Source organism: Pelobates fuscus, chromosome 3, assembly GCF_036172605.1.
Source record: "Pelobates fuscus isolate aPelFus1 chromosome 3, aPelFus1.pri, whole genome shotgun sequence".
Classification (NCBI taxonomy): Eukaryota; Metazoa; Chordata; class Amphibia; order Anura; family Pelobatidae; genus Pelobates; species Pelobates fuscus.
Window position 1 is genome coordinate 401282194 of NC_086319.1, and position 60773 is coordinate 401342966.

Here is a 60773-nt window from a genome sequence, read left to right on the forward strand (position 1 = left end):
TATCAAAAGTCTAGTGGGTTCCAAATTTACACGCCTTCCCACTTAGCCCAGATAGGATGAGAACTAGCGAACCGAATTTACACAGGCGCCGCTTAGTCTCCCGGTCCCTCCGACCTAGCGAACGTAATATACACCCTAGAACGCTAGTCTAGACAAGACACCGGTGTCCGGCTAGGGCTATTTACACCAGGACCCCGCCTGACTAACCAAATCAAACGGTCTGACTAAAGAGCGTTCGATCGAGCGGTGCGCCTTCGCTCCTTCCCTCCGACAGAGGGGGCAGATACACAGATTCAAAACCCCTTTGGGCCTACCGCACAATCGGTATACCCCTAGTGGGTCCTGCCGTCTAAAACAGCAGTTGTCTTACCTCCTCGTTCCTGAACCTGAGTTCACACTCATCGACGGGGACACCCCAGCACTTCTCACGTAGAGGCCGATGATCTCCTGGACAACAGACCAGTGGCGCCGAGACGAAGGGAGGTCCACGCAGAAGTTCAGGGGTGCAGCCGTAGAGAACGTGGGCAAAGATAGACCGTCTCACGCCTCTGCCTCTCAGCTACCGTTGAACGATGAGCTTCCCGGCCAATGCACCAAATGATACCGGAGAAACTGACGGAAGCCAAGCACAGAGAGATGGACACAGGTTTCTTCAGGAAGGAAGAGATTCTTTATTGGATCACCGATCGGGACTCAGAGGGACTAGCGTCACCAAAATACAGCAAAGTCTGAGTACTGAATACATAGAGTACATTCCTTATATAGCACTGTAGCTCCTCCCACAATTAACTACACCCACACATACCCTTAACCTATTTAATAAATAGAGTCTAAACTCATCCATCCGGTCTAACCACGTGGCTCATCTGATACAAAGGAGAGGGACGCGTAATTCCAGTTCTTACATTCCTGCACCTGGTCAGTACAGTGATAACAGTATCTTAGCTACGTGTAATTAACTAACTGATACTACAAACACATATACATACATATGCCTTGTGGCAATCTTAGCCTGCTAAACTTGTATTTTACTGGAATTACATCACACCTTCTCTTTCCCGGAACTTATCTGTTATATGTACATGACGTTCATCCTTATGTCTTAGCTGTACTCGCTTCACCCTTTCACTTCCTTCCTACTACTGTTCTATGAGTATTTGCACATAAGCTGTAGAATATTGCATATTCTATGTTTCTATTGATTATATATATGGATGTGTGGATTGACATAAGTAACAGATGGTATCAATAAGTCACAAGGTTTTCTTTGTCCGAGAGCTCTGGAATGTGGTTTTGGGGGTCTTGTCCTTATATGGCAAGAGTTATGCTCTGACGTCAGTATGGGCACTTTTATATAGTAACAGAGGGACACGAGGTCTCTCTCTCTTCTCTCTTCTCTCTTGGCTCTTGGCTCTCTCTGTCTCTCTCTCTCTCGGCTCTCTCTGGTTCTCTCTCGATGTATAAGAGCTTTGGGGTGGTCTTTATATGGGGAATTTCCTTATATGGCTATTCTAAACTAAACGTTATGACGTAATTTGGGCTATAGAGGACAAAGGACCACGTTCTCTTGCTCTTCCTGCTACGATCCTGTTTGTTCTCCTCTCTGATGTCCTGAGTTGCTGATACAAAGACGACTCTATGTAACTTTGTTAAGACATACCATCTGTTAAGTATATTATGATTTGCTATTGAAGTAGAATAAATACTTATTTTTTATAAAGAACGTCAGATTGCGTATTAGTACTTTTCAATAATATAGGCATATATTATTGTGGCGAGCATTTGGCCCAAGACTATATATATATAAAGGACTTACTCAATTAGATAAACACACAGCCAGATATTACATAAGCACTTACTTTTTAATGTATAAAAAAACACAACTGACAAAATAAAGGTCGGAGGCTTATTTTGATAACCAACACGAGTCTGGTGGCTAATTTAAGCTTCTCTAAGTGCACTTGATAAAACTTGGGTTCCTCTGAATATAACAAAGATCAATATTTGGATCTATATCAGAATAGTGGCTAATAGTGTTGTCGCGAACCCGAAATTTTCGGTTCGCGAACGGCGAACGCGAACTTCCGCAAATGTTCGCGAACCGGCGAACCGCCATTGACTTCAATGGGCAGGCGAATTTTAAAACCAACAGGGACTCTTTCTGGCCACAAAAGTGATGGAAAAGTTGTTTCAAGGGGACTAACACCTGGACTGTGGCATGCCGGAGGGGGATCCATGGCAAAACTCCCATGGAAAATTACACAGTTGATGCAGAGTCTGCTTTTAATCCATAAAGGGCAGAAATCACCTAACATTGACACCTGTCCTCAAAGCCCCTGATACACACTGACACAGAGCAGAATAGAGACTGTTCCCCCTACATAGGGTCACTTAGCAGATATGGATTGACACCTGTCCTCAAAACCCCTGATACACACTGACACAGAGCAGAATAGGGACTGTTCCTCCTACATAGGGTCACTTGGCAGATATGGATTGACACCTGTCCTCAAAACCCCTGATACACACTGACACAGAGCAGAATAGGGACTGTTCCCCCTACATAGGGTCACTTGGCAGATATGGATTGACACCTGTCCTCAAAACCCCTGATACACACTGACACAGAGCAGAATAGAGACTGTTCCCTGTCCACAGAGACCATGATACACACTGACACAGAGCAGAATAGAGACTGTTCCCCCTACATAGGGTCACTTGGCAGGTATGGATTGACACCTGTCCTCAAAGCCCCTGATACACACTGACACAGAGCAGAATAGAGACTGTTCCCTGTCCACAGAGACCATGATACACACTGACACAGAGCAGAATAGAGACTGTTCCCCGTCCACAGAGACCATGATACACACTGACACAGAGCAGAATAGAGACTGTCCCCCCTACATAGGGTCACTTGGCAGGTATGGATTGACACCTGTCCTCAAAGCCCCTGATACACACTGACACAGAGCAGAATAGAGACTGTTCCCTGTCCACAGAGACCATGATACACACTGACACAGAGCAGAATAGAGACTGTTCACCGTCCACAGAGACCATGATACACACTGACACAAAGCAGAATAGAGACTGTTCCCCGTCCACAGAGACCATGATACACACTGACACAGAGCAGAATAGGGACTGTTCCCCCTACATAGGGTCACTTGGCAGGTATGGATTGACACCTGTCCTCAAAGCCCCTGATACACACTGACACAGAGCAGAATAGAGACTGTTCCCTGTCCACAGAGTCCATGATACACACTGACACAGAGCAGAATAGAGACTGTTCCCTGTCCACAGAGACCATGATACACACTGACACAGAGCAGAATAGAGACTGTTCACCGTCCACAGAGACCATGATACACACTGACACAGAGCAGAATAGAGACTGTTCCCCGTCCACAGAGACCATGATACACACTGACACAGAGCAGAATAGGGACTGTTCCCCCTACATAGGGTCACTTGGCAGGTATGGATTGACACCTGTCCTCAATACACACTGGGGGGAGCTACTGTCCTCCTCAACCCCTGCGCGGTGGGTGGGGGCCATAAATCACAATGGGGGGGGCCTACTTTCCTCCCCCCCGGCCCCCATCCCTGCGCGGTGGGTGGGGGGCATAAATCACAATGGGACGGACCTACTGATAGGAGTGGAGTATTGTTCATATCAGTTTAATACCTTCCGCGTCTCCTATCAGTGGACGTGTATATGGCAGCCATTTTAGGAACCGCACACCTGGGACCCGAGCAAGGTCACCTCGTTCAAGCTGCTCTGGTTCCTTGATGAGCCAGCTGCCCGTGAGTTAACATGTCCCGTGGAGAAGCACTCTGTCCTGTAAAGCCTCACCACAAAAAAATTAAATAAATAACAGCACTCGGAGTGGTGAGTTTAGTAAATGTTCATATCAGTTTAATACCTTCCGCGTCTCCTATCAGTGGACATGTATATGGCAGCCATTTTAGGAACCGCACACCTGGGACCCGAGCAAGGTCACCTCTTTCAACAGGCGACATGATTTGGCCCTGTAAAACTATCCTGGATATTCTCTACAATTTCTATGGATATGGCATTGATTTATGTAACAGGGAGATGGAAGAAGATGCTTGGTCGGTCCTCTTACTTGAAATTTGGGGCACTGCATGGGCAAGCTAATGTGCCACCAGATAGGAGTGGTGAGTTTAGTATTGTTCATATCAGTTTAATACCTTCCGCGTCTTCTATCAGAGGACGTGTAAATGGCAGAGATTTTTAATTGTTGAATCACCTCCCCTTTTTAGGCCAAGGTGGGAAGATGCTTAGACCACTGGTATATTGGTGCCATCTTGGAGGATTTTTTTTTGGTTTGGTTTTTGAAGCCACAGTGCTGCACCAGTGGGCCTAAAAATTAGGCATGTACACATGCCTGAAAAATTTGGTATTGTTGCAGCCGCTGCTGCAGGGCCGCCACCAAAAATTTTGGGGCCCCTAACTCAGCTCAGGGTCTGGGCCCCCTGGGGCCCGCCTCCAAATACCGCTCACTGGGTCCACACACAGACACAAAACGCACACACTGATACATACTAACAGACACACATACTGAAACAGACATACACGCATACAGGCATACATACTGACACATACTGAGACATACACACGGGCATACATAGTGACAGACAGACACACATACATACAGACACCGACATACATACACACACACACACACACACACACACACACATTCATACATACAGACACTGACATCCATACACACATACATTCATAATGGCATACAGACTGACATACATGCATATATACAGACATACTGACAGACATACATGCATACAGACATCCATACACACATACACACAGACCTACGTTCATAATAATATGCAGACATACATTCATACTGACATACAGACATACATATATACATATATAATGACATGCAGACATACATATACACATACATAGGCATACATGCATACATACAGGCATACATGCATACAGACATACATACGTAGACATACATGCATGCAGTCAGACAGACATAGACATACACACAGACATGCATCCAGACATACACATACATACATAGACATACACACAGACATACATACATACACACATAGACATACGGACAGACATACATGCATGCAGACATACATACACAGACAGACATACATACACATACATGCATCCAGACACACAGACATGCATGCATACAGACAGACATACACGCATACAGACAGACATGCATGCATCCAGACAGACATACATAGACATACATGCATACAGACATACACATACAGGCATACAGACAGACATACATTCAGACAGACATACATACACAGACATGCATACAGACACACATGCATACATACAGACATACATACACAGACATGCATACTGACACACATGCATACATACACACAGACATGCATACAGACAGACATACACAAACATGCATACAGACACACAGACAGACATACACATACATGCATACAGACATACATACAGACAGACACACATACACATACATGCATACAGACAGACATACAGACACACATACACATACATGCATACAGACAGACATACATACACAGACAGACATACATACACATACATGCATCCAGACACACAGACATGCATGCATACAGACAGACATACACGCATACAGACAGACATGCATGCAGCCAGACAGACATACATAGACATACATGCATACAGACATACACATACAGACAGACATACATACATGCATACAGACAGACATACATTCAGACAGACATACATTCAGACAGACATACATTCAGACAGACATACATTCAGACATACATACATACATACAGACATACACACAGACATGCATACAGACATACACAAACATGCATACAGACAGACATACACAAACATGCATACAGACACACAGACAGACATACACATACATGCATACAGACATACATACAGACACACATACACATACATGCATACAGACACACATACACATACATGCATACAGACACACACACATACATACACATACATGCAGACAGACAGACATACACACAGACAAACATACATACATACATGCACACACACAGCTCATTTTCCAGCCACCCTCCTGTCTCTTACCTTTTCTTTGCAGGAGGGTGGCTGGGGATGATGGGAGTCGGCGCTGCTCCCTCTTCATTGCTGGGCTCTCCCTCTTTACGGCTGGGCGGGCGGGCGCGCTCCTCCAGCGCGGAGTGAGCTGGGAGGAAGTGAGCACTTCCTCCCAGCAGCACTTGCGGCTGCTTTTTTATTTTTATTTTTTAAAGGGGCCCGGTCGCGCTATACAACGGCCATAGCGCTGGCCGGGCCCCTGAAGAAAGGGGCTCATCGGGTGGCCCTAAGTGTGTGGGCCACCCGATGGGCCCCACACGTGGGGCCCGGGCGGCCGGGCCCCCCAGGGCCGCCGGGCCCATGACAACTGTTATGGTTGTCATGCCCTGATGGCGGCCCTGCGCTGCTGTAGCAGCGGCCAGAAAAATTGATGTTTGTTTCACAGGCAGAAAGTGCCCTAAAACATGGCGCCTTGAACCCTAGTTGGTGGCGGATAAGTCACGCAAGTCAAACATCATTCAGAGCTAAAATACAGCAGCGTGTGGACCATTTTTAGCCCAAGGCAGCTCATCTCATCAGGCCTTTTTTAATCGAATGTATCGCCCAGTGTCAGTCCCTTTGGGATCCATCCCTCATTCATCTTAATAAAGGTGAGGTAATCTAGACTTTTTTGACCTAGGCGACTTCTATTCTCAGTGACAATACCTCCTGCTGCACTGAAGGTCCTTTCTGACAGGACACTTGAAGCGGGGCAGGCCAGAAGTTCTATCGCAAATTGGGATAGCTCAGGCCACAGGTCAAGCCTGCACACCCAGTAGTCAAGGGGTTCATCGCTCCTCAGAGTGTCGATATCTGCAGTTAAGGCGAGGTAGTCTGCTACCTGTCGGTCGAGTCGCTCTCTGAGGGTGGATCCCGAAGGGCTGTGGCGATGCATAGGACTTAAAAAGGTCCGCATGTCCTCCATCAACAACACGTCTTTAAAGCGTCCTGTCCTTGCCGGTGTGGTCGTGGGAGGAGGAGGAGGATGACTTCCACCTCTCCCCCTGTTATATTCCCGTTGTGCTGTGACATCACCCTTATACGCTGTGTAAAGCATACTTTTTAATTTATTTTGCAAATGCTGCATCCTTTCCGACTTGTTGTAATTCGGTAACATTTCCGCCACTTTCTGATTATACCAGGGGTCTAGTAGCGTGGACACCCAGTACAGGTCGTTCTCCTTCAGCCTTTTTATACGAGGGTCCCTCAACAGGCAGGACAGCATGAAAGACCCCATTTGCACAAGGTTGGATCTACTCATTTCCCGTTCCTCCTCCTCACTGATGTCATTGAAGGTATGTTCTTCCCCACAGCCAAGTACAACACCACGGGTACCAGATAGGTGACAACGAGCACCCTGGGATGCCTGTTGTGTTTGGTCTTGCTCCTCCTCCTCAAAGCTACAATCCTCCTCTGACTCCTCTTCCTCACAATCCTCTTCCAGCGTTGCCGCAGGTCCAGCAAGCGATGCTGATAAGGCTGTTTCTGGTGGTGATGGTGACCACAACTCTTCCTCTTCCTCTTCACGCTCATCTACAGCCTGATCCAGCACTCTTCGCAGGGCACGCTCCAGGAAGAAAACAAATGGTATGATGTCGCTGATGGTGCCTTCGTTGCGACTGACTAGGTTTGTCACCTCCTCAAAAGGACGCATGAGCCTACAGGCATTGCGCATGAGCGTCCAGTAACGTGGCAAAAAAATTCCCAGCTCCCCAGAGGCTGTCCTAGCACCCCGGTCATACAAATATTCATTAACAGCTTTTTTCTTGTTGGAGCAGGCGGTCGAACATTAGGAGTGTTGAATTCCAACGTGTAGGGCTGTCGCAAATCAAGCGCCTCACTGGCATGTTGTTTCGCCACTGGATATCGGCAAAGTGAGCCATGGCCGTGTAGGAACGCCTGAAATGGCCACACACCTTCCTGGCCTGCTTCAGGACGTCCTGTAAGCCTGTGTACTTATGCACAAAGCGTTGTACGATCAGATTACACACATGTGCCATGCACGGCACATGTGTCAACTTGCCCAACTTCAATGCCGCTATCAAATTTTTTCCGTTGTCACACACCACTTTGCCGATATCCAGTTGCTGCGGAGTCAGCCACTTTTCCACCTGTGCGTTCAGGGCGGACAGGAGTGCTTGTCCGGTGTGACTCTCTGCTTTTAAGCAAGTCAAACCCAAGATGGCGTGACACTGCCGTATCCGGGATGTGGAATAGTACCTGGGGAGCTGGGGGGGTGCCGTTGATGTGGAGCAAGACGCAGCAGCACAAGAAGACTCAGCCGAGGAGGTTATGGAAGAGGATGGAGTAGGAGGAGTAGAGGAGGTGGCAGCAGGACTGCCTGCAATTCGTGGCGGTGTCACCAACTCCTCTGCAATGCCACGCATTCCTTGCTTGTCAGCCGTCAGCAGGTTTACCCAATGCGCAGTGTAGGCGATATACCTGCCTGACCATGCTTTGCAGACCAGGTATCAGTGGTCAGATGGACCCTTGCCCCAACACTGTGTGCCAGACATGCCATGACTTCCTTTTGCACAATCGAGTACAAGTTGGGGATTGCCTTTTGTGAAAAGAAATTCCGTCTGGGTACCTTCCACTGCGGTGTCCCAATAGCTACAAATTTTTTGAACGCCTCAGACTCAACCAGATTGTATGGTAAAAGCTGGCGGGCTAATAGTTCGGACAAGCCAGCTGTCAGACGCTGGGCAAGGGGGTGACTTGGTGACATTGGCTTCTTACGCTCAAACATGTCCTTGACAGACACAAGACTGTGGGCAGATGAGCGGGAACTGCTCAAGGCGGGAGACGGAGTGGCGGATGGTTGAGAGGGGGCAAGAAGGACAGCAGTGGTTGACGTGGCTGAAGATGCTAGACCAGGAGGAGGATGGCGGCTTAGAGTAGGCGTGCTGCTTGTACTCATGTGTTGATCCCATAGGCGTTTGTGATGTGAGATCATGTGCCTATGCAAAGCAGTTGTACCTAGGTGGGTGTTGGACCTCCCACGACTCAGTTTCCTTTGGCACAGGTTGCAAATGGCATCGCTGTTGTCAGAGGCAGACACACAAAAAAAAATGGCACACTGCTGAGCTCTGCAATTACGGCATTCTGGTGGTGGACACAGCATGCGTTGATTGGCGTGCTGTCGGGCTGACCCCGGGTGCCAATGCATGCTGTCTGACTGTGCCACTAGCTCCTTGCGACGACCCCCCCCCCTGCTTCCAACTCGTCTCCTCCTCCTCTCTGTCTCCCCATCTGAACTTTCGCCCTGTTCTTCTTCTTGCCGAGCGGGCACCCACGTGACATCCATGGACGCATCGTCATCATCAACCGCTTCGCTTGTATCTGACAACTCAGAAAAGGAAGCAGCAGTGGGTACAACATCATCATCATCACACCGTACCTCCATGTGTTTAATGCTGCCTGCCTGAGACATATCCCTGTTATCTACATCCTCTAGCAATAATGGTTGCACATCACTCATTTCTTCAAACGGGTGTGTGAATAACTCCTCTGACATACCAAGTAAAGCGGCTGTGGTGCTAGTTTTGGTGGTGGCGGCAGGCAGGTGAGTGGTATCTTGAGAGGTGCCTGAAGCTAAGCTGGAGGAGGATGGTGCGTCAAGGTTCTGAGCGGAGGCTGTACAAGATTGGGTGGCCTGTGTTAGCCAGTCAACTATGTCCTCTAAACTTTTCAAGTTCAGGGTACGTGGCTTCTGAAAACTGGGCATTATTCTAGGCCAAAAGGGAATCACAGCACCACGACCACGACGGCACCTGCGGGGTGGCCTGCCTCTGCCTGTCATTTTTTTGGGGATTAGTGGTACTATGCGTGCAAGCTACTGTGAGACCAGATATGATTGGCAATGTGAACTGTAACAGTTCTGCAGAGCACACACTGTAGGCCTGACACACCCGCTTGAGGACAAGTAACTGCTATTCAATCTATAACAGTGAAAAACAAATTTTGGTTTTAAAAGCACGCTATAGAGACACCAGATATGATTGGCAATGTGCACTTGAACAGTTCTGCAGAGCACACACTGTAGGCCTGGCACACCCGCTTGAAGACAAGTAACTGCTATTCAATCTATAACAGTGAAAAAAAATTTTGGTTTTAAAAGCACACTATAGAGACACCAGATATGATTGGCAATGTGCACTGGAACAGTTCTGGAGGGCACACGCTGAAGGAAGGACTGACAGAGCCGCTTGAAGGACACTGACTGGCTGCTATTAGCTTACACTAGAAACCTTTTTTCTTTGTAAAAGCACGCTATAGAGACACCAGATATGATTGGCAATGTGCACTTGAACAGTTCTGCAGAGCACACACTGTAGGCCTGACAGAGCCGCTTGAAGGACACTGACTGGCTGCTATTAGCTTAAACTGGAAACCTTTTTCTTTGTAAAAGCACGCTATAGAGACACCAGATATGATTGGCAATGTGCACTTGAACAGTTCTGCAGAGCACACACTGTAGGCCTGACACACCCGCTTGAAGACAAGTAACTGCTATTCAATCTATAACAGTGAAAAAAAATGTCGGCTTTAAAAGCACGCTATAGAGACACCAGATATGATTTGCAATGTGCACTGGAACAGTTCTGGAGAGCACACGCTGAAGGAAGGACTGACAGAGCCGCTTGAAGGACACTGACTGGCTGCTATTAGCTTACACTGGAAGCCTTTTTTCTTTTTAAAAGCACGCTATAGAGACACCAGATATGATTGGCAATGTGAACTGTAACAGTTCTGCAGAGCACACACTGTAGGCCTGACACACCCGCTTGAAGACAAGTAACTGCTATTCAATCTATAACAGTGAAAAACTAATTTTGGTTTTAAAAGCACGCTATAGAGACACCAGATATGATTGGCAATGTGCACTGGAACAGTTCTGGAGAGCACACGCTGAAGGAAGGACTGACAGAGCCGCTTGAAGGACACTGACTGGCTGCTATTAGCTTACACTAGAAACCTTTTTTCTTTGTAAAAGCACGCTATAGAGACACCAGATATGATTGGCAATGTGCACTTGAACAGTTCTGCAGAGCACACACTGTAGGCCTGACAGAGCCGCTTGAAGGACACTGACTGGCTGCTATTAGCTTAAACTGGAAACCTTTTTTCTTTGTAAAAGCACGCTATAGAGACACCAGATATGATTGGCAATGTGAACTGTAACAGTTCTGCAGAGCACACACTGTAGGCCTGACACACCCGCTTGAAGACAAGTAACTGCTATTCAATCTATAACAGTGAAAAACAAATTTTGGTTTTAAAAGCACGCTATAGAGACACCAGATATGATTGGCAATGTGCACTGGAACAGTTCTGGAGAGCACACGCTGAAGGAAGGACTGACAGAGCCGCTTGAAGGACACTGACTGGCTGCTATTAGCTTACACTAGAAACCTTTTTTCTTTGTAAAAGCACGCTATAGAGACACCAGATATGATTGGCAATGTGCACTTGAACAGTTCTGCAGAGCACACACTGTAGGCCTGACAGAGCCGCTTGAAGGACACTGACTGGCTGCTATTAGCTTAAACTGGAAACCTTTTTTCTTTGTAAAAGCACGCTATAGAGACACCAGATATGATTGGCAATGTGCACTTGAACAGTTCTGCAGAGCACACACTGTAGGCCTGACACACCCGCATGAAGACAAGTAACTGCTATTCAATCTATAACAGTGAAAAAAAAATTTGGTTTTAAAAGCACGCTATAGAGACACCAGATATGATTGGCAATGTGCACTGGAACAGTTCTGGAGAGCACACGCTGAAGGAAGGACTGACAGAGTTGCTTGAAGGACACTGACTGGCTGCTATTAGCTTACACTGGAAACCTTTTTTCTTTGTAAAAGCACGCTATAGAGACACCAGATATGATTGGCAATTTGCACTTGAACAGTTCTGCAGAGCACACACTGTAGGCCTGACACACCCGCTTGAAGACAAGTAACTGCTATTCAATCTATAACAGTGAAAAAAAATGTTGGTTTTAAAAGCACGCTATAGAGACACCAGATATGATTGGCAATGTGCACTGGAACAGTTCTGGAGAGCACACGCTGAAGGAAGGACTGACAGAGCCGCTTGAAGGACACTGACTGGCTGCTATTAGCTTACACTGGAAACCTTTTTTCTTTGTAAAAGCACGCTATAGAGACACCAGATATGATTGGCAATGTGAACTGTAACAGTTCTGCAGAGCACACACTGTAGGCCTGACACACCCGCTTGAAGACAAGTAACTGCTATTCAATCTATAACAGTGAAAAAAAAATTTGGTTTTAAAAGCACGCTATAGAGACACCAGATATGATTGGCAATGTGCACTGGAACAGTTCTGGAGAGCACACGCTGAAGGAAGGACTGACAGAGCCGCTTGAAGGACACTGACTGGCTGCTATTAGCTTACACTAGAAACCTTTTTTGTTTGTAAAAGCACGCTATAGAGACACCAGATATGATTGGCAATGTGCACTTGAACAGTTCTGCAGAGCACACACTGTAGGCCTGACACACCCGCTTGAAGACAAGTAACTGCTATTCAATCTATAACAGTGAAAAAAAAATTTGGTTTTAAAAGCACGCTATAGAGACACCAGATATGATTGGCAATGTGCACTGGAACAGTTCTGGAGAGCACACGCTGAAGGAAGGACTGACAGAGCCGCTTGAAGGACACTGACTGGCTGCTATTAGCTTACACTGGAAACCTTTTTTCTTTGTAAAAGCACGCTATAGAGACACCAGATATGATTGGCAATGTGAACTGTAACAGTTCTGCAGAGCACACACTGTAGGCCTGACACACCCGATTGAAGACAAGTAACTGCTATTCAATCTATAACAGTGAAAAACAAATTTTGGTTTTAAAAGCAAGCTATAGAGACACCAGATATGATTGGCAATGTGCACTGGAACAGTTCTGGAGAGCACACGCTGAAGGAAGGACTGACAGAGCCGCTTGAAGGACACTGACTGGCTGCTATTAGCTTACACTAGAAACCTTTTTTCTTTGTAAAAGCACGCTATAGAGACACCAGATATGATTGGCAATGTGCACTTGAACAGTTCTGCAGAGCACACACTGTAGGCCTGACAGAGCCGCTTGAAGGACACTGACTGGCTGCTATTAGCTTAAACTGGAAACCTTTTTTCTTTGTAAAAGCACGCTAAAGAGACACCAGATATGATTGGCAACTGTCAAAGCACGCTGGCAGTGTTGTGCAGGGCACACGCTGAAGGAAGGCCTGACAGAGCCGCTTGAAGGACACTGACTGGCTGCTATTAGCTTACACTGGAAACCTTTTTTCTTTGTAAAAGCACGCTAAAGAGACACCAGATATGATTGGCAACTGTCAAAGCACGCTGGCACAGGTCTGCAGAGCACACGCTGAAGTAGGCCTGACACCCAGACGCTTGCAGACCACTAACTGCTCTTCTATTACAGTGAAAAAAAATTATTTATTTTAAATCTAAAGCTTAAGCTATTGTAAAAACAGATATGAGTGGTGGCACTGGGCAAGAGGGCACAGTATCCACTGTGAACCTCACACAGAAGCTGGCAGGCAGGCAACTGCTCTTCTATTACAGTGGAAACAAAATTTTGGTTTTAAAAGCACGCTATAGAGACACAAGATATGATTGGCAACTGTCAAAGTACGCTGGCAGGGTTGTGCAGGGCACACGCTGAAGGAAGGCCTGACAGAGCCGCTTGAAGGACACTGACTGGCTGCTATTAGCTTACACTGGAAACCTTTTTTCTTTGTAAAAGCACGCTAAAGAGACACCAGATATGATTGGCAACTGTCAAAGAACGCTGGCACAGGTCTGCAGAGCACACGCTGAAGTAGGCCTGACACCCAGACGCTTGCAGACAACTAACTGCTCTTCTATTACAATGAAAAAAAAATATTTCTTTTAAATCTAAAGCTTAACCTATTGTAAAAACAGATATGAGTGGTGGCACTGACTGTGCAAATGGGCAAGGCATCCAACCTGACACAGAAGCTGGCAGGCAGGCAACTGCTCTTCTATTACAGTGAAAAAATATTATTTCTTTTAAATCTAAAGCTTAACCTATTGTAAAAACAGATATGAGTGGTGGCACTGACTGTGCAAATGGGCAAGGCATCCAACCTGACACAGAAGCTGGCAGGCAGGCAACTGCTCTTCTATTACAGTGAAAAAAAATTATTTATTTTAAATCTAAAGCTTAACCTATTGTAAAAACAGATATGAGTGGTGGCACTGACTGTGCAAATGGGCAAGGCATCCAACCTGACACAGAAGCTGGCAGGCAGGCAACTGCTCTTCTATTACAGTGAAAAAAAATAATTTCTTTTAAATCTAAAGCTTAACCTATTGTAAAAACAGATATGAGTGGTGGCACTGACTGTGCAAATGGGCAAGGCATCCAACCTGACACAGAAGCTGGCAGGCAGGCAACTGCTCTTCTATTACAGTGAAAAAAAATTATTTCTTTTAAATCTAAAGCTTAACCTATTGTGACCCCAGATATGAGTGGTGGCACTGGGCAAGTGGGCACAGTATCCAATGTGAACCTCACACAGAAGCTGGCAGGCAGGCACCTGCAATTACATTACACAGGAAAAAAAAAAAAAAGCAGCCTGATGTTCTAGCCCTAAAAAGGGCTTTTTGGGGTGCTGTCCTTACAGCAGAGATCAGATAAGTCCTTCAGGATTGTAGTGGACACTGAATACCCTAGCCTAGCTATCAATTTCCCTATCTAATCAGCAGCAGCTAAACTTTCCCTCCTCTCACTAAGCATGCAGCTTCAGAATGAATCGAAAATGGATGCTGGGAGGGAGGTTGGAGGGTGTGGAAGGGAGGGAGTGCTGCTGATTGGCTGGAATGTGTCTGCTGACCGAGAGGCACAGGGTCAAAGTTTGCCCAATGATGACGAATAGGGGGCGGATCGAACTGCGCATGTGTCCGCCCGCCGCGGCGAACGCGAACACGCTAAGTTCGCCGGGAACTGTTCGCCGGCGGACAGTTCGGTACATCACTAGTGGCTAATATTAAAATGGTATTTAAAAAAAAAAAGGGATTTATACTGTCCAACATGTATTGTCCAACAAGTTTGTTCATATTGGCATAAAAAAATAAAACTAAGGTATTGCAAGCAAAAGTTATAAAGAGTGCGTTCTTTTGATAAAATGTAATGTGAATTTATAACTCGCTTCCCTCCTTCGTTAGATGCTCACCCAGTCTCCACTCCTTAAAAAAATTGTTAAAAACCCACTTCTTCATAAAAGCGTATCAATTAAACTGTTAATAGCTCCTGACTGATTCCTCTTCTGCAACTGTCACTAGTCTAATACTATCCTTACCTTTTTGTGTCATTTTAGCCCACTCCCTCTAGCATGTAAGCTCATTGAGCAGGGCCCTCAACCCCTCTGTTCCTGTGTGTCCAACTTGTTTGGTAACAACTACATGTCTGTTCGTCCACCCATTGTAAAGTGCTGCGGAATTTGACGGCGCTATATAAATAACATAATAATAATGTTATAGGAGCACTCACAGACCCCTTCCCAATCAGGAACGGCACTAGACATGGCTGCCCGCAATCTTCCTTGCTCTTCGTCCTTGCCCTCGAACCCTTCCTCCAAGCGATCAGACAGAACCCAAATATACAGGGCATGAGAATAGGCAAAACGGTCCACACCGTGGCAGCCTATGCGGACGACCTCTTATTTTTCGTGACAAACCCAGACCGCTCACTTAGACATCTAATGACAGAATTTGGCACATATGGATCACTTTCAAATTTCAAAATAAACTATTCAAAATCTACAATACTTAACTTGTCCTTCCCGATGGAACAGGTCATACATGCTCAAAACCTCTTTGCCTTCAAATGGACAGACTCAGCCTTGAAATACCTAGGGATCTGGGTTGCAAGGGAATGCTACAAGGCCCAGCTATACCGGGCCAACTTCCAACCTCTCTTAACGTGGCTAGGGGAGGATCTGCACAAATGGTCACTGCCACATCTCTCTTGGTTCGGCAGAGTGGGCATAGTCAAAATTAACCTCCTACCGCGGGTGCTATACCTGTTTCAAACCATACCGAAAAATCCCCAAAGATGTCTTTGACACATTGCGCACGCTTATACTGAGGTTCATCTGGCGCAATACCAAAACCCGTATACGACAAAACATCCTCACATTGCCGAAGTCAGAGGGAGGCCTGGCTCTCCCAGACTTTAAGCTGTACTACCAAGCCACACACCTACAAAGGATAGTGGAATGGTCCAAACAGGGAGTCACCAAACTGTGGAAAGAAATAGAAGCCACACAAGTAGGCAAGCCCATGACGGTCATGCCCTGGCTGGAACCAACACACAGTACCAAACTTGTAGCCTGACACCCACTCATTAAGGCCACCATCATGGTATGGCACACTTAGGCCCCGAAACTGGCCCTATCATCATTCCCGGCACCCCTGTACCCGCTGGTCCACAACCCAGCCTTTCCTCCAGGCCTAGAACCAAAGTCATTCCAGAGGATGATAGCCGCAGACATCCCCCAAGCACGACACCTGTTCACAGAGGCACAGATCAAACCCCTGACCAAGATGACCAACACTAACACCCCAAATTTCATGCTCTGCTTCAGATAACAGCTGACAGACTTCCTCACCACTCTCCCACAGAAACCCCTCCTGACAAGAGACCTAACTCCACTAGAGGTGATCTGTACAGACAAAGATCCAATGGAACATGGCATATCAACCCTATACATTATGCTCCTCACAAAACAGAATACACCAACACCTCACTTTATGGGGAAATGGGAAGAAGCCCTAGGGGAAACACTAACTCTCAAACAATGGCACAAAATCTGTGACCTCACACTACATTGCGCGGTGTCCAGTAAGACACAAGAAACTGAGTATAAATTGCTAACATACTGGTATAGGACGCCACAGTCGCTACACGCAATGATACCAACCATAGATAGTTGCTGTTGGAGGTGCGGAGATGAGGTGGGCACCCTACTTCACCTATGGTGGGAGTGCCCCAAAATAAAACCATTTTGGGAAAAGGTCTACAATATCATTCAAAGGTTTTCAGATGACCCACCCCCCTTCAAACTGGCACCAATTATTTTACATCACACTAAAACCCGCACATCCACATACAAAAACTCACTGACAATACGAATTCTGAATGTGGCTAAAGAGCTGGTGCCTCTATTCTGAAAGAAAGACATAGCCCCACCGATGGAACTGTGGTTCCAACGAATGGAAGAACTCCGTGCTATGGAAGACCTAATATTCCGCAGCAGTGAGAGACCCCAAACCTACCTGAATATCTGATAGATTCTATCCACAGACTCAGCCGATTTCAAATCACTTTTAAAGTAAGACACTTCTGACACCACCAGTAGAGACCGAAAAGAACCTTAATATAAGCACAACACCAATCACTGAGAGCAAAACTTGCCTTCTACTTACCTTTATACCCTCCTTCTCCCTCCCCCCCCTCCTCAGAAACTCACAGACTCCCTAGACCCCCGCGCAGGGAGCCCCTTATTAGGACTAGCCGATAGATAGTGACCACTGATGACTGAGAGAACATACCACCCACAGAGTGGGAGAGACACGAACCGACATCACAAAGATAAATGCAATGGGGCACCAACCTCACACAGACACTGTTACTGAATCATTGGCTTTGTTTGAGGTTCAACAGTAACTGCAACCGACCACTGACTAGTAACCATCTGACAACTAATGACCCAACGACAATGGAGACCTGCGCGTCTCACAAGTTACCTAAATGTTTACGGAACCTGCGAATTCCATGGTTTTACGCTTCATTGACACAGACCTGCGAGTCGTGTATTCCACCGTTCTACGTCATGCTTCTTTAAAAAAAAAAAAATAATAATAATAACGGTATGTGGGGAAAACCCCATACCAAAATAAACAGATATTTACGGAAAAATAATAATAATAATAATAATACCTTTTGTGACGGATAAAGGATTGTCTCATGTTTACCTTAATACTATTAAAAGCTCATATTTTATTTTCATTACCCCTGTCTCCTGCTGAGGTCACCAATCATGTTTCAGTGGGTGTTACACTTGCTGCAAGACACACCTCTCTTGGATAGACTTGCTTCACATAACAAGTTAAAAGTCTCAGTTTATGTTGGCAATGTGTAAATAAAAATGTGTTATTCTCTTTCTCCATTCTCAGATTGCCTGTCCAAAGTTGCTGCAATAAATCATTGTGGCTGTTTCTCTCCTTTCTGGCGCTGCTCTCACACAGAACCTTCCCCTTCTCCCTACCTCTCTTTGCAGTCATCGCTTTCACTTACATTGAGTTGAAGAGATGCCCAGAGTAGGGTTTCTCTGAAAACAGCCTTTTAGTATATGTGCAGAATGGCACAGTTCCACCACAGACTGAACTGTATGAGAGTTTTCTGTGAGACAATTTTTGAGCAATTTAATTTAAAAATATGCTTCTCCCCACCCCCCCTTAGAAATATATTCATTGGATGTCAATGATAGGCTAGGAGATCTGGGCTAACCCACCCCAGTATTGCCAGTCTATCAATTTTCTAATAACAATGGGGGAAGGCTAATTTCTGCATTATAAATGCAATGTCAGAGGAGATGGGCTAAATATTCCCAGGGAGGGGCCTTAGAAAAATATATTACAGAAAGCATGGCAACACTGCCCATAGACTTATAGCCCCATAACCAAAACAATGAGATGTAGTGGTTATGGTGCTTTGAGTGTCTCTCTAGGTACATCGTGTGATGAACTCACTGTTTATCATACATTTGGTAGAGTTCCCCCTATTTGGTTTTCCAAGTTTCCCCGAACTCGAAGTGCCTTTTCCTGGTTGGGTATTTGCAAACTACCGAACATTGACCACCCCCTGGCTCGTTAACTACAAAGTAACCACAGACTTAAGTGCTCTTTCTAAGTGGCCACCATTCGTATAACCGAAACCACGTGCTACAGAAAATGGCAGCTGTTTTGTCTGCTAAACGCAGGCAGTATATGGAACTCTGGTTCAGTTACCTAACCTTGCGAACCTTGGGGGAGATCGTACCACTGCCTACTCCGTTTCCAGACAAGTCCGAAAAGCAATTTTCGTGAACAGACTCTACCAAACAAAGAGACCATTTGCTCCCTACAAGCCAAGGGGAAGCTTTGTTTGATTTTGTATGGGAAAGTTGACCGGCAAAAACACCAAATGCCCTGGACTTGTTTGGGGCATGGGACCACGTGTGTGGACGATCAAAACATTACCACAGTGGCGATTCGCCTAGAGCAGGAGTTCCCAAACTGTGGGTCGCGACCCACTGGTGGGTCGCGAGCCGAGTTTGAGTGGGTCGCGCTGAGAGGGCCCGCTCAGATCGCATGGAGCCGGTCACTCTAATAAGTTTGAGTGGGTCGCGAGAGCCGGCCCGCTTAAATCGCACTGTGCGAGCCCGCTCAAATCACTGAGAGCGGGCCCGCTTAATTTGCGCTGTGCGGGCTCTCACAAACTACAGAGAGCCAGAGTAGTCAAATAGCAAAGGAGCCCGCCCACGCAGTTTATGCAGACTAGCCTGCATTTCCCGCGCAAAGAGGAGGATACTTACATCACGTGTGGTGCCTGGTGGACGAAAGAGCGGGACGCAGCACTTCTGCCTGTGAGTGGGACGCAGCACTTCTGCCTGTGAGAATCTACAGTCAGTGAGTAACCATTGCCAATTTTATTCCATTTTAGAGCCATGTTGTGCCAATCTATTCCCCTAAGCTTATTGCCACATTGTGCCAATGTTATCCCCTTTACTTAGGGCCATGTTGTGCCAATTCTTTGCCCCTAAAAGCTTATTGCCCTTGTGTGCCAATTTTATGCCATTTTAGTGCCATGTTGTGCCAATCTATTCCCCTAAGCTTATTGCCACATTGTGCCAATGTGATGCCCTTTATTTAGGGCCATGTTGTGCCAATTCTTTGCCCCTAAAAGCTTATTGCCCTTGTGTGCCAATTTTATGCCATTTTAGTGCCATGTTGTGCCAATCTATTCCCCTAAGCTTATTGCCACATTGTGCCAATGTTATGCCCTTTATTTAGGGCCATGTTGTGCCAATTCTATGCCCTTAAAGCTTATTGCCACATTGTGCCAATTTTGTGCCCTTTTTAGGGCCATGTTGTGCCAATTCTTTGCCCCTAAAAGCTTATTGCCCTTGTGTGCCATTTTAGTGCCATGTTGTGCCAATCTATTCCCCTAAGCTTATTGCCACATTGTGCCTGGTGAATATAAGAGCGGGACACAGCACTTCTACCTGTCAGACTCTACACGAGTCAGTGAGTAACCATTTCTATGCAATGTTTTGCCAATTTGTTGCCCTTTTTTAGTGCCACGCTGTGCCAATGTATGCCCTCAAAGCTTATTGCCATGTTGTGCCAATGTATGCCCTCAAAGCTTATTGCCACGTTGTGCCAATTGTATGCCCCTAAAGTTTATTGCCCTCACTTAAGACATGGTGGCCATACAAAGTAAATACTTTATGTATTGCATACTTATGAATGGCTACCATGCCCTGATTTATTTTATTTGTTGTGTCTGTCCTAGATTTGGATTATTAAACCTTGTCTTTATAAATATATCTTGATTAACAGTCTAGTTATCTATTCATATGCAGGATATTTGTTCTGAATTTAATAATTGTTTTTTTCTGCAATAAATAAGTGTTTCACTCATTATTATTTTTTAATATCTACCTTAGTAATGCATGCATGGTTAATAAGAAAACCAGCAAAAACACCAATGGGTGAAAAGAAAACCCAAAAAGAAGGATCTTCTGTCCAAAATGACAAAGGAGGAAACATTTATGAAAATCCTTCAACAAGTTTTCAAGTGGACAATGGAGGAAAAATTGCCGAAAATCCTTCAAGTTTTCAAGTTGACAATAGAAGAAAAATTGATGAAAATCCTTCAAGTTTTCAATTATCAAAACGACGAAAATTAGTAAGAAAATATGATTCTGACTATTTAAAATTTGGATTTACATGGAATGGTGACAAAGGAGATCCACGTCCGCAATGTGTAATTTGTGGTGAAATTCTCGCAAATGAGAGTATGCGACCAAACCAATTACTTCGCCATATTGAGACAAAGCATGCACATTTTAAAAACAAGCCACTTAATTTTTTTAACAGCAAGCAAAAAAAATGTAATACGTCTAAAAATATGCTTTCTCATTTCACCAGTATTAATGAAAAAGCTATGCATGCCTCATACCTCATTAGTTTGCGAATTGCAAAATCAGGTAAGCCTCACAACATTGGCGAGTCATTGGTACTACCAGCGATAAAAGATGCTGTTGGAGTTATGTTTGGTGAGAAGAGTTTAAAAGAAGTTGAATTAATTCCAGTTTCCAATAACACTGTTAAACGCAGAATCGATGAAATGTCTGAGTGGGTAGAGGATCAACTTATCAACAGAGTGAAAGCAAGCAAATTTTTTTCCCTGCAATTAGATGAGTCAACAGATATACAAGGTTTGTCCCAATTTATTGTTTTTATCCGTTTTATATGGAACAATGAGCCTCATGAAGATATATTATTTTGTGAACCAATAATTCGAGGAACTAGTGAGGCGATTTTCGAAACTCTCGACACTTATATAAAATCAAAGGAAATGCACTGGATGAATTGTGTTGGTATATGTACCGATGGTGCACGGGCAATGTGTGGTAAAAAAAGTGGTGTAGTGACACGCATTCTTAAACTAAGTCCGAATGCATCATGGACGCACTGTAGTCTTCATAGAGAAGCTTTAGTATGTAAAAATATGGGAGAAGATTTAAAAAATGTTTTAAACACTGCTGTAAAAATAGTAAATTTCATCAAGAGTAAACCATTACAGTCACGGCTATTTGAAAAACTGTGTGAAGAGATGGGAAGTTTACACAAATCTCTTCTTTTGCACACTGAAGTACGTTGGCTGTCAAGGGGCAAAGTACTAACAAGACTTGTTGAACTCCGAGAAGAAGTCGCAATGTTTCTGGATGGACAAAACGATTACGCAAAATCTCTGTATGATGAGAAGTTTGTTCTGAAGCTCACTTATTTGGCAGATATATTTTCTAAATTAAATGAACTAAATTTATACTTACAAGGAATGGATGGATCTGATATATTTGCAGTACATGATAAAATTCGAGGTTTTACCAAAAAAATTTCTTTATGGGAAAGAAATATTAAACACCAAAACTATGATTGTTTTGAAACATTCGCAACTTTTATAATTGAAAATCAAGTGACACCAGCAGACGACTTAATCTTGGTGATACTTGCACATCTAGACTCGTTGAAAAAAAGTTTTGATAATTATTTCAGTGAAGAAATAAGGAATTGTGAGAAAAACATCTGGATTGTGAATCCATTTCGGAGTGATGATGTGGCTACTGGTATATCTACGGTGGCAGACGAAGAACTAATTGATTTATCCGAAGACACTTTCCTGAAAATGAACTTTGATCGTAAAAAATTGATACCGTTTTGGCTGTCAGTTCAAAACACATATCCGACTCTTTCTACCACAGCTTTAAGAGTGCTGCTTCCTTTTACTACTTCGTACATGTGTGAAATTGGATTTTCGGCAATGGTAGCAATCAAAAACAAGTTTAGAAATCAACTTCAATTATCAAACACCTTGCGTCTAAAAATAACAAATGTCAATGTAGATGTCAGAGACGTCATCAGTAAAAATAGAAAACAAGCCCATTCTTCACATACACCTAATTATGTATCTGCTTAATATGAATATTTAGGCTTTCAACTGAAGACAAGTGTAGGATTAAAGATTTTTTCCAGGTAGCTTATATGGAACAATGAGCCTCATGAAGATATGCTATTTTGTGAACCAATTATTCAAGGTAGTAGTGAGGCGATTTTCGAAACTCTCGACACTTATATAAAATCAAAGGAACTGCACTGGATGAATTGTGTTGGTATATGGACCGATGTTGCACGGGCAATGTGTGGTAAAAAAAAGTGGTGTAGTGACACGCATTCTTAAACTAAGTCTGAATGCATCATGCACGCACTGTAGTCTTCATAGAGAAGCTTTAGTATGTAAAACTATGGCACAGTATTTTAAAAAAATGTTTTAAACACTGCCGTAAAAAATTGTAAATTTCGTCAAGAGTAAACCATTACAGTCACGGCTATTTGAAAAACTGTGTCTAAAAATAACAAATGTCAATGTAGATGTCAGAGACGTCATCAGTAAAAATAGAAAACAAGCCCATTCTTCACATACACCTAATTTGGTATCACCTAATTATGTATCCACCTAAGAAGTCTGACATACTTACCGCTACCTGGAAAAAATCTTTGATCCTACACTTGTCTTCAGTTGAAAGCCAAAATATTCAGCCATCTCTGCTGTAAAATTGCTATAAAATGTCACCACAGTTTGTATTAAGCAAATATTACATAATTATCAAAGGAAGAATACCGGTAGTTTAATTTTCACTGGATTAACCATTTAAATTCTTCTGATAGGAAAGACGGTTATGATTCTTTTTCGGATTAACCATTTCAGTCCTCCTGCTGAGAAAAACTGTTGTACTTCCTTTTGGATTAACCATTTAAGTCCTCCTGCTGAAAGACTGTTATACTTCCTTTTTGATTAACCACTTAAGTTCTTCTGCTGAGAAAGACTGTTATGTTTCTTTTGGTATTAACTACTTAAGTCCTCCTGCGGAGAAAGACAGATTTATTTTTTGGATTTAACACTTAAATTCTCTTGTTATGAAGGACTTTTCTATTTTTTTTTTTTGATTGACCATAAGTATTCCTGCTGAGTCAAGACGTCTGCCAAGACATAAACAAGTAAGCTCCTGTTTGAATTTTGTTTCTTAAAGTAACACATATTTATATATTAAGTGTATTCAATAATAAATTTAAAAAGTAGTAAATTGATATTTTTAATGTAACATCCCTCTCCCTTTAAAATATGCATTATTATTATTATTATTTGCATTTATATAGCGCCAACAAATTCTGTAGCACTTTACCAAATTACAAGCAAGTGGGTCCCGAAAAATAACTATATTCAAAAGTGGGTCTCAGCCCAAAAAAGTTTGGGAAGCCCTGGCCTAGAGTACTGAGTACTATTTAGACAACTCGAGCGCTTAGATTTAGGCTATCTGGGGATATGACACTTGTGGTGGTTCCTAGCGATATTATGTGTGTTTTAGGATGTTGTTTGTAATAGTGTGTTAATCTAGTGCCTAGGAGATAATTAGTTTAAGCTAAGCACTTTTCTCCCAGACACAGAGACGCCTGGACGGGCTTACCGTTGTAATGAATGGTGTATATAAACAGGCCACTTGGCCCTAATAAAACAGTTCATTTTGTTTCCTTCATCAAGACTCGGCTGATGTTTGGGTATACTAGAGTTATAATCATTGTTTCACTACTGGACCTGGAAAACTCTTCAAGAGATATACTCAGTCGGAGTAAAGGGGATCCGTTACACTGGTGGCAAGCCATTTTTCCCACGAATGAATATCCCGAACCAGGAGATGCAGTGAATTGCCCAGCAGTACCAGCTCCTCAAGTGAACCACACTAAAGGATTTACTGGAAGCTCGAGGGAGAGTGTCGAGCAGCAACCCGAAAGCCGCACTTGTAGTGGAGTAGTAGTATAATCCAGGTTATCTCCGCTGGTAGTCGGATTCAGCATACAAAGTACAGGTAGCGTAAATACAATCCCTTTTTCCCAAGAACTAGACGACAAGTAGTTTTGGAGTCAACTGAGCTTTTATTGCAATGCAACCGTTTATATACAAGTCCCCATGCAAGGGGTTTCCATAATGGCATACCAGGGGTTTTCCCCTGGTGGACTCTGTGAAAAACTTAACTTGCAATGCTATTTCCCATCATGCTTTTCTGTGCTGGAGAGATAATTGCGTAAGAGTATACTGTTAATTACATTATCTCTCCGTACAAAAAAATTTAACATAAAAATACATAACTTGTATAATTTGAAACTGAATTGCCCGAAAGACCCTTCATTGAATGGCTGGGATCTGAGTGCAAAAATACCATCTAGCGAAATACCGCTCAGATCCATTCGTCAGAATAGAAAAGCCATTTGATTGAAGGGTTTCATATGAATACCCATTGACATTACACAGTTAGATGTTGGCTGTTTGAATAGGAGGGTTCTTGGAGTTTAATCCATCGAACGCCACTCTATTTACACGAATGGATGTAATCATACGAACGGCATGGAAGTCCAGCGGTGTTCGCGAGGTCGAGTGGCTGAGTTTAGTTCCAGGCACTCGATGACCAAACACTGCTGGGCGTTCAGAAGCAAAGATGGCCGCCACCATGTGTTCGGTTATACCAACAGTGGCCACCCATAAAATCATTAATGTTCTGCGGTTAGAATGTTGCCAGTTCGTTAATTGGAGCCACACGACTCCCCTTTGTGGGCTTCTGTTCGGTGGGTTATTCGTTTCACGAACAGTATAGTCCACTATTGTTCGTGAAACTAGCGTACAAATTCCCTCAATCTTTATAAAATTAACACATGGACACAGTCTTTGGTATACTGAAGTGGCTAGGTTTGCCAAAGCAATCATCACCAAACTCATGGAGAGCGGCTGAACCAGTACTACATCGCTGAGGAGACTGAATTTCAAAGGGATGTCCAATTGAGGCTCAGCATCGTGGGGCCCAATCCCTCGCAGGACATCATCATCCAGATAATTGTTCAAGCAACAGAGGCACAGAAAGGTTGTGAGTTCAGAGATGGATTGCAACAGAGGGATACCGCTTCCCTACAAGGATCTATGAATGGACACCCATTAAAGTTGAACTATGCAGCTTTTGAAACTTTCACGGATGGATATTGACAATTATTTGCAGGACTTTGGAGGGACTGGAAAAGTAACTGGGCTGCTTAGCAGCAAACTGTCGGGCAGAGCAACAGAAGCATACAGAGCAGTGCTTGATGCGGACATTAACTACTGTGAAAGAGTCAAGGAGACATCGCTAGCCAGGTATGCAAGGTTGCCAGGTGTGCAAGGTTGCCAGGCAACCACATTGACTGATGCATTATAACTATTATTATTAGAGCAATTTTTCAATCATGTGTACTGGAGCTGAGGGACAGCCTGCAAGCACTGACTGAGTTCATTCGGGAGAACTTGCGGGTGGCCCAACAGCACCAGAGGTGATGGTAAGACCGAGGAGCTAGGGAACGTATTCTAGAACTTGGGCAAAATGTACTGGCCCTCAGACCCACTAAAACAGACAAACGTCAGGCAGAGTGGCAAGGACCCTTCCGGGTGGTAGAATGTATAAGCGTTACCACCTACATATTGGTCCAATGTTCGGATGAAAAGATAAGAAAATCTTTTATTGTGAATATGTTGAAGCTGTACCTAGAAAGAACTGAGGAGGTGGCGGCAGTGTGTGCCCCAGTCTTCGAAGATAATGAAAATCTTCCCTTACCTGATATGCTCCCCACCACCCCGGTAGGCATAGAGCAAGTCAGTTTAGGGATGGAACTAAGTCCCCCCGAGAGAGAGCAAGCATCCCAACTTTTATTAGAATACCACGAGATGTTTTCTCCCCTTGGTACACCACTCTGGCAGTCCACCGGATATTTTGCTTGATCACTCATAAACAATTCTGTGAAATCACCCCCCTCGCCCTATGTTTTATCGTGAGATTTCTAGCAGCTGTTGGCTACCTGATTAACATTCTAATTATATTTTCTAAATGTATTCATTTTTCTTTATCACATATTGATGGTTGGGAAACTAGTATATCAGGGTTGTAAAAAACTTAAAAAAAAAACAGTAAAGGGGCACAAAGGGATAAGACATTCAGAAGAGGGCATAAGAAACCCGTTTGAATGTCTTACCCCTTTGTGTCCCTTTAGTGTATTACACCCCCCTTAGTGTTTTGTCACCAGCCCCTTTGTGTGTCTCTTACTCCCCCCTATCCCCTTTCTGTGTCACTTTCTCACCCAATCCCCTTTGTGCGTCTCTTTCCTCCCCATCCACACAGAGATAGATATACAGGCAAAAATACATACATGCTCAAAAACACAAACATAGAGACACACAACCATACTAGCACATAGACATAGTTATTCAGGCACACATTCACAAAGATATAAAGACACACAGCCATAAGAGGCACACAATAAAACCAACAGAATCCACACATACATGTACACGGTCATACAGAAACAAACATTCATACAGAGACATAAAGACACAGACATACAGATATAGACATAGTTATACAGACACATACATACAGCCACACACTGAAATACATACACAGACATATATAGACTGACACGGGCATACAGAGACATACAGTCATACATGCTATCACAATTACATACTTACATCTCGTTTCTCTGCAATCAGGTCCCTGGAGAGCATGATGTCTGGCTCTTTGGAGCTCCCAGCAGAATAAACTATTTACAGGAAGTATTTAGGAAGGATGTGTAAGTCACATGCAAGGAGGTGTGCCTAGGGTTGTATCAACAAAGTGATGTAGATCCTAAATGGCAAATAATTGAGCAGTGAGACTGCAGGGGCATGATCTATTCACCAAAACTGATTCATTAAGCTAAAGTTGTTTTGGTGACTATAGTGTCCCTTTAATGTACACCTTCGCAATTACAGGTAGTAGCTGGCGCCAGTGACGTGGAAAGAAAAAGATTTTTGGGCAAGGGCAATTGACAAGAGTGAGCGATATGGTCAAATGAAAAAACGCCTTGGGATGAATGTGACACATGACAGGGAGAGGGTTGGTAAGTTGCACGGGGTGTAAAGTGAATTGGAAAAGACAAATGCCAGGACAAAACTGGAGCTTGCAAGAGGTAAAGAAAGGCATGTTAGCGAGCAAATAAATGGTCAAATTACATACTGAGACAGTGGATGCAAGAAGCAAGGGGGGGCAAAGGGAATGGGGGAGATGGGACAATAATTCAGAACCATCACTCGAGATTTTTGCAAAGTCACATTTATTCTTAACCCACTCACAGCACAGAAAGCAATTTAAAAATATGTTTTAAATTATGTTTGTACATTAGAATTTAGGATTGTACATTAGAATTTGTTTGTACATTAGAATTTAGAATTAATTCATAATTAACCCCTTAAGGACACATGACATGTGTGACATGTCATAATTCCCTTTTATTCCAGAAGCTTGGTCCTTAAGGGGTTAAAAGAGACACAGACTACACAACTAACATAAATAATAAACGAAAAGCACAATGTAATAAATAAAATAATAATGCACACCCATAAATATTTATAAAATTAACAAAATTATAAAATGTATTTGAACATTTCGTGGAACCTTTCAGTTAACAACAGCACAAAAAGACAATTAATGGATATCCCATTGGATTGAAACGTGGTCTTACATTTCTTTTACTTTTTTTTTTACACACTTTCCAGACTAGAAGTGAGTAATTGCCGTGAAACACAATAGGTAGTAAAGGTCCTACATGTATATTTTCTTAAGGTTCTTGAATTGTTAAACTATTTCAATAAATTGTGTATCTTAAAATTAGGATTGCAAGTGTCTCTTTTGTTAAAAATGGTGCAAAGTATTTTAAGAAGTGGCACAGCCAGTATTATTTTCTATAATACAGTATGTGAATGCAATGGGCAATATGTGAATGCAACAGGCAGTATGTAAATACAATGGGCTGTATGTAAATGCAATGGGCTGTATGTGAATGCAATAGGCTGTATGTGAATGCAATGGGCAGTATGTAAATGCAATGGGCAGTATGTAAATGCAATAGGCTGTATGTGAATGCTATGGGCAGTGTGTGAATGTTATTTTGTTTGTGAGCGTTATTTAGTTTGTGAGCGTTATGTGCAGCTTGTGAATTCTATGGTCAGGGCAGTGTGAGAATCCTATGAGCAGTATGTGAATGATATGGACATGACTGCTGACCCTCCCCCTTTTTACCTTCCGTTACCCTTCCCCCCAATAACTCACAGACAACCAAATTGTGGGTAAGGGCAACGGCCACAGCTTTTATTATTAAGTCAGCATAATTTAAACCAACTGTCAGCTGCTGGATTTTCCCAGCAGACAGCTAACATAACAATTCTTCCAGAGCCTCTTCAGCCTGAAGTCCGTCCTCAACCAGACCAGGCTGTGGCTCCCCAAGCCTGTCCGGGCACTGTTCTCAGTTCCACTTGCTGGCGAAGGACAAACCGCCACTGCAGCCTCTCCCCTATCCCTGGAGAGGACTGCGTCCCCCCGAAGCCAGCGTCTGTTCAATGGCTGACTGTAATCCCACATTAAATATATCCAGTCCAATTTCGTTTAGGTGGACCCCATCAGCCCTCATTATGTTTGCCATGTTCCCTTCTAGCTCTACATGACGAGCCACAAAGCCACCCAGCCTACGCACAAAACGTGAAATCATCATGTTGAATCGTCGTCTGCCGCGCACCACCGCCCTGGCGTGTGGCACCAGTGTGACCTCGCTGAAAAGCGCCATACAGCGAGCCAAGTCGTGCTTGTACGTGTAAATTAAATCCTCTGCGCGGCACCGTCCCAAGTCATTCCCCCCGGCATGAAGTACCAGAACCACTGACCCGGTCACAAAGCGACGGAGCGCGACACACTCCGGATACACTTGGTGCCACTCCAAACCCCGTATCCCCCGCCATCGAACCCTAGCCTGCTCATGCGGGAGCCCTAGATTCCGGCCGTATGGTCTGTGCTCGGCACGCCTAGCCGCCCAATAAATAAAGGAGTGACCGATGATCCAAACATACCGGGGGGAACCTGTAGAGAAAACAACACATCATAACTACCAACAGCCTATAACAGATGAGGACGTACATACAGCTGAAACCTGCGGGAATCCCATCGACCTATGCGCTGAATTGCAGCATCGGACAGCCCTACCTGCCGTGCCTGCGTTGCTGCACCAATCCGGAAGGAGGGGGGAGAGTATCCCTTATCCTCTATGCCCAAAGCCCGCAAACTAGCCTTAAAAACACTGGAGAACTGAGACCGAGTTAAGACTGACCCATCTGCGTGAAGCAAGAAGGACTCTGCTGCCTCCGTCCGTAAACGCGTGTATTGACCTACCAGAGCCACCGGACACCACCTACCCCCAGTAGCACCAATGCTAACCGACCTCCCCCGTCCTAACTGATCTGTTTTGGACTTCCGAATGAAAACCTCCACTCCACTCTGCCCTGTGCGAACGTCCCCCCTCCGAAGAGATGCCAGAGCCCTAGCCGACGCGGCCACCAACTCTCCTATCCGCAGCGCGGCGTAAAAACACAGAGAAAAGGCTACCCTGAAAAGCAGCGCTTCGAAGGAGGAGAAGCACACCGCAGAGAGAACACCACACAGAGCATCCAATAGGTGGACGGACACCGGCCGTCTACAATCAGGGACCCTTTCCTTCCTCCATCCCCAAAGCACCCTCTGGACCACAAACTCTTTTGAAACGTCCTCCCACCCCATACAACGCATCAGAAAGGAAAGAGACACTAAACTACGTTCCACCGATGCCACCGAAGCTGCGCGCTCCCGTAAGGAGGACATGTAAGCCAAAGTAGACAGCAACCTACCCTCAGTGGAATACAAACCGAACTCTCCTGCATAGACCAGCCACCGATCCCACACTGCCCGATAGGCAGTCCACGAAGCGGGAGCCAGCGATCTCCTGAACAGGTCTGCTAGGTTCCGAAATCGAGGGTCCACAAGCACGTGGGACATACCAGACCAGCTTCCTCGGCTCCCGGAGCGACCTCCCAAAAAAGATCCCACTGAAAGCAAGAAAGAGAGTCGGCAATAACATTAGACACTCCGGGAACATGGATTGCTCGGAACCAAATGTTAAATTCCAAACAACGCAGAACCAACCGGCGCAACAAAGCCAATACTGGAACCGAGCCAGATGATAAACGATTCACCACATGGACCACACTCATGTTGTCCGTGCGGAAAACCACCTGCCAGTTCGCGAGCACCTCCCCCTACAATTCCACTGCTTACACAATAGGGAAAAGCTCGGGAAAAGTTACGTATCAGATCCGCCTCGTGCCATGCAGCAGGCCAACGCTCCGCACACCAACGCCCCCGAAAAAATGCCCCAAAGCCCAAGGAGCCGGAGGCATCCGTAAACAACTCCAGGGCCACATTAGATATCGCTTCCCGTTGCCAAAATGTCCGACCATTGTACCCTGCGAGGAACTCACTCCAGACATTCAAATCATCCTTAAAGGGACACTCCAGGCACCCAGACCACTTCTGCTCATTGGAGTGGTCTGGGTGCCAACTCCCACTACCCTTAACCCTGCAAGTGTAATTATTGCAGTTTTTCATAAACTGCAATAATTACATTGCAGGGTTAACTCCACCTCTAGTGGCTGTCTACTAGACAGCCACTAGAGGTCACTTCCTAGTTTCTAGCACAGGAAACCTGTGCTAGAGCGTCGCTGGACGTCCTCACGCTGTGTGAGGACCTCCAGCGTCGCTCAAAACCCCATAGGAAAGCATTGAAATGATTTTTCAATGCTTTCCTATGGGGAGACGTAATGCGCATGCGCAGCATTTCCGCGCATGCGCATTAGGTCTCCTCGGCCGGTGGGCGAGATCAGTCTCGCCCACCGGCCGACGCAATCACAAGGAGGAGCGTCGCGGAGGAGGAGACAGCGACGAGGGACATCACCCCTTCAGTAACCGGGGATTGGTGGGTGGGAGGGAGAGGGACCCTCCAGTGCCAGAAAAACGGATCGTTTTTCTGGCACTGGAGTTTCCCTTTAAGCCGCTTGGTAACCCGGATAAAATGATGGGGAAGACTAATGCCGACGGTAGCCAGAGACAGCCGTCTACAAAACACCCGACCCATAGGCATGATCCGACATGCAAAGTTCAAGTGGTCCAACAGGGATTGCATCTGACGAAGCTGCACCTTCCGCGCACCCGATCAACCATGGTAGTAAGGATCCCCAATTTATCACTGGGCAAACGAAAAACCAAACTGATGGAGTCAATCTCTATACCCAGGAAGGAAATCACCGCCCTCGGGCCCTCTGTCTTGTCCTCTGTCACTGGAACCCCCAAATCTCGCATAACTGCCTTAAACTGTCCCAACAAATCCTCACATCGCGAAGAATGTGCCGGACCGACGAACAGAAAATCGTGCAAGAGGGAAGAAAAACCTGACACCTCCGTTACGATCCATTCCAACAATGTGCTAAAAACTTCAAAATAATAATAAGAAATCGAGCAACCCATGGGAAGGCACATATCGTAGAAAAAATCCCCTTGAAACTGACACCCCAACAAATGAAAACAGGAAGGGTGAACTGGGAGCAACCAAAAGGCAGATTGAATATCCGACTTAGCCATCAGGGCCCTGGGCCCTGCTTCCCGAACAAGATCCAGAGCCCGATCAAAAGAAGCGTATCGGACCCGACTATCCTCCTTCGCAATCCCGTCGTTAACCGAAGCCCCCGCTGGAAAAGACAGGTGATGAATCAGCCGAAACACCCCCGGTTCCGGAGGAATGGAAAACGGTCCCGCCATCCGTCCCAAGTCCACTTCTTTTTGTAGCTTAGCCGCCAGCATCCCTTCCTTACCCCGAATTGAGGACAAATTGTGCACAAATGACGCCTCCCCCGATGGAGTAAATGGGATCCTAAAACCGTCGGTGAAACCTTCCCAAAGCACCCGCGCGTCCCTATGCCTGGGATACCGCGCGAGCCACGGAAGCAGTCTTACCGCCCGTACCGGGGTCCTCCCCCCGAGGAAAGTCATCCTTTGATGCTGTCCTGGGGAGGGGTTTTCCTCTTCTAAAACACCGAACCGCCGGGTGAGCCCCACCACAGTGGGAACACTCATGTTTAAATCGACAACTGTTGTACCACCTGCAATGACTCTCATTGAAGAGCCAGCAGATGCCCTTCTTGATCCCGGCCGACGCCCAATAAGTAGTGTGTGAATTCTATGGGCAGCATTTGAATCTTATGGGCAGAGCAGTGTGTGAATGCAATAGAGAGTATGTGAATGCTATCTGCAGCTTGAGAATTCTATGGTCAGGACAGTGTGAGAATCCTATGAGCAGTATGTGAATGCAATGGGGAGTTTGTGAATGCAATGGGGAGTTTGTGAATGCAATAGACAGTATGTGAATGCTATGGGGAGTTTGTGAATCCAATAAGTAGTGTGTGAATTATATGGGCAGCATATGAATCTTATGAGCAGAGCAGTGTGTGGATGCAATAGACAGTATGTGAATGCTATTTGCAGCGTGTGAATTCTATGGGCAGACCAGTGTGTGAATGAAGTGGGCGGCGTGTGAATCCTATGGGCAGAGCAATATGTGATGTCTATGGGATGTGTATAAATGCTCACAAAATATAAACGTACCTTTTTACATCAAACACTGTATGAAAAAGACCATACCAGATCAAACTGTGGGACCGAGACTCAAGCAATATGCTGCAACTTTTGTGAGTATATATGTTGTTTTCTGTAGTAATAGAGGTTATATTTTTTTAACGTTACACTATGGGGTGAGCGCCACTTCCCTTTTAATTTAATTGTTTTAAACGCATTATTGGACAGTGTGTGCACAAGCTATCCAAGATGTTTGGAGGTAAAAGTTTGTAAATTACGGGACAGTCATTAGATAGAGATGCTGGTGCAATAGAAGGATTTATAGGGCTGTAAGATGTAAATGATAATAGCTTCTCCGCTAAGGACATATCAAGGCTGGAGGATAGTGGTCAGTGAGATAGGTGAAATGGCAGAAGCCAATAATTCAACATGAATATCCTCTGGTCCCAGTTCAGTGTCAATGACCATAACCATGTCCATGTCCATGACCATAACATCCGAGTGCGGCAGCATGTGTTCCAGCATGTCGGACACCAGTGTAATGCAAAACGGGGATTTTATTGCACATGGTTTACTGCATTATAGTGTGAGTATTGTTTTCTGTGCAAGAAACACATTAAACTAACGTATTGAACTTTTTTTCACAGTTTAAAAAATGACGTAATGATATACAAAGAGAAGAATAAAGTACAAATCAGAGGTGACAAAATCCACACAGCCTCAGAGACTATCAATAACTATCTCAGCCGTGTTTATGCTATTTTTTGTGGCTTGTAGTTTAATACCCAAGCTCTAATGATTCATGAGAACATATTTCTAATGTGTCTTTTTTACAGAGAAAAATGTCCTTGTAGATATCACAGGCATTAAACATGGATTTTCTTGGTATCATAAGCTCTTGCACCATCTTACGGGTTAGCTCAAGTACCATTGTTTCTCCAAATAAATGTTCTCCTTGTTATTAGAATAGTAGAGGCACCAGTGTAAAATAAAAATTATCATATTGGGCTTCGCGATAAAAATTCTCTCTTTTTCTACAAATTTAGCCTTCAGTTCCTGAACCTTCAACCAGAACCTGCACCACTACAGTTCAATAAATAAGAACACCAAATACTTGATCATACTGTTTCTGGGTGTCCTCTTCTTTGGACCGGAGCCTTCAGAGCCTTGGTTGTGGTCTACTGAGGGCAAAAAAGCTCACAATGAATTCTCTTGTTCTACTTTTCATTCACAAAATAAAGTGCAAATCTTCCTCAGTCCAGGAGGACTACAGCCTGCATTTTCTGATATTTGATGAGAAAATAAGGATAAAACTGGTCATTGTCAAAAATAACAAAGATGTCAGGGTTTTGTGTTTTATTGACACAAGAGTCGTAGAGTGAGCTGACCGGGTCTTCAGGACATATTGGTGGTGGACGGCGATATGAGGACTTTCCTAGTGCTGCACGTCCTACCAACACCTTTGCCAGAAACATAAAATGGTGCATGTTCTTGTCTGCAGTAGCGTACTTCTTAGAGAAACTGGCATCTCTGGCAAAGTAACATCCATGGCCATAGAGGGTCCCATTTCTACCAGAAACACGTGGGTCAAAGTTTTGTCTGGAAATTACCTCAACAAAAGAAGGGTCTGTGCCATGGAAAAAATAGCGCTCTACATTTTTCTTCTCTGTTCCAAGGAGTTGCTGGTTCATGAAAGCCCTTTTCCTACAATACATTTACGATAATTTTAGTATAGATACAAATTGATTTAACATTCTCTTCCCAACAGCTTGCCAAGCTCCGCTAATATTATTTATCATTCTATGCCACTCCACTATGGTAGCTCCTATTTGCCATCCCATGGAATCTTACCTGGCATATTTCTCCCACTGAAAGTAGTTCTGCACTCTAGAAATGTCTAGAATAATATACTGAGATTCAGGCATCGTCTTGTGGAAATAGCGGTACACATGCTGGAACTCTCTGTCTTCACATGTGAGAGAGATATTTTCATTATTATTCCTCAATGAGTTATCAGTAATGATCCAAGTCCGAGGATATGAATTGTTCAAAGAAGGTTTTGGAATAATATTGGAATAAATTAAATATTTCCAACTGCCTAGAGCCCTGGAACAAATATAACATTGACGTAAGTAAACTATAGACATGAAAGTTAACCCATCATAAACACATTCCAGGTAAACACAGTGACACAGACAGAATGAGCTGGAAGTCTGTCCCTCCCCCTGCAGGGTGACACAGTGACACAGACAGAAGGAGCTATGAGTCTGTCCCTCCCCCTGCAGGGTGACACAGTGACACAGACAGAAGGAGCTATGAGTCTGTCCCTCCCCCTGCAGGGTGACACAGTGACACAGACAGAAGGAGCTAGGAGTCTGTCCCTCCCCCTGCAGGGTGACACAGTGACACAGACAGAAGGAGCCATGAGTCTGTCCCTTCCCCTGCTGGGTGACACTGTGACACAGACAGAAGGAGCTATGAGTCTGCCCCTCCCCCTGCAGGGTGACACAGTGACACAGACAGAAGGAGCTGTAAGTCTGTCTCTCCCCTGCAGGGTGACACAGTGACACAGACAGAAGGAGCTGTAAGTCTGTCTCTCCCCTGCAGGGTGACACAGTGACACAGACAGAAGGAGCTATGAGTCTATCCCTCCCCCTGCAGGGTGACACAGTGACACAGACAGAAGGAGCTGTAAGTCTGTCCCTCCCCCTGCAGGGTGACACAGTGACACAGACAGAAGGAGCTATGAGTCTGTCCCTCCCCCTGCAGGGTGACACAGTGACACAGACAGAAGGAGCCATGAGTCTGTCCCTTCCCCTGCAGGGTGACACAGTGACACAGACAGAAGGAGCTATGAGTCTGCCCCTCCCCCTGCAGGGTGACACAGACAGAAGGAGCTATGAATCTGTCCCTCCCCCTGCAGGGTGACACGGTGACACAGACAGAAGGAGCTATGAGTCTGTCCCTCTCCCTGCAGGGTCACACACTGACACAGACAGAAGGAGCTATGAGTCTGTCCCTCTCAGGGCTGCATTTAGAAATTTTAGAACCCTTACATAGCTCAAGATCAGGAACCCAAAGTATGTCCCCAAGTCTGCCCACAGGACCCTCTGCCTAGTCTGCCCACAGTGGCTGTAAGTGTTATTGCATGAAGTGTGCCGTCTGTCTGTGTGTGATGTGCATGTTTTGACTGTATGATATGTGGTAGGTGTAAGCAATTTTTACTGTGTGTTGGACCATTCATTCCATTTGAGATGATCTCACCAGAGTTCGGATGTTATCATGACTGGTGATTTGAAGACCGGGCGCTGCCTCATCCTTCTAAGGTTCCCCGTTTGGATATTCTCTTGAAACATATTAGGAAGATTGAGTCTATACGTGAAGAATGAAGAGGAGCAGGTAATACTCTCACATTGATCCCTTAGACCATTCTCTATGCAGGTCACAAAATCCTGTGGGGTACAATTATAACATCAGTCAAGCCAATTAAGCTCCAGTTTAAATGCGTGTGGTTTATTGGAGCTCTGTGATATACTCATGGCTACATCACATTACTGTAAATGTTATTGTTGTCAAGCTCTTTAATTCTCTCATACACACTTCAAGTTTCTGCGGGTTATATTGCTGTGGAGCTCTGTGATTCTCTCATACTGTGGCAAACCTAGCCACTTCTGGAACACTGGACTTTACACGTCAAAAGGTTGTCGGTATTTTATGCTATGTTATGTATGTATTTTGCTGTGTCTTATGTGGCCATTGTAATTCGTATGCTAGCAGCCGTAAGCCACTAGCATTCAAGTACTTCGTTTCACGAACAGCGACTATCTGGGCTGTTCGTGAAACGAATATGGGCCCCACTGATAGACCACACATTAAGGGACGTGTGGCGCTCGTTAACCGATTGCAACAATGTTGCAATCGGTAATTAAAGGCTTTCCTAGGTGGCCGTCGTTCGACTACCGACCACGCGGCGGTCGGCCATCTTGGATCCTTTGTCTCTTCAGCGGTGTTTGGTCGTCGAGCGCCTGGAACTGAGAACGGCTACTTGACGACACGAACACCGCTGGACTTCCAGAGCGGTCGGGAGTTCCGCCCGTATCCCATTATGTTTCCCATCGGGGTTCGGTAGTTTTAAACCGAACTCGATGGTTACGTTTATTTCGTGCGCCGTTTGGTAGTTTTAGCTGGGATCTGAGCGGTATTCTCACGAAGTATAACCCCGGACTCCAGCTATCTACCGACTGTCCATTCGTGCAAAAAGAGTGAATTATATGGAAGTTATGGATTTTAATGTGAAATGTCGGTTTTACTGCACGGAGGGATAATCCACTTAACGGTGTATTCCAGTGGGAGTATCCTTCCCGTGCAGCAGTGCCTGATGGGAGAAATGTCCAGAATGTTAAGTCCCCCATGTAGTCCCCTACTGTATTACCCCTGCTAAGTCTGTCTGGAAACCCCTTGCATTGGGAATGGTATAAATATGGAACTGTGTTTCGTCCGGTTACTGGGGGATTTGGGATATTGCCTTACTTTTCAGCGCTGACTGTGGATTTACCCTTAATACCAGCGGAGATCGTGGATTTTAATATTGCACTCCGTTACACATACACACTTCACGTTTCTGTGGGTTATATTGCTGTGGAGCTCTGTGATTCGGTCATACACACTGCACATTACTATGAGTTTTATTGCTTTAGTGAATCTGTGTGATAGCTGGTCCATAAGAGTCATTTAGTCTGAACCTGTTAGCGTTCTGCATCATTCTGGCTACGTAAAGAGCTGTGGGCATAGCGTTCTGCATCATTCTGGCTACGTAAAGAGCTGTGGGCATAGCGTTCTGCGTCATTCTGGCTACGTAAAGAGCTGCGGGCATAGCGTTCTGCATCATTCTGACTACTAAAAGAGCTGCGGGCATAGCGTTCTGCATCATTCTGGCTACGTAAAGAGCTGTGGGCATAGCGTTCTGCGTCATTCTGACTACTAAAAGAGCTGCAGGCATAGCGTTCTGCATCATTCTGGCTACGTAAAGAGCTGCGGGCATAGCGTTCTGCGTCATTCTGGCTACGTAAAGAGCTGTGGGCATAACGTTCTGCATCATTCTGGCTACGTAAAGAACTGCTGGCATAGCATTCTGCGTCATTCTGGCTACGTAAAGAGCTGTGGGCATAGCGTTCTGCATCATTCTGGCTACGTGAAGAGCTGTGGGTATAGCGTTCTGCGTAATTCTGGCTACGTAAAGAGCTGAGGGCATAGCGTTCGGCGTCATTCTGGCTACGTAAAGAGCTGCGGGCATAGCGTTCTGCGTCATTCTGGCTACGTGAAGAGCTGCGGGCATAGCGTTCTGCATCATTCTGGCTACATAAAGAGCTGCGGGCATAGCGTTCTGCATCATTCTGACTACGTAAAGAGCTGCTGGCATAGCGTTCTGCATCATTCTGACTACGTAAAGAGCTGTGGGCATTGCGTTCTGCGTAATTCTGGCTACGTAAAGAGCTGCGGGCATAGCGTTCTGTGTCATTCTGGCTACGTAAAGAGCTGTGGGCATTGCGTTCTGCGTAATTCTGGCTACGTAAAGAGCTGCGGGCATAGCGTTCTGTGTCATTCTGGCTACGTAAAGAGCTGCGGGCATAGCGTTCTGCAGCATTCTGGCTACGTAAAGGGCTGTGGGCATAGCATTATGTGTCATTCTGACTACGTAAAGAGCTGCGGGCATAACGTTCTGCGTAATTCTGGCTACGTAAAGAGCTGCGGGCATAGCGTTCTGCATCATTCTGGCTACGTAAAGAGCTGCGGGCATAGCGTTCTGTGTCATTCTGGCTACGTAAAGAGATGCGGGTATAGCGTTCTGCGTCATTCTGGCTACGTAAAGAGCTGTGGGCATAGCGTTCTGCATCATTCTGGCTACGTAAAGAGCTGCGGGCATAGCGTTCTGCGTCATTCTGGCTACGTGAAGAGCTGCGGGTATAGCGTTCTGCATCATTCTGGCTACGTAAGGAGCTGTGGGTATAGCGTTCTGCGTCATTCTGGCTACGTGAAGAGTTGCGGGCATAGCGTTCTGCGTCATTCTGGCTACGTAAAGAGCTGCGGGCATAGCGTTCTGCATCATTCTGGCTACGTAAGGAGCTGTGGGCATAGCGTTCTGCGTCATTCTGGCTACGTGAAGAGTTGCGGGCATAGCGTTCTGCGTCATTCTGGCTACGTAAAGAGCTGTGGGCATAGCGTTCTGCGTCATTCTGGCTACGTGAAGAGCTGTGGGCATAGTGTTCTGTGTCATTCTGACTACGTAAAGAGCTGTGGGCATAGCGTTCTGCATCATTCTGGCTACGTAAAGAGCTGCGGGCATAGCGTTCTGCATCATTCTGGCTACGTAAGGAGCTGTGGGCATAGCGTTCTGCGTCATTCTGGCTACGTGAAGAGTTGCGGGCATAGCGTTCTGCGTCATTCTGGCTACGTAAAGAGCTGCGGGCATAGCGTTCTGCATCATTCTGGCTACGTAAAGAACTGCGGGCATAGCGTTCTGCATCATTCTGACTACGTAAAGAGCTGATGGCATAGCATTCTGCGTCATTCTGGCTATGTAAAGAGCTGCGGGCATAGCGTTCTGCATCATTCTGGCTACGTAAAGAGCTGTGGGCATAGCGTTCTGCGTCATTCTGGCTACGTAAAGAGCTGCGGGCATAGCGTTCTGCATCATTCTGACTACGTAAAGAGCTGTGGGCATAGCGTTCTGCATCATTCTGGCTACGTAAAGAGCTGCGGGCATAGCGTTCTGCATCATTCTGGCTACGTAAAGAGCTGCGGGCATAGCGTTCTGCGTCATTCTGGCTACGTGAAGAGCTGTGGGCATAGCGTTCTGTGTCATTCTGGCTACGTAAAGAGCTGCGGGCATAACGTTCTGCATCATTCTGGCTACATAAAGAGCTGTGGGCATATTGTTCTGCGTCATTCTGGCTACGTAAAGAGCTGCGGGCATAGCGTTCTGCAGCATTCTGGCTACATAAAGAGCTGTGGGCATATTGTTCTGCGTCATTCTGGCTACGTAAAGAGCTGCGGGCATAGCGTTCTGCGGCATTCTGGCTACGTAAAGAGCTGCGGGCATAGCGTTCTGCGGCATTCTGGCTACGTGAAGAGCTGCGGGCATAGCGTTCTGCGGCATTCTGGCTACGTAAAGAGCTGCGGGCATAACGTTCTGCGTAATTCTGGCTACGTAAAGAGCTGCGGGCATAGCGTTCTGCGGCATTCTGGCTACGTAAAGAGCTGTGGGCATTGCGTTCTGCGTCATTCCTGAAGCTGAAACAACACACAGCATCATTATTGCGATGCTGAGCTGGTTGAGGCAACTGCTTAAAGCACTGCATCACTTTTTGCTCTTGGACGGTTAGTCCTGCATCGACATTGCCGCTAGAATGTCGCACGGCATTACTTTGAGAGGAGGAACAACCCTAGCTAGAGTTGGGTACCCAGACACTGGCATGCTGCGACCGCCACACCATGCTTCGGAAAGACATAGTTAGATGAAGGTTTGGGAAGTATTTTTTATATGACACAGGGAAGATAAATTTAGAGACACAAAGTGAAGGGGGAATGTGGAGACACCAGAGGAATAAGCGAGGAACATGGGTGGTGGCAGGTTAGAGATGAGACACATGCAGTAATGGCACAGAAGGACAGATGCAGTGGTTAGGATTATGAAGATACATATTACGAGTGTGTCAGGTCTCAGCTGCAGAGTGACCTACACTATGTATTGTGCAGTAGAAGTTATTAAAACTATCAGTGACAGGCAGCAGCATAGTGCTGTTAGAATGGCTGACAGTGAGTCTGTTGGTGACATTGCACATTTGGCAGGGGGTAGTAGCATTGTGCTCTGCTCTCCCTGTGCTACTTCCAAAATGGCTTTTTGCTTCTCTCTCACGTGGACACTGTAACCCCATTCCCTGATGCTATGTGCCAATTATAGAGAGGCCGATAGCATGCCTCTGCTGCCCAGATAGCAACCAATGGAAGGCCCTGAAATTCCTTCTTAAAGGGCATATACAAAACATACTGGAGAGATTTAAGAACTGTCCTGTTTTCTTGACATGCCCAGTAGCTCTCAAGAATGCTTCTCCAGACAGCAATAAACCATGGGGGGGCTGAACTGAAGCCTATTACAAAATTAAAGAGACACATGTATGATTTTGACACACATGTTGCCATAGGCAATGTCTGGAGTATGTTAATCTACTTTATTCCCCAATATTGTTCAGTCATCCTACTTAAACTACTGCAAAGTTTTTCTATATAAAACCTGGTGGGGCGCTGCCCCTAGTGGACGAGCCTCTGTTCGATGTATGAATGATTAAACACTGTATCCAATATTAACAATTTAGGTTAACTTTATATTGCTTTTCTGATTGCTTTTATTGCACATGAAAGTTGATATACATAAAATAAAACATGTATATGTTATGTATATTTTTTCTATACTGGTTTTAATTTTGATGCGTTTTGATGAGTTGGTATCAGCATGTAACACGTCCCCTTGCAACACACACACACACACAGACACAGACACAGACACACACACCTAGCATTCCATCTTCAATTTACAATTTACCTGATTATATTCAGCCCATTTGTCATCAGTTTCTTCATAGTAATATTTATACAGAGTGTTAAAAGGGACAGGGGCGCTCGTGGAGGTGGAGAGACGACGGATGCGATCAAACACAGAACTGTTGTAGACGGTCATAGTGCTGAAATCAATTGTCACCATGAGACCTCTGAAATTAAAACATACATGGTCAGGGCAGGGAAAACAATTATAAGGGCAGAAATAAAACCATGAGTCTGTCCCTCCTCCTGCAGGGTGACACAGTGACACAGACAGAAGGAGCTATGAGTCTGTCCCTCCCCCTGCAGGGTGACACTGTGACACAGACAGAAGGAGCTATGAGTCTGTCCCTCCCCCTGCAGGGTGACACAGTGACACAGACAGAAGGAGCTATGAGTCTGTCCCTCCCCCTGCAGGGTGACACAGTGACACAGACAGAAGGAGCTATGAGTCTGTCCCTCCGCCTGCAGGGTGACACAGACAGAAGGAGCTATGAGTCTGTCCCTCCCCCAGCAGGGTGACACAGTGACACAGACAGAAGGAGCTATGAGTCTGTCCCTCCCCCTGCAGGGTGACACAGTGACACAGACAGAAGGAGCTATGAGTCTGTCCCTTCCCCTGCAGGGTGACACAGACAGAAGGAGCTATGAGTCTTCCTGGTTTGTTTAGCTCAGTGGAGTTAAACTCAAGAAGCAGCAATTACCCAGAGCTCCTGCCTTGCAAAGACTTTTCATTAAGCTGCATTGGGAAGTCTGTGATTGGACAGCCATAGAATGTCTGGGCGGGGTTAGAAGAGGAGGGCTTCCAAAGGCTGCAAACAAGAGATCAGTAGCTTTTGCAAGCTGTTTTTATATATAACCCCAATGAAAAAATGCATAATTCAATTCATGCAAGTTTTGATTTGGGGTATATCTACAAAATGGTGATTTGTATTTTTCTTGTATTTGGGGAGTGGAATGTCTCTTCAAGAAACCCACTCTGCTTGTTGGAAAAACAGATTTTTTTAGATGCGCCTTTTATTTCTACTGAATAAGTATCTATTTTAGAAATTACCTTCAACCATCCACTTCTACTTTCTCATATACGTACGTGTGCAGTCCAGTCACATGCACCACTTCAGGGTCACAGTACAGTCTCTCCAGAGATTCTTGAGCACTTGATATCACATTAGACCACGTTTGCGCGTTAACATCCCACAATTGCCATGAAAATGGAAGGACTGTGTGGTGCTGTGGACATCCACAACCCGAAAAGCATTTTCCGCAAAGAAATTCGGGGCAGATGTGTATGCCCTCCTCTTGGTGGGTGTGATATTGATGGCAATTCATTTCATAGCATATTATTGATTCTTCAAGCTTGGCACTAGGCGCCAATGGCTGACATGTTTCCTGTTCTTGGATGCCTTGAATGGTTTCGTTGGTACTAGATGTATCTCCAACTTCGAGCTTGTGGAGGGCTATCTCCTCTGCTGTGGGATCCAACTCAGTGGCCTCGATTAAGTTCACGGACATTAGCTTGCTTTTTCGCATTCGCATTGTGTACACAGTTGGAGGTTGGCTAGAAATCAAAAATAAAATGATAGACTAATTAATCATAATATTGCACAGCAGCCGAAACATCAGAAATATGGAAACATATTTAGCATTAACAGGAATGCTACCAGAAACAAAGTCATTAAAGTGTTTTAATACTTTTCCATCCGAAATACTCACAAAACAAATTGGTCAATTAAATTACAGCGGTTCAATGCATTTTAAATGCTTTTTTTTTAATGTTTTTTTTGTTTTCTTTTAATTCGGCAACACTTTTGCATGCATCATAATTGTTTGTGCTCAGAAAATGCGTTGGGGTTTGTTGCACGGCTGAGATTGCATCTGTTTTGCTTTATTATATGCAGATGAATAATAAATAACGGTATCGTGCCTACAGCAAATACGTTCAGTTTGTAACCTCTAATCATTCTGAATACAGGCAAATTGTAGACAAGAAATCACCCATGGGATTTTACTGACGCATTTTGTGCCCACCCAGCCACTTCCACACGTGTCTGATGAAGTGCCAAGGTGAGCACAAAACACGTCAGGTTGATTCATTCTTTCCCCCTGTAAGATACCCGTGCTGTTGCTTCAATAAAGGTTTGCCTTTTTCCTTATCTCTTATAGGTTAGGACACTATTTTTTCTCCTAGGAGGAATCCGGTATCTCTATTTAACTCTATACATCTCTAATTAGCCTAAATACATATTGTCCAACCCTACAGACACACAGACCCCTTACGGCCATACCCCAATGGATATTATCCAACCCTACAGCCATACTGCCCCCTTACAGCCATACCCCAATAGATATTATCCAACCCTACAGCCATACTGCCCCCTTACAGCCATACCCCAATACATATTATCAAACCCTACAGCCATACTGCCCCCTTACAGCCATACCCCAATAGATATTATCCAACCCTACAGCCATACTGCCCCCTTACAGCCACAACCCAATACATATTATCCAACCCTACAGCCATACTGCCCCCTTACAGCCACAACCCAATACATATTATCCAACCCTACAGCCATACTGCCCCCCTTACAGCCATACCCCAATACATATTATCAAACCCTACAGCCATACTGCCCCCCTTACAGCCATATCCCAATACATATTATCAAACCCTACAGCCATACTGCCCCCTTACAGCCATAACCCAATACATATTATCCAACCCTACAGCCATACTGCCCCCTTACAGCCATACCCCAATAGATATTATCCAACCCTACAGCCATACTGCCCCCTTACAGCCATACCCCAATACATATTATCCAACCCTACAGCCATACTGCCCCCTTACAGCCATACCCCAATACATATTACCAAACCCTACAGCCATACTGCCCCCTTACAGCCATACCCCAATACATATTATCCAACCCTACAGCCATACTGCCCCCTTACAGCCATACCCCAATACATATTATCCAACCCTACAGCCATACTACCCCCTTACAGTCACACCCAATACATATTATCCAACCCTACAACCATACTGCCCCCTTACGGCCATACCCCAATACATATTATCCAACCCTACAGCCATACTGCCCCCTTACAGCCATATCCCAATACATATTATCCAACCCTACAGCCATACCCCAATACATAATATCCAACCCTACAGCCATACCCCAATTATTATCCAACCATGGAGCCATACATACAGCCATACTGCCCCCTTATAGCCATACCTCAATACATATTAGCCACACAGCCCCCTTACAGCCATACCCCAATACATAATATCCAACCCTACAGCCATACTGCCCCCGTACAGCCATAACCCAATACATATTATCCAACCCTACAGCCATACTGCCCCCTTACAGCCATACCCCAATACATATTATCAAACCCAACAGCCATACTGCCCCCTTACAGCCATATCCCAATACACATTATCCAACCCTACAGCCATACTGCCCCCTTGCAGCCATACCCCAATACATATTATCAAACCCTACAGTCATACTGCCCCCTTTCAGCCATACCCCAATACATATTATCCAACCCTACATCCATACTGCCCCCCTGAACAAAACAACCATATTGCTCTCACATCCATACCCCCAGTACATACTGTCCAATCCTATTGGGCACCTGTGACCCTGACTCCAGTTCACTGGTTGTCCTTCCTTGTACCACTTTTGGTAGGTAATAACCACTGCATACCAAAAACACCCCACAAGACTTGCCATATTGGAGATGAGCTGGCCCTGTCATCTAACTATTACTAATTTGATACATTGTTCTTTTTCTAAATTAAAACGTTTAGTTGCATTAAAGGGACACTATAGGCATTAAAACAACTTTAAAAAAAAAAAAAACTTTGCTTAATGAAGAAGTTTTAATGTATAGATCATGTCTTTGCAGTCTTACTGTCTGTCATTTAGAAGTTAAAATCACTTTTGTTTGTGTTTACGCAGCCTTAGCCAAACCTCTCTTAACTGTGACTTACACAGCCTGCATTAAAAAAAAAACTAAATGGTTTCATTTTTAATCATATGTTAATTTTACATAGTTACATAGTTACATAGCTGAAAAGAGACTTGCGTCCATCAAGTTCCTTCCTCACATTTGTTTTTTGCTGTTGATCCAAAAGAAGGCAAAAAAACCCAGTTTGAAGCACTTCCAATTTTGCAACAAGCTAGGAAAAAAATTCTTCTTGACCCCAGAATGGCAGTCAGATTTATCCTTGGATCAAGCAGTTACCCTACATTGAAAGATTATATCCTTGAATATTCTGTTTTTGCAAGTATGCATCTAGTAGCTGTTTGAACATCTGTATGGACTCTGATAAAACCACTTCTTCAGGCAGAGAATTTCACATCCTGATTGTTCTTACAGTAAAAAAAATTTTCCTTTGCCTTAGACAAAATCTTCTTTCTTCTAGTCTAAACTCATGACCTTGTGTCCTATGTAAAGTCCGGTTTGTGAATAGATTTCCACACAATGGTTTGTATTGGCCCCGAATTTATTTGTATAATGTTATCATATCCCCTCTCAGGCGACGTTTTTCTAAACTAAATAGGTTTAAATTTGTTAACCTTTCTTCATAGCTGATATGTTCCATTCCTTTTATTAATTTTGTAGCCCGCCTCTGCACTTTTTCTAGTGCCATAATATCCTTCTTTAGAACAGGTGCCCAAAATTGCACAGCATATTCAATGTGTGGTCTTACCAGTGATTTATAAAGAGGCAAAATTATATTCTCGTCCCGAGAATGAATGCCCTTTTTCATGCATGACAGTACCCTACTGGCCTTGGCCACTGCTGATTGACATTGCACATTGTTGCATAGTTTGTTGTCTATAACAATTCCCAAGTCCTTTTCGTGTGTTGTTATCCCTAATTCGCTTCCATTAAGGGTATACGTTGCTTGTGTATTCTTTACGCCGAAGTGCATAATTCTGCATTTTTCAACATTAAATGTCATCTGCCATTTGAGTGCCCAGTCCTCCAGTCTATCTAAATCCCTTTGCAGCAAAGTAATATCTTGCTCACATTGTATTATTTTACAAAGTTTTGTGTCATCTGCAAACACTGAAACATGACTTTCAATGCTGTCTTCAAGATCATTTATAAACATGTTAAATAGAAAGGGTCCCAGAACAGACCCCTGAGGGACACAACTTGCCACCTCTGTCTAGCTTGAAAATGTACCATTAACGACAACTCTTTGTGACAATAGAAACTAAATAAAATGACTGTATTATTTTAATGTCTATAGAGGTCACACGTGGTTTTCTGCGCGTCATTTGGAAAAAAAACTATTAAAAAAGAGGGGAAACGTTTTTAGCACTATATTTATTTAATTCTATTTTATCATTTCCAGGCACTGCATCAGGAAAACTCTATCTTTAATGCCCAGGCAATCGAGGGTCCCCTAAAGTAGGGCTGTACCTTCTTTAGTGGGTATCCACCACGCTTGTTCCCCAGCAGATCTTGTGTTGCAGAGGACAATTTCATAGCTCATAATAGTATAGTGAAATTATGTTCCTCTTAGACTTTCTTTACATCACAGGAGCATGTCCTACAAGGGAAAGAGATTTCAGAAACGAGTGACATTTTACTGTGTCAACAAACCACTAGACTTGGGCATTCATTTTCCAAAGAATCGTAATTCGTCCCGAACAGTACAATGGAAGAGTCAGTTAATGAACAAATTGCTCAATGAACAAAAATCTGTATCCACAATTGGTTCGTTAGTTCATTCTTGTAAGTTCTGAAAATTGTTGTTGTGTTTAGGGTATTTAATGTATATTTAAAAGAAAACAGAACATCACATGAGCAGAAAAAATAAATATTTACCACAAATTATTTTATTTTTCCAAAAATCTTTTTATGAAAAACAAGCAAAATACGGGTAAATGCCGATGAGGGAGATTTGTCAAAGTGTCTAATTTCCGTAGAATTTATTAGATCTATTTTTGTAGGGGGGGGAAGGGGGGGGAAGGGGGGGGCATTTGTCATTTTTGAATACATGCCATTTTTCTGAGACACAACAGATTGTGAACATTTACGAAAAGTGTTCTTTTTCTCTTCTCCCCACAACTGTAAATTTGACAGTGTTACAAAACTGTTACAAAACCCTTATTGCACTGTGTACTTTTCAATGCTATTTTCGCCTTTCTGTCTTATGTGCAGTCGTTGGTATGGTTCAGCACGAATCCTTTGTGTAAGCGTATAGGTGGCCGCCATTTCGGGACTTTGCACGTGTTCGCGGCCATCTTACGTACGAACAGCGGTGTTTGCCAGCAATCGTCTGGAACTAAAAACGGAGACGCACCCAGGCGAACACCGCTGAGACCTCCAGGATAGCATAACTTCGTGCTGGACCTACCGAACAGCCCACCGTTGGGTAGGACGATTACTCTCCGCAGGGGGAGTACAGCGACCTCCAGGATAACTATGGATGACCATGGGTTCGTGGAGTTTTCCCGTACGAACGGAGACCGACCGCAAGGCCTAAACGTGTGGAACTATTTTCGGCCAGAAAGTCTGTGCGGTCGGTCAAAACTTTGAAAACCCCTAACTCCTGAACCGTCCATCCGAACGGGTTGGTTTTCGGATATGTTGCTCCCCTGAACAAGACCTGTACAGCGGTGTAGGATTTAAAGGGGTACCCCCTGGTTTCGGGGTACATCCAGAACTTGGTTGAAAATATGTACTGTATAATTGGGTTAACTGTTTATCTGAGGGGAGGAGATGTGTGGGAGGTACCCAATATGTGATTGGTGATTTTATGCCTCCCCCTGGGAGTATCCTGTTTACATGTAACCACAATAAAAAGCAGGCTGGTCAGCCCAGTCCTGAGTTCTTACTTGACCCTCAAATCGCTGCTTTGACTCGTTTTGTGGGTAGAAAAGGTATCCTAGCTATGCTATAGCTAGTGGGATGTTTCCACACTTACAGGACTCGCATGGAATACTATGGAACTCGGCTCTCCCCTCTTCAGCAACTAGGAATCCAGACAACTAAACGGTCCAGCTCTCAGCTAGCCTAAGGGTAACCGTAACATTTGGTGGCAGCGGTGGGATGATTCTGGATATCCTAGGAGAGGCACGGAACGGATGGAGAGCACCTACGCAAAATTGAAACGTACAACCCTGAAAGATTTATTGGAAAGCAGAGGAAGGCACGCCAGCAACCGGCCAAAGAGGGAACTGATCGCAGAATTGACAGAACTGGATCAAAGCTCCACAATGGCGGAAACACCAATCACGGATGATGATGCAAAGGCAAGAATTGTTCGGGGGAGGCTTCCCTTATACGGGCCAAACCCATCTATAGAACTGATACAGCAATTGATGGTGGAGGCAGACGCGGATTTACAAAAGACCCGAGCCTACAACGTTGAAATGGCCAACGCACAACGCACTGCTGAAGCCCCACAAGTAATCGTTCCTGTTGAAACTGCTGGGAAGCCTAAAATACCCTTTGCGGCATTCCGATCCTTCCTGGAGAGCGAGACAGGAATTGATGAGTACTTGGCAGACTTCGAAAGGCAATGCGCCCTGCACCAGATTCCCACCAGAGAGTGGCCCACGATCTTGTCTGGGAAGCTATCCGGGCGAGCCCTGGAAGCTTTTCGTACTTTGGGTACTGAGGAAGTGACACAGTATGAACGAGTTAAAGAGACTCTGCTAAAAAGATACGCGGTGACTCCAGACACGTATCGCCGGCAGTTTCGGGGCACGAAAAAGAAGCCTAACGATACACATATGGAATGGGCGCACCGAATGCGGAGAGCGGTAAATCACTGGATGAGCGGAAGTAAAGCTGTGACTGGTGAGGAAATTTTACAATTATTCCTCTTAGAACATTTTTACGATGGCATGGAACAAAAAGGGAAGGAGTGGCTGCGAGACCGGCGACCTTCCACTCTAGAAGAAGCGGCCAAATTAGCTGATGAACATTACGATTCACGTCTTCACGAGTCCACAAACTACCGGGCTCCAGCACGGGTTGAGCCCAGAGAGGTTTACCGTGCACCTCCTCGTACGGAGTTCCGGGCCCCAGTACCCGCCGGGCCCCCCAGACACTCAGGGTCATCCAATAACAATTTTGATCGTCCTAGGCCCACTTGCCACCGATGCAAGCAACCAGGACATTTCATGGCCAACTGCCCGCTTGGCACACACCAGCCGCCCAGGAATTACAATTACCCCTCTGGGCCCTACCGTCCTGCCCGAGCCCTCTGTGTTAACCAGGAGACCCCTATGGAGGAATATTTGGGGCCGCTTCACGAGGCAGACCCGGTATATGCGGCTTCGGATAACCGACAGCACCATCGGCAGAAGGTATGGCTCGAAGGGCGATCTACCGAGGGGTTGAGAGACACAGGGGCTACCATAACACTGGTACAAAGTCATTTGGTGCCAGAACACAAGAGGTCAGGGCAGACCGTAGCCGTTAGAGTGGCGGGAGGGGATGTGTACAAAGTCCCGACCGCTAAAGTACATCTTGATTGGGGAGCGGGGAAAGGAGCTGTAAACGTGGGTATAATGGACCATTTACCTGCTGAAGTACTACTGGGCAACGATTTGGGCCCCATGACTTCGGCCTATGCACCAGTATATACCAACGAAGCGAACCCAGTGACTACACGGGCACAAGCCCGGACGGACCGAGAACCCTCACCAGTGCGGGAGACCCAGGTAAGACCAACCCCGACTTCTCTTGACCTGTTAGACCCCATACCCTGGGACACCCCAGTTACCTTTGAGACCGAGTCTAGGACTGACCCGACCTTACAAAAATACCGGGAACGAGCAGAGACAGGGGGGAGCGGGGCAGATAACGAAACTTTTCTATGGGAAAAAGGGAAACTATACCGCTTGACAGAGAAAAAGGGACAACGTAGGCGACAGCTGGTAGTACCCCACAAATACCGTCGGGAAATCCTCAAAATAGGACACGACATCCCCTTGGCAGGTCACTTAGCTATAACACGTACGCTACACCGCATTACCCACACATTCTTTTGGCCAGGAGTACACGCTGACGTTAAGAATTACTGTAATACTTGCGATGTATGTCAACGAGTGGGAAGGCGAGGCGATCACCCTAAAGCGCATCTAGTCAATATGCCCATTGTAGAGGAACCCTTTAGCAGGGTTGCTATTGACCTAGTAGGACCACTGGCCACCCCTAGTCCCTCCGGTAAGCGCTACATCCTTACCGTAGTAGACTACGCTACCCGGTACCCCGAGGCAGTCGCCCTGTCCAACATCCAAGCGGATACGGTAGCGAATGCCCTGGTACAAGTGTTCTCCCGGGTAGGATTTCCAAAAGAAATTCTATCCGACCGGGGCACCCAATTCACAGCAGAATTGACCCAACAACTCTGGCAGGTGTGCAAAATTAAATCCCTCCTGAGTTCTCCCTATCACCCCCAAACGAACGGACTTTGTGAGAGGTTTAACGGAACCCTCAAGCAAATGCTCAAAACGTTCACACAGGAGTACCGAGATTGGGAACGCTTTCTGCCGCATCTCCTATTTGCGTATCGGGAGGTGCCCCAGGAAACGACAGGGTTCTCTCCCTTTGAGTTGCTCTACGGACGAAAGGTACGGGGCCCCCTAAACCTGATCCGAGAACACTGGGAAGGAGAGACGGAAACGGACGGTGTCCCTATTGTGCCATACGTATTGGAACTCAGGGACCGCATGGAGCAGCTAGCCAAATCAGTGCAGGCTAACCTCCAGTCGGCCCAGAAAAGACAGAAAGTATGGTACGATAGGGGGGCCCGAAGAAGAATCTTTACCGTAGGACAAAAGGTGTTAGTACTTAAGCCGGTAAAGACCGACAAGTTACAAGCATCATGGCAGGGCCCATACCAGATCGTAGAAAAAAGGGGCGACACCACTTATGTTATAGCCAGTTGTCACGACAACAACCTCAGGAAGACATTCCATGTAAACATGCTCAAGGAATACTTGGAGCGCCCCGAGAACGTGACCGCCGTATGTTGTCCTCCCCAGGAAGACCCCGACAGTCTACCCATTCCCGACTTGCTGGAAAAGAGTCCACCCACAGGGGTAGTGACCCAGGTTCAGATAGGAGACCGACTTAGCCCCACTGAAAGGGAGCAGCTCAATACACTCCTCCAGTCCAAGCACCTCACGTTCTCCCAGAAACCAGGGTACACCACCTTAACTACCCACCAGGTCGATACCCCCGGACAAACACCCTTACGCCAACCCCCGTATCGCATCCCCGAGGCCGTTAGAGCCGGAATGAAGAAGGAGATAGATGAGATGCTCCAACTCAGGGTGATTGAGCCCTCCGATAGTCCCTGGGCCTCCCCGGTTGTCCTGGTACCCAAGAAAGATGGGACAACCCGGTTCTGTGTAGACTATAGGAGACTCAATGAAAAAACAGTAACAGACGCCTACCCTATGCCCAGGGTAGACGAGCTACTTGATCGCATAGCCAGGGGAAATTACCTGACCACTATCGACCTCTGTAAGGGTTACTGGCAGATTCCCCTGGCCCCGGAGGCTATCCCCAAGTCGGCCTTCGTCACCCCCTTCGGCCTATACCAGTTTAAGGTAATGCCGTTTGGAATGAAGAACGCCCCCGCTACATTCCAGCGCTTGGTGGATAGACTCCTGGATGGCTTCCAGGGTTTTGCCTGTGCATACCTGGACGACATAGCGATTCACAGTGAGTCCTGGGAGGACCACTTAGCTCACGTAGGAATGGTTCTGGATCAGATCCGGGCGGCTGGCCTGACTCTGAAACCAGAAAAATGTCACTTTGGGATGGCCGAGGTACAGTACCTGGGTCATCGGGTGGGGTGCGGAAAACAGCGACCAGAGCCGGCCAAGATAGAAGCTGTTGCCAACTGGCCCACCCCCATCACAAAAACACAGGTTTTAGCCTTTCTGGGCACAGCAGGGTACTATAGACGATTTGTACCCGACTACAGCACACTTGCCAAACCTTTGACTGACTTGACCAAGAAAAACTTACCTCGACAGGTCCTGTGGTCTCCCCACTGTGAAACGGCTTTTCAGGCCCTCAAAAATGCTTTGGTTGGGGGCGGAGCCTGATGGGCAAGGGGAACAGACGTGTGTGTCCCGAGCTCCTCGTGGAAAACGGGAAAAAGTGACTTTATCTTCGGCAACTCTGCCAACAATGCCACCGATGGGCAGCATAACGCCCAGGGGGAACACAGCGACACGCTCCAAGACTCTAACGAGCAGATTAGCCGCGGGAGCCCGGAGAGACACCGTTGCGGCCTACTACACCGGTCCGAGAGAGAGGCGGCCGATCTCTCTGTGCACTGGTAATTCGAACATGCAATCCCCCTCCCTGCCTCCCTCCCCCCCCACTGGACCGGCGGGGGTTATCCCGGTCTTTACCCAACAACTCGATTACCCAAATCAAGTGACACGACACAAGCACCCTGACCTAACCCAGGGCCCACCCGAGCAACTCAAAATGGCGACGGAAGCAAGGCCTGAAGACACGACACAGGAGTGGAGTACCCCAGCCCTGTGCTCTGTGGACCGCATGCTACAGCGGCTGCATGAGCACTTTAACCAGCTATGGGCCAACCTGGAGAACGTCCTGGGGTCTAGCCAGCTACAGCCCCGAAACCGAAAGCAAGGCGGCGGAAAAAGGAGAGGGCAGAGGACCCACTCGGGCCTTAAACGCATTGGCAAGCCTGCACTTCATGATACTAGCCCACCCGGGCCGGGAGCCACTAAGGGCGTGACCCGGAGGCATCGCCCGCATGGACGGAGAGACGGCCACCACAGACGGCGGCAGATCATCAGATTCCCCAGTCACTCCTACTGCGGGAAAGACACGACCCACAGAAGAGTTCGGGTCAGTGGCTTACGGATGTCGGCCTTCACCCCAGCCTGGGGCTGGAGGGAGGACTTACCTCGTCCCCGCCGAATAGCTGCCTCTGCAACCGATGCTGCCACAAATGCAGCAGGCCGTACACGGAACCCGGAGCGGGAACGCAATCCGCAAGAGAGTTGCTACCGGACCACAGACGGGACCCGAGCACACAACTCACACACACAGCGGGACAAACAAGCAGCCAGAAGAAATCCACAGCTTGATCGGCTGCAAAGACGCACCGAGAAGAAAGCAGGATCCTCCAGGGACGGAATGGCTCTGCCGAGCCGAGGCATTGGCTGACAGTGCCATGTGCCCTCGAGTGAGGTACCCATGTCCCCCTCAGGACTTACAGCCGTACCCAGCTTGCCGGCACCAAAAGAGGCAATATTAATATACACATGTCGAAGTTAATTTTATGTTAAATCGAATTTTAGCAGATTGCATTTACTCATCAGTGACCTAACCAGAGCTAATTTAATGATTAATCTATATTATGTTTTAACTAACTCACATATCTCAGAACCTCGTACAGTGTCATTAATAGACCAGATATGTTCTAACTAAACTTGCTAACCTATTACATACCGACAACCTAACCCTAATATGATGATAATGTTGTTGTCCTAGCTTGAATAATGACTGTTAACCCACTCAACGTATTATTAACCCTGTAAGTACCTAGGAATGTCCTGTGAATGCCTAAAAAGAAACAAACTTGTTGTTGAACTCAAAACTATATTGATAATAGATTGTTAACGTTACCATTACTTAGTTTACTTTAAATTGTAGTTATTGCTCGGAATACTTATGCCACACTCGAGCATGTTAAAGCGCGACTAATCCTAGGGCCTGAGGTTACAGCGATGATATAAAATACACTCACTAACCTCACGCTATTGTTGATAAACGACTGAAGAATCCCTTATGACCAACCAGCATGTACCCAGCTTGATTTAGTCACTCTCACTATGTGTAAACGTGTGCATACCTTCTAACCACCCTATTTGAACTATGTTTTAATATATGATGTAAGCATCTATAGGACTTTAGCTTCTGTCTACAAGACGAAATAAGCCCTATGTTTTGCGTTTTCTAAATATAGCCAGTATAAATGTCAATTTATGCAAGCTAAGCAGCTGTACACTTAAAAATATAAAAATGTGCTGAAGAAGCGAAATGAAGCCAGCGATAACGCATGTTGTTCAATACCTTATGTGATATGTTTCATTGTGTTTTATGCCTGTCCCTGCACTCGTTATTGTGACGGTGCGGGACGACTTGTTCATTCACGCACAATAAAAATAAAGAATTAAAAAAAAAAAAAAAAAAAAATGCTTTGGTTAATGCTCCTGTCTTGGCGGCCCCAGCCCTTAACAAACGTTTTATCGTCCATACAGACGCTTCCATGTTCGGGCTGGGAGCCGTCCTTAGCCAAGTAGGTGAAGATGGAGGGGAGCACCCAGTGGCCTACATCAGCCGGAAGCTCCTGCCCCGCGAAGTCAGCTATGCAGCGATTGAAAAGGAGTGTTTGGCCTTGGTATGGGCATTAAAGAAATTGACTCCCTATTTATATGGACAAGAGTTCACTCTGGTCACCGACCATAACCCGTTGGTGTGGCTAAACCGGGTCTCTGGAGATAACGGCAGGTTATTACGTTGGAGCTTATCATTACAACCCTTCAATTTCACCATTTCCTACCGACCCGGGAAACAGAATGGCAATGCGGACGGGTTGTCCAGACAAACGGACCTCAGCCCAGCATAACCAGCGGTCTGGACAGCCTTAGTCTGCCCCGAAAAGGGGTCAGACGGTGTCTGCCAGAGTGTTCCACAAAAAGGGAGCACTGTTACAAAACTGTTACAAAACCCTTATTGCACTGTGTACTTTTCAATGCTATTTTCGCCTTTCTGTCTTATGTGCAGTCGTTGGTATGGTTCAGCACGAATCCTTTGTGTAAGCGTATAGGTGGCCGCCATTTCGGGACTTTGCACGTGTTCGCGGCCATCTTACGTACGAACAGCGGTGTTTGCCAGCAATCGTCTGGAACTAAAAACGGAGACGCACCCAGGCGAACACCGCTGAGACCTCCAGGATAGCATAACTTCGTGCTGGACCTACCGAACAGCCCACCGTTGGGTAGGACGATTACTCTCCGCAGGGGGAGTACAGCGACCTCCAGGATAACTATGGATGACCATGGGTTCGTGGAGTTTTCCCGTACGAACGGAGACCGACCGCAAGGCCTAAACGTGTGGAACTATTTTCGGCCAGAAAGTCTGTGCGGTCGGTCAAAACTTTGAAAACCCCTAACTCCTGAACCGTCCATCCGAACGGGTTGGTTTTCAGATATGTTGCTCCCCTGAACAAGACCTGTACAGCGGTGTAGGATTTAAAGGGGTACCCCCTGGTTTCGGGGTACATCCAGAACTTGGTTGAAAATATGTACTGTATAATTGGGTTAACTGTTTATCTGAGGGGAGGAGATGTGTGGGAGGTACCCAATATGTGATTGGTGATTTTATGCCTCCCCCTGGGAGTATCCTGTTTACATGTAACCACAATAAAAAGCAGGCTGGTCAGCCCAGTCCTGAGTTCTTACTTGACCCTCAAATCGCTGCTTTGACTCGTTTTGTGGGTAGAAAAGGTATCCTAGCTATGCTATAGCTAGTGGGATGTTTCCACACTTACAGGACTCGCATGGAATACTATGGAACTCGGCTCTCCCCTCTTCAGCAACTAGGAATCCAGACAACTAAACGGTCCAGCTCTCAGCTAGCCTAAGGGTAACCGTAACAGACTCATCTGAAATGGAATTTACTATAAAAACAACGTCACTTTTAAGATGACTTTAATGATATCTGATAAGGCATGCAGGCATCACAAAATCGCATCATCAATAAGGCTAAAAGATAAATAGATAAATAGAAATAATGAATAAATATAGATATGCCAAACATGGCCAAGCTGTGGCTTGCGAACTGCATTCGTCTCTTTGGACTGCCAATGTGGCTTGCAGCACTTTTCTGGGCCGGCACTACCATAAGGCGTACCGTAATGAGACATATGGGCACACTGGGGTTATGAGACATATGGGCACACTGGGGTTATGAGACATATGAGCACACTGGGGCCTTTTTATATACCTTTATATATACCAATATATACCTTTTTAAATAAAAAAAAAGCATTCCCCTATTTTTATCACATACACATAATTCTTAATTTTTTTATATTTTTTATTTATTTTAATTAATAGTGATATATTGATATAAATCCTCTCCCATCTTCGTTATATCTATGTAGGAAATTGCAGAATTAGAAATGGATATGAATGATTTTGCCTTATGTATTTATGTTTTTCTCTCATTTTAGGGTTCCAGGTCCACTCATAACTACTATTTTCAAAACAAAGGGTGACATATTCTTAATGTTTTCTTATATACCGCATTTTTCTTCTAGCTTATAATTTAGTTTTTAATGTGTTGTGTTGTTTGTATTGCGTATAAGTACTGTATAAGAGCCCATCATTAAGCAAAGACTATTCACAAACTACCCTTTTGACGGTGGAACGCATTTTTGCATTTCACGTAGACGTGGTGAAATTTGAATCTCCCTGGCTGGGAATGACACGGAATATTTTTGCCTTTCCCAGGCCACACTGAGTTTAGAGGAATTGTCTTGGGCCACACAAAAAAATATATAATATAATTTATATAATAAAACTTCAAAAACCCTTTTCTTAATTTTTATATTTTGCATTTGCTTAGTAGATAAATCCCTTATTTGTTATCTTTATGATGGACTACTATATTTAAGAATACTAAATTAGGGAGTTATCAGAACCACTCACATACAATCAGACACACATAATTACTGGCATACAAACAAAAATCACATTCATATGATATGCACACATTTAGTAACTAAGAGATCCACCCTGCCTGCCTACCTTGCTCTGGGAGGGTCGGAGTGGATCCTTTTCCTGGTGGCTAGTGGTTGCTGCTGTGGTGGGATCGCTGTGCTCTTCCTGCACAGGTCCCTCGAGCCTGGGTTAGAGTAACCCTTTAAACCTGGAATAAGAGAACAGGAGATAGCTTATAAAGTGAACACGTTGTTCTTATTGAAAGTGAAACCATTTTGTTTTCATGTAGGCTGTGTGAGTCACAGTCAGGGAATGTGTGACTAGGGCTAAATAAATAAAATAAAAAAGTGTTAACTCCTAAATGGCAGTGAGACTGCAGGGGCATGGTCTATACACCAAAACGGCTTCATTAAGCTAAAGTTGATTTGGTGCTTAGAGCGTCCCTTTAAATACGGCAATCCCAAATAAGTATATCAGATTAGAAAGCCATCTAATATATTGTTTAATTTTTTAGTTATATAGATGAAGGCAGCCCTCCATTCATTTACAGACATGGCGTTGAGCCCTCATATGGAGTTAAGGTCACAATTATTGTTTTTATGTAATTATGCACTTTCCAGAAAGTGATGGGTCCCCTTTAATATTAAGCAACACTTAAAAGCATCAAAACAACCCGATACGCTTTCAGTCTAGAAAGCTATTTCAAAATAGTCACACGAAATCTGTTTGCAGACTTATGGTGAATATTATTACATGTAGCGTGCCTGCTTTCGGAACCAAAAGTTATTAAAGGAACACTATAGGCACCCAGACCATCTATAGGCACCCAGATCATCTTATCGAAGTGGTCTGGGTGCAGTGTCCCTGTCCCCCCTTAGTCCTGCAATGTTAATTACTGCAGTTTTAGAGAAACTACAATTATTACATTGCAAGACTAAGACTGTTTCTAGTGGCTGTCAATCAGAGAGACAGCCACTGGAGGCACTTCCTGGATCCTAACGGACTTTGGGCCCCCTTAATGACACTGGACGTTCTCACGCACTGCATGAAGACATCCAGCATCAGTAAAATCCCCACATGAAAGCATTGAAGCAATGCGGTCCTATGGGAAGGACCTAATGGGCTTGCGTTGCTTGCCGCGAATGTGAATGCACACACTGCACACACTGCATTCATACAAACACACTGCATTATTTACACACACACACACTGCATTATTTACACACACACACACTGCATTCATTATATACACTGTAAATAAATATTCAATTAATATAATTTATTTGGGATCTAATTTTATTTAGAAATTTACCAGTAGCTGCTGCATTTCCCACCCTAGTCTTATACTCGAGTCAATAAGTTTTCCCAGTTTTTTTGGGTAAAATTAGGGGTCTCGACTTATATTCGGGTCGACTTATACTCGAGTATATACGGTAAATAAGTTTGGTACGTAATCTGCCTATTATTTTAGATTTTTCTTCTGAAATTAGTGATACCATGGAATATAAATACCAGTGCATGGTGTGAAAGAGACTGTATCACTACTGCGCTGAGGGGGACAGAAATCTGCCCCCTAAACCTTGTGAATATCAAAAATGTTCTGAACAGCAACTCTCTATATAATATAATCTAAAGCATTTTATTAAATTTAGATTCCCTTAACCTTAGGTAACCCATAATCTAATGCTGTGTAACCCTGACCCCAACAACAGCCTAGGCATTCCTCGGGCCTTGTCATAAAAACCTTCTGACCCTAAGTATTCGTTAGGCCTACATACCCCTAACGCCAAGTACACTAACCACTAGAAACATCTAAGTCAGCACTGTTAGAAATGTTGCAGCAATGCATTTAAAAGGCATCATTATTAATGCAATATTCTGAATAGGCGTCCTTTCATTTCAGGAAGCACTGTTCATGTTATCCATTTAGTATAACTGAATCACTCTTATCATAGTGTATCACATGGGGGTAATTATACTGAATAATCAGAAAAATGGGCACAAGCTGAACTAGCCGGAACCCATAACCAGCTATAAAAAGCACGAGTGACTCGGGAGAATAAGGAGGGTGCCCGTGGAGGTCACTGCACGGTGACAATGACACAGGGCTTGTTAAAGAAAGGTTCTAAGGACAAAAGAGGGAGAATCAGAAAAGGGGGAGAAGGAGAAAGGGGGTCTAAACTATAAACAGAAAAGATATAAATAGATCCCCGGTTCGCAACTCACGATTTCTTTCTCTTCCTGCTTCAAACGAAAACTGAAAGTTAGCTAAGTATTTTTGTCATACACCCCTAACACATCCACAGTGACTCATGTGTCTGTGGGGAATTTGCATTCAGGGATTCCCCAAAAGGTGTGGTTTGTTCCCATCCTTTAAACATCTTATTACAGGTTAACAGTAATAGTGCTGGACTATAGGATTTCTCTTACCCATGTCTGGATAAATTCACATTTCCCAAATAAATGAATTGAAGCCGTCAGGGTGGGAGTGATCTGGATGTGAGGAGCCTTAAAAGGGACTTTTGTAAAAATCTGCAAATATGCCGAAACCTCCGGAGAAACTGTATCCTCAGAGCTAAGGTAACACTCAATACAACCAGATACAGTAATCCTGTTTGTTATAATTCGTTTCTTTGTCTCGGAAGGAAAATCTCAGAGGAGGAGTGGGATAAGTAAATATTTTATATCTTGTGGATTTAACCCTTTCAATGAATCATATAGAACTGGTGCAAGTAGCTCATATACACCCATCAAATTCAGACAAATAATGTACCCGTGGCCTTTTCTCAATCAGTGCTCAGGCTGCAAGGACAGGCTATGTGCCCCATTG

The 60773-nt window shown here is 45.1% G+C and overlaps 2 protein-coding genes across 2 annotated transcripts; one reads left to right on the forward strand and one right to left on the reverse strand.

The window, feature by feature from the left end:
• The first annotated feature begins 20917 nt into the window (after positions 1-20917).
• On the forward strand, positions 20918-22951 carry LOC134601932 (zinc finger BED domain-containing protein 5-like). The gene is made up of 3 exons (XM_063446439.1): positions 20918-21001; positions 21092-21576; positions 21664-22951. Exons 1-3 carry the CDS (start codon positions 20918-20920, stop codon positions 22949-22951), a joined length of 1857 nt encoding a protein of 618 aa, XP_063302509.1.
• Positions 22952-34118: 11167 nt separating this feature from the next.
• Positions 34119-58108, reverse strand: LOC134601524 (protein mono-ADP-ribosyltransferase TIPARP-like). The gene is made up of 6 exons (XM_063446034.1): positions 58031-58108; positions 43255-43722; positions 42169-42334; positions 36834-37021; positions 35421-35675; positions 34119-35273 (listed from the first exon to the last, which is right to left on the reverse strand). The coding sequence occupies exons 2-6, from the start codon at positions 43698-43700 to the stop codon at positions 34823-34825; spliced, it is 1506 nt and encodes a 501-aa protein (XP_063302104.1). The 5' UTR covers positions 43701-43722; positions 58031-58108; the 3' UTR covers positions 34119-34822.
• Between the last annotated feature and the right edge of the window lie 2665 nt (positions 58109-60773).

Excerpts from the sequence above, each read along its gene's own strand:
- LOC134601932 (XM_063446439.1), top strand. The coding sequence starts at position 20,918 with ATGCATGCATGGTTAATAAGAAAACCAGCAAAAACACCAATGGGTGAA. Across the intron at positions 21,002-21,091 it reads AAGGATCTTCTGTCCAAAAT|GTTGACAATAGAAGAAAAAT; the intron begins GACAAAGGAGGA and ends TCAAGTTTTCAA. Across the intron at positions 21,577-21,663 it reads ATTCCAGTTTCCAATAACAC|ATTAGATGAGTCAACAGATA; the intron begins TGTTAAACGCAG and ends TTTTTCCCTGCA.
- LOC134601524 (XM_063446034.1), bottom strand. The coding sequence starts at position 43,700 with ATGCGAATGCGAAAAAGCAAGCTAATGTCCGTGAACTTAATCGAGGCC. Across the intron at positions 37,022-42,168 it reads AATGGGCTGAATATAATCAG|GATTTTGTGACCTGCATAGA; the intron begins GTAAATTGTAAA and ends TGTACCCCACAG. Across the intron at positions 35,274-35,420 it reads CAGTGGGAGAAATATGCCAG|GAAAAGGGCTTTCATGAACC; the intron begins GTAAGATTCCAT and ends AATGTATTGTAG.